Genomic DNA, 72,089 nt, shown 5'->3' with positions numbered 1-72,089 from the left:
TTGTGGTCTATGAGAGGTAGAGAGGAAATTTATATTCACATGGACAGTCTCTCTAACCTTTGGAGACTTCTTAGTGACCACAGGGACGCTGTTATCTTAGCTATTCTGCAAGTCTAACAGCAGTGCGGCCTGCAGAGCCAATGACTGCACACATCTTTGTAATAACATCAGATTTCCATGTGACAAGACATTTGCTATTATATGTTATTTTTTTAATTGCAAAGCTGATGAGTTTAAGTCAACATATTTCTTTCTGGCTCCTTCTGCTTGTCAGCTGTAGCTGGATTGATAAAATGCAAATGAACAAATCATTAACGAGTACTGGTTATGAATCTCTCAGGCAGTTCAGGACCCTATCAAATCCTGCACCTATTACTTTGTGTGATTGATGTACTATTGTAAGTGATTGTTCCTGATCTTATTAAATCTTATTGATTTTTTTCCCAGTTTCTATTTTATGCAGGGCCAGGCTTGGACTATTATGAATGTTGCTGAACACTGTTAATCAAGCTTACACAGCTATTTTGATGGCAAACAATTAGAACTCTGCAGCTCTACCTTGCAATTAGCTTCAGGGATATGGACCTCAGCACCATAATAATGAAAGAGACCTCCTTCAAGCATGGTAATGAGATTTATAATTACGACCCCAAATAACCTCTGAAAAATAACCAATCTGCAAATTTAAATGTGTTTATAAATAATTTTCTTCCTATTTATCAAAATGAATTTGAGATTTTTTCTCAATATTTCTGAGCAAAGCCATTCTTCCTGTCTTTGTAACATATCACAAAGCTTAACAGTTCTGATTATATAAAATTATTGTTATACATTGTATGATATCAGACTTGCTAATGCATAAGAATTTAAAAAGTAACAAGCAGTTGCTCGGTGGATACATAGTATCGACATTTTCTGAATAAGACAAGGGTGTGTGTTCGATTAAATATAGGACATAACATTTTTGTTAATTTATTCACTACATAATCTTTTATTAAGCAACTACTATAGGAACAATACTATAGCAAAATCTGTGAATCATGTAACAATGGACATTATCTCCTTCTCAAGAACTTCCTTTTATATTACAAACATATAAATTCATATTATTGGAGTTCTGAATTAATCCCTCTTTAACCTGTCTGTGAGAATCTTATAGACACATCATTCTACGAACACTCCTTACATTCCTCAAGTATAAACACTTTTTTCATTCATTAATACCAAGAGGCACCATTTCCTTTTTTATTTAGAATGTAATGACTGGTGATTTTTTTTTCTTATTCAACTACATCTTTTCCTTGTTGTCACTTAGTAAGATACACATGTTTCATCTATTTTCTCAGCAATTATTTTGTGTCCTCCCTCTCCTCAACTTCCTCATTGCATTAATGTTATCTCTCCTGTTTATAATTGCTCTCTCTCCACTGATTTTTTGGTCTTTGTAACATAAACTGGTTACCCACTCCCTAGAACAAAACTACTAACCAATTAACTAACTATTTAACCTGTATTTTATGTGATGTTGTATATATTTTTCTACCAAAATTCTGTAACTCAAGTTTGGTAACTGTGGACTCCATGGTAAGGCATATGGCATTTTGAAAAACAGCTCTGTTGATAAAGGCTTGCAGTAAACTGTTTAACTTCCAGGGTATTTAATCACAAGGAAAGTGTTAAGATAGATTTAACCTACCCCAGAACCTCACTCTATGTCAAGTATAGGGGTGAAGTTGATACCAGGTCAGAGTGGTGATAAAAGTCAGGGATATTTGTTGACTATGTGGCCCATTATAGCCTGGCCTTCATGACGTTCAATTAAATGGTCATTCTGATTTTAACTTCCCGATTTTTCTTAGTGGTATCTTGAAGTAGAAAAGACAAGACGGCTCTTAGAGTCCAGAATCTATTTTGTGTCGTCTAAAGCTGTTTATGAACTGTGTTCCATTAGATACGTTATTAAAATGCTTGGGAGTCTGGGTTTCCTTGCCTAATAATTAGGATTCATTATAAGTTAACTAATGTCCAAGATTAGAAATACTGTGCATGAATGTTGAGCTGTATATGATCACAAAGTTATCTATCTCACTTACGCCATCTTAATACAGGGGTCTACATGAAGTTTATAGAAAATATGTATTATGAAAAATTATTCATGGTTTCAAAGTTTTGCAGCAAAAAAACCTTATCTTTTAATTCTGGTTTCTGTGGATCTTCTAAAAGTATCCTTGTATGTCTCTACCATACATCTTTGAGAAAAAAAATGGGTCTCCAAACCTATCACCTGCCCATTGCTGATGCTAATTAGAGCAGGGTTCAGAGGGCATCTTGAGGCAAACAGGAATTCGCTTTCTCCTTTTCTCTTCTTTAAACTAACATGAGAGGAGTTTATCAGTGCTTTGTAGTGAATCTTCTAGTCCATCATATCCAAGTGCAAGTCCTCATCAGCGCAAAACAAAAATAAAGACAAGCTGAAATTACGGAGAAGTATTTTAGAAAATCTGAAAATATATTTTGAAAGTTGTGTTTTTACTTTTAATTGCTAAATTATACATATTTATGGTATCACATAATGTGTTGATACATATTTACATTGTGCAATGTTTAAATCAGAGTATATATATATATATCCTCAAACATTTATTATTTATGCATGTGTAGGGGAGACTCATAACATTTTCTCATTTTCTCATGAGAAAGATCATTCCATACCCTGGGATTTGCCTGTGTAATAAGCCTCCCCACTCCAAGAGAAACATCATAAGTAGACTCTGGTGGGGAAGGAGAAGGCAAGCTAATACAACTACAGCTTGTGTGTGTGTGTGTGTGTGTGTGTGTCTGTTCATAACATTATGGAACCAATTGCACATGTTTACTATTTACCTATCTGTACTCTGGTGTGTCTGCAAGGATTACTGGCCAACCAGCTGCCATCACTCCCTCTGCTAAGTAAAGTTCATATCCTTGAATTAGACTTTCAGGTGGTTTTTGGAATTAATGAGCACTATGCTTGAGCCCTCTTGGACGTTAGCTCTCATAGCACAACTTTATGTCACCCGTTTCTAAATCAGTGACTCTATATTACTAACATCATATATAATTTTGTAATTGCAACTCTGATTTGTGCTTACACTATTTCTCTCCTAGAATGTCCTTCTTTATTTGAATTTTAACTTTTCAGTATCTTTCTAGACTCTATATTAATACTTTCTGAGTTTAAATGCCAGCTTGTTAGCTATTTCACAGCAGGAAAGTTATTTAGTCAACCTGTACCACAACATTTTTATTTATTTAATTTAGTTGAAATGCAGAGTTATGGGGAGAGTGATACCACCCTCCCCCATGTATGCACACATACATACCCAGAGGGAGGAAGAAGAGAGACACAAAAAGGTAGAGAAGGATAGAGACAGTTATTTCCCATCACTACCCAAACACCCTCAATGGCCAGAGCTAAAGCAGGTGGAAGCCAGGAACTGGAAACTCAATCCAGATCCCACACACAGAGAGCAAGGAACCAACTACCTGAGCTATCACCTGCAGCTTTCCAAAGTGTGCATTACCAGTAAACTAGAATTGGGATCAGATCTAGGTTTGCAGTTTTATCCTGCTCACTAGTGGCATAATTTGTTATACAGCAATAGGTGACTAATAGAGAGATTAAATGAGAATGATTCATGTAAAGTGCTTTGTAAATTTCTAAAAAAACTAGCTATTAATTGTATTGGTGTTAATATGGGCTGCACTCTTCTTTCTTCTAAATTTTCAAGGGGTAAATATATTCTAGTCCATAGCAATCCTATGTTTTTAATTTACTACCCTATATTGTAAAAGAATTGTATATATACAGTTATATACCGCATAACTATATTTTGGGCAATGACAGAACATGTATATGGTAATGGTCCCCTAAGATAATAGCCACTTTAGTTGGTATTAGTATTCTCTCTGATGTTTGCATAATGACAATGCTGCCTAATGATGCAGTTCTCAGAATATTCCTATCATAAAGCTACCCATGACCGTATATATATATATGTGTGTGTATATATAATATAGTATATTTACATATACACAAATGTTTACAAGTGAGGCTACCGCAAAACATTTGTGTAAAATAGTAATAAAAGATAAGTTCACTTTGGTCAACAAAATTTTGAGATTCATGCATATGAGATGTGTTCAAAACATTCATGGAAAATGCATATTCAGAAAAACTATACATGGACATTACAAATTTTTTCATCAAAATAAACTTTTCTTTTAACTTTTAAATTTCCCATGAACATTTTGAGTAATGTGTGTATATATTTGCATATATATGTGTTTTCATATACACAAATATTTGTGTATATATGTATGTTTTGACAGGTATAGGTTAAAAATATATACATGGTAGATATATACATATATATATAAATATATGCTTGTCTATGTACATGTCTATTTGCACATCATATGTATCGCATATATTTGTATGTGTACTGGTCTTTGGTGTCACCGTTCTCTTACTTTACCTTCCTGTGAACTGTGTTAAACCATAAAAATTGTGAATTTATTGTATGATGAATAAATTGCTGGTAGATAGAATGACACACTTTGATCCATTGGGTTTCCTTTAGGAAAACTCTGTAAACTGCAGAAATGATATTTCTGGAATCCATTTAACGGTGACTGTGAATTGGGTCAAAGGGAATTAAAGAGATGGAATTATCTGCTTTCATTTAAGGCCACTGAGAAAATGAAACAGACAAAGTCTTGGTTTCCATAGTCAGCAAAATAAAATCTTTAATTCAGTATTGGACAATGTATAATTAATACTAATTTATATTTTACAAAATGATTTTAAATACTAGTAAAGGGTAAAACTACATGCCATTAATTCTGAAAGCCTGTGTTAGGTCAGGTTCTGAATTACTATGTGCATGCCTTAAATGTTGTCAAATGGCTAGATTATTTGTTTATGTGCCTTTTTTCATCACATCCATTAGTTTAAATATTACATGGTTGCACAAATTAAAGTGATACAGACTTTCAGTTAGAAAGCTGGAGGCAAGTTTCTGACCTAAAAAAGCACACAGATTTGGTAGATTGACAGATCTGGGCTCAAATCCAGGATCAGTCACTTACTAAATTTGTGCCTTTGAGCAAATGATACAAATTTATTTTTAACCTCAGTTTCCATTGTTTAAAACGGAGATAATGATATTTACCTAATAAAATTATTTTGTGATTAAATCAGATGATAAAACATCTGTTACATAGAGATCTCTAACCATTCTTCTCTACTATTTTTGTGCAATAAATGGTTTACATCAAAAAAAAAAAAAGAAATTAACAGACCAGGAGAGGGCAAAAAATATCTCAGTTCACTAACAGTGCCTGATGTCCAGCTAATTGTGTTTGGCCCAAGTGGCATTCCTTCAGTGAATCAATGTCACAATGCTAATAACAGGAATAGAAGTTAAGTTGCCAAAAAAGTCTATAAATATGTTCTTTGCTTATCATATTTCTAAGCCTAAAATTTTGTCATATTACCCAAAGGAATTTTATAGGAGAAACTATTTTAATTGTTTCTGTGGAAATGGGAAGTGACTTCGACTTTCTTCCTTGATATTAAATTTCCCTAGTTTCCAAGTACATAAATATCAATTATCATCCATCTTTGTTTCTTTGTTTTTAAATTATCCCTCAAAATAATTTAGAGATTTACTCAACCACATAAGTTGAATGATATTAACAATAAATTAAATGATTGAGTAGAAGTGTCCAGCATTTGCTGCCTCCTTCACAGAGAAAAACAAAACAAGCAAATAGATGCCTCTCCAGGAGCATGCCTGAGGAAGAACACTGAAGTTCAGTAGGGGAATAACAGGAATCAGTAAGATAGAGTCCTAGAATGGCAGCATAGAGAGCTAAAGCCAGCCAGCACCTGAGACCATGGACGAATGGTTGCGGGGAAATCTTCCTTGAATGGTAAAAGGTAAACAAGTAAGCCCCAACACAGCCCACATACATGATCACTTTAGCTACTGGAGGAATTTGTAGCCACCATTGATTATGTGGAGAGTGAGAACAGCTGCCTGAAGATTTCATGGCTGCTTTGATTCAGAGAAGAAACTCATATTATATGCCACACAATACCCAGAGAACAGGCTGTTGCAGTGTGGCAACATGTTGAGAAAGGAGTCCTTGTCAGAATGCACATTAGCACTAAAGGACAGAAGTTCCTGTGTACTCCCATTCGTGCAGCTTCACAGACTTCTTGCCACACTACCAAAAACACTTAAACCTCAGAAACCCAATATGACCTAGCAAAGCAATGGTTACCTAGGACATTAGACCACCTAGCATTCTGGCCAACCAAAGATGGAATTGCTATTATCCAATTTCCTCCCCTCTCTCTGTCACAAAAGGCAGCACTTACTGCCACTGGAACCCATGATTCCCTGGTCAGGGTTCCTGTGACCCAAGCCTGGTCTTCCCATCACTGCGCAGATCTGTGTTCACTCTCATGTACACCTTTTGCAGACCTTGGTTCTTGCACAAGCAGTGGACACTAGTCTGCTACACCTTGCCATCCCAGTGCCAACGAATACCCCATGGCTTCACAACCTCACATGGAGAGGTGCATGTCCTATCCATCCAGCCAAGATAGTTCCCATGGCTAGTATACTTCACATGGACAACAGCTGGAAGACTGGTGCCAGGGATCTGATTTACTCCACTGGGCTTCAGGAGTGCCCTACACTCCACAATGCCACCCCAATAGCAAAAGGAGGCTTAGGGAACTAAACTATAGCATACAACTACAATTAAAGCAAAAGTAGCCTGCAAAACTGATGGCAGAAGACAAATCTGCAGGAACATACCTTCCATCTGTGAAAGCCAACTGATGAAAAAAACTGGTTTACAGATGGACAAAAAGAGATATAGAGAAACAGGTGGAAAAAGAAATCAATCAAGGCATCAATTCAATAAGATGATTTCAAGAATTATAAATGTATATGTACATAATGCTAGAGAACCAACCCAGTTTATAAAACAAAGATTAGGACATTTAAAGGCATAATGGTGGGGGATTTCTTAACCATATTTTTTTGAGGAATTGAGTACTTTATCTAAAACATTTACACACACACAAACAGGCACACATATAACATGTAACAATAAAAGTGTATTTTATAAATGTTTAGAATTCCAAGATCCCTAGCATTCATAATTAGCATTTAATTTTCTACATTTTTAATGTAATGTGGGAAATACCTATTGGATAGTAATTAAAGCAAATATTTTGGTGAGTGGGTGGGTGATACTTAGGGTAATGTATCCAAGTATACTTTTTTTCCTCCCCAAAGAAACATTTTATTTGAGGTATATAAATTCCATAAGTACAACTTTAGGAATATAGTGATTCTTCCCACCATATCTGCCCTCCCACCCACACTCCTACCTCTCCTCCTCTTCCCTCTCTCATTCCCAGTTCCATTCTCCATTAAGATTCATTTCAATTAAATTTAAACACAGAAAACCAACTCTATACTAAATAAAGAATTCAACAACATGCACACACACACACACACACATACCAAAGAAAGGAAAACCTGAGAGCAAGTTTTACAGTTAACTCTCATAATACAACTCAATGAGGACAGAGGTCCTATATGGAAAGTTAATGCACAGTGACTCCTGTTGTTAATTTAATAATTAACACTCTTATGTATGATGTCAGTGACCACTCAAGACTTTTGACATGAGCTGCCTAGGCTATGGAAGCCTTTGGAATACACAAACTCTGTCAGTATTTAGATAAGGCCATAAGTTAAGTGGAGGTTATCTCCCTTCAGAGAAAATTACATCCTGCTTTGATGGTCTCTTTTTTCTGCTGGGGACTCACTCAAAAAGAACCTTCAGGTAGAACATTTTTTGCCACAGTGTCTTATCCTGAAATGGTTTGATGGGCTTTTCCACCAGACCAGGAAGCCTTAGGTGCTACTTCTGAGGTCAGAGTTCTACTCAAAGTGATTGTCATTGTATGGGTCTGTTATGTGGACTGTTTTCCATATTGGAACATTATCCTCTTTTTAATTCTATTATTATTACCAGACATGTGATCTTGTTTATATGATCACTTTAACACTTAATCATATTTATATGTTCACTTTAGCACTTAATATGATCACTGTAACTCTGAAGATGAAATTTTTACCCCCCACCTTAATGAGATTTAGGGTCTCATGGCAAGTTTCTAAGCTTTACCTTTAGAAGTAAGTCCATAAGAATTTGTAGAGAACTATACAGCTAAACAGTTAAAACTTTCTCCTCTCTCTTTTATCCCTGTCGCTCCCCCTCTTCGTGGAGGAGCGACACTAAACCCTGCGCTGTTCTTTCATCTGCTCGGCCCTCCCCGGGTTTGCTGCTGGTTCTTCCAGGGTTGGCTACTGTCCCTTCCACCTCCGTGGAAGGGCGGTTCCCCCTGGCCACATTCCCCACTTCCGCAGGGGAGCGGCACACCGCCGGCCGGCTCTCTCGGGGGCTTCACAGGTGTTCCCTTAGATGTTCCCCTTAGATGTTCCTGGTGCATGCCGTCTCTCTCCTCCCTTATAGTCCTCCTCCGCCAATCCTAACTCGGCTGCCCACACGCCGAGTACGCTGCTCTCCTCCAATCAGGAGCAAGTCCTACAGTTTATTGGCTGAACTGGAGGCAGCTGTGTAGAAGCTGTTTTCTTCTCTCCCAGCGCCATATTGTGGGAGAGCAGATGCATAGAATAAGTCCTAATTCCAGTAACTTAGTCTAGTCTGGGTTGCTCCCCAGAATCCCCAATCTTATTTTTTACTAAAATCAATTTTCAATTGACTTTAACACGTATGTTATTTTACTTAACTCTATGTTAAGTAAAAAGTTCAACAAAATGGTATGAAGAAAAAAACTGACTGTTCCTCAACAGTCAAGACGAGGGCTGTTCAAGTCAATGCTTTTTGAAGTGTCAATTTTACTTCTAAAGATTTCCTTTTAGGTGCTTTGTTAGTTATCACCAATCAGGGAGAACATTTGGTATTTGTCCCTTTGGGACTGGCTTATTTCACTAAGTATGATGTTTTCCAGATTCATCCATTTTGAGGTAAATGACCAGATTTAATTTATTTTTATTGCTGTGTAGTACTCCACAGTGCACATATCCCATAATTTCTTTATCCAGTCTTCGTTTGATGGGCATTTAGGTTGATTCCATGTCTTAGCTATTGTGAATTGAGCTGCAATAAGCATGGAGGTGCAGATAACTCTTTCATATGCTGGTTTCATTTCTTTTGGGTAAATTCCCAGGAGTGGGATGGCTGGGTCATATTGTAGGACTATATTAAGATTTCTGAGATATCTCCATACTATCTTCCATTGTGGCTTTACCAGTTTACATTCCCGTGAGCAATGGAGTAGGGTACCTTTTTCCCCACATCCTCACAGCATTTGTTGTTTGTTGTTTTTTGTACGAAAGTCATTTTAACTGGGGTGAGGAGAAACCTTGTGGTGGTTTTGATTTACATTTTCCTGATCGCTAGTGATCCTGAGCATTTTTTCATGTGTCTATTTGCCATTTGATTTCCTCTTTCAAAAAAATATCTAAGTCTTTTGCCCATTTCTTAACTGGCTTGTTTGTTTTGTTCTTGTGGAGTTTCTTGAGATCTTTAAGCAATCTGGTTATCAATTTTTTATTAGTTACATAGTTTGCAAGAAACTTCTCCAATTCTATCAGCTGCCTCTTCACTTTCCTCAGTGTTTCTTTTGCAGTACAGAAACTTCTCAACTTAATGTAATCTTATGTGTTAATTTTGACTTTGTTGCCTGTGCCTCTGGGGTCTTTTTCAAGAACTCTTTTCCTGTGCCAATGTATTGCAATGTACTCAGGTCATAGATTTAGGTCCTTAATCCATTTTGAGTGGAATTTTACTTAAGGTGTAAGGTAGCAGTCTTGCTTCATAATTATGCATGTGGTTATACAGTTTTCCGGGCACCATTTGTTGAAGAGACTGTCCTTGCTCAAGGGATTGATTTTAGCTCCTTGGTCAAATATAAGTTGGCTGTAGATGATTGGACTGATTTTTGTCATTTCTATTCCATTCCATTGGTCTATCCATCAGTTTTTGTACCACTATAGGCTATTTTCATTATAATTGCCTTGAAGTATGTTTTGAAATCTGGTATTGTGATGCCTCTGGCTTTGTTTTTGTTGTATAAGATTGCTTAAGCTATTTGAGGTCTCCTGCATTTCAATATGGATTTAAGCATCACTTTTTCTATATCAGAGAAGATGTCTTTGGTATTTTAATTGGTGTCACTTGAATCTGTAAATTGATTTTGGGAGAATGGACATTTTGATGATATTGATTCTTCCAATCCATGGCCATGGAAGATTTTTCCATTTTTTTTTGTATCTTTTTCTAATTCTTTCTTTAATGTTTTTTAATTCTCATCATAGGAATCTTTGACATCCATTGTTAAGTTAATTCCAAGATACTTGTTTTTTTTTTATTTTTTTGTTTGTAGCCGTTGTGAATCCAATTGATCTTAAAGTTCATTCTCAGCCTTGGCATTTTCTGTGTATACAAAGGCTGTTGATTTTTATGTATTGATTTTATATCCTGCTAATTTACCTAACTCTGCTATGAGTTCCAATAGTCTCTTGATGGAGTCTTTTGGATCCCCAAGGTATAGAATCATGTCATCTGCGAATAGGGATCATTTGATTTCCTCCTTCCCAATTTGTATCCCTTTGATTTCATTTTCTTTCCTAATTGCTCTGATTAAAACTTGCAGGACTTTATTGAATAGCAATGGTGACAGTGGTCATCCTTGTCTCGTTCTGGATCTCAGTGGTCATGTTTTCAACTTTTCTCCACTCAGTAGGACACTGGCCATGGGTTTGTCATAAATTGCCTTGATTTTGTTGAGGAATTTTCCTTCTATTCCCAAATTGCTTAGAGTTTCATCATGAAAGAGTGCTATGTTTTATCAAATAGTTTCTCTGCTTCTATTGAGATAATCATAGTTTTTGTGAGCAGTTTGTTAATGTGATGTATCACATTTATTGATTTGTAAATGTTGAACCATGCCTGAATACCAAGGATAAATACCAGTTGGTCTGGGTGAATGATCTTTCTGATGTGTTGTTGATTTGATTGGCTAGAATTTTGTTGAGGAATTTTGCATCCACATTCATCAGGCTAATTGGTCTGTAGTTCTCTTTCTCTGTTGCATCATTTTCAGGTTTAGGAATTAAGGTGATGCTGGTTTCATACAAAGAATTTGGAAGGGTTCCTTCTCTTGCAATTGTTTTGAATAACTTTAGAAGAATTGGAATTAGTTCTTCTTTAAATGTCTTGTAAAATTTATCATTGAAACCATCTTTTCCTGGGCTTTTCTTTTTTGAGAGGGTCTTTGTTACTGATCAACTTGTCTTGGTTTTGGTCTGTTTAAGCTTTCTGTGTCTTCATGGCTCAATTGAGGTAGGTTGTATGTGTCCAGGAATCTATCCACTTCTTCTAGGTTTTCCAGTTTGTTGGTATACAGCTCTCTGTAGTAATTTTTGAAGATTCTTTTTCACTTCTGTGGTGTCTGTTGTTACATTTTCTTTTTCATTTCTAATTTTATTGATTTGGGTCTTCTCTCCTCTCTCTCTCTCTCTTTCTCTCTCTCTCTTTTTTTTTTTTTTTTGGTTAGTTGGGCCAATGGTGTATCAATTTTTTTTTTTTCAAAAAGCAGTTCATAATTTTGCTGATATTTTCTATTTTTGTTTTAATTTTGTTGATTTCTTTTCTAATTTTAATTATTTCTTTTCTCCAACTAGTTTTCAGTTTGGTTTGCTGTTGTTTTTCTAGATCCTTGAGATTTGTTGTTGCTCATTCATTTTGTGCCTCTCCAATTTCTTGATGCAGGCACCAATTACTATAAACTTTCCTCTTAACACTGCTTTTGCTCTACCCCATAAGATTTGGTATATTGTATTGTTGTCTTCATTAGTTTCCAGAAATTTGTTGATTTCTCTTTTGATTTCATCTATGACCCACTGTTCATTCAGGTGCATGTTGTTCAGTTTCCATGTGTTTGCATATGTTCTAGAGATTACTGAGTTGCTGGTGTTCAGCTTCATTCCACTGTGGTCTGAGAAAATGCATATAATTTTGGTATATTTGAATTTGCTTAAGCTTGCTTTATGGCCTAGTATGTTGTCTAACTTAGAGAAAACTCCATGTACTGGTGTGAATAATGTGTATTCTGCAAGTGTAGGATGAGAAGTTCTGTAGATATCTGTTAGGTCCATTTGGTCTATAGTGTCATTTAACTCTGCTGTTTCCTTGATGATTTTCTTTCTGGTTGATGCCTTTGTTGCTGAAAGTGGGTATCGAATTTTCCCATTTCTAATGCATTGGAGCCTATTCTCTCTTAGATCCATCAACATTTCTTTAAAATAGCCATGTGCCTTCTAATGAATACATATACATTTATATTAGTTACAACTTCCTGTTGAATTGATCCCTTAATCATTACATATATCCATTCTTTGTCTTTCTTTAGCAACTTTTATTTTAAAGTCAAATTTGTCTAATATTAGGGTGGATACACAGGCTCTTTTTTCATTTTTATTAGCATGAGATATCTTTTTCCACCCTTTTACTTTCAGTCTGCATGCATCTTTGTTGGTGAGATGTATTTTTTTTTTTTGATAGGCAGAGTGGACAGTGAGAGAGAGAGACAGAGAGAAAGGTTTTCCTTTTCCGTTGGTTCACCCCCCAATGGCTGCTGCAGCCGGCGCACTGCAGCCAGCGCACCACACTTATCCAAAGCCAGGAGCCAGGTGCCTCTCCTGGTCTCCCATGTGGGTACAGGGCCTAAGGATTTGGCCCATCCTCCACTGCACTCCTGGGCCACAGCAGAGAGCTAGACTGGAAGAGGGGCAACTGGGATAGAATCTGGCACCCTGACTGGGACTAGAATCCAGGGTGCCAGCGCCGCAGGCAGAGGATTAGTCTAGTGAGCCGTGGTGCCAGCCTAGATGTATTTCTTGTAGGCAGAAAATATATGGGTTTTGTTTTTTAATCCATTCAGCCAGTCTGTGTATTTTCACTGGAGAGTTGAGGCCATTTACATTCAAAGTGACTATTGATAAGTAACTACTTTGCCATACAATTTTTCCAAAAATATTCCTATTTTTTACTATGGATTTCCTTTATACTTTTACTGGGAGATTTTGTTCCTTTATCTCCCTTCATAGTGATGACCATATTTCTGTGTGCAACACATCTTTAAGCATCTTTGCAGGACTGGATAGGGAGTGTCAAATTCTTTCAATTTCTCTTTGTTATGGAAGGTCTTCATTTCACCTACTTTCATAAATATAGTTTTGCAGGGTAAAGTATTCTGGGTTGACAGTTTTTTTTTTTCTTTTAAAACTTGGAATATATCTCTCCTTTCTCTCCTATCCTGTAAGGTTTCTGATGAAAGTGCACTGTGAGTCCATTTGAAATTCCTCTGAAAGTATTCTGGCATTTCTCTCTTGTACATTTTAGAATCTTTTACTTATGTTTTACTGTGGTGAGTTTGATTACAATGTGTCATGATAAAGATTTTTTTGTTCATGGCTATTAGGAGTTCTACGTACTTCCTGTACTTGGATTTACATTTCTTTCCACAAATTAGGGAAGTTTTCTATTATTAATTCACTAAAAAGACCTTCTAATCCTTTCTCTCTTTTCACACCTTCGGGAACTCATAGAACCAATGTGTTGGGTTATTTGATAGTAGCTTATAGATTATCAACAGTGTTTTTTTAGTTTTCTAGTTTCTTCTTTTTGTTTTTGGTCTATATAATATTTTTGTTTTCGTTTTTGATTGTATAATTTTCTGTGCTTTGTCTTCTTAGTCAGATACTTTCTTCTGCTTCAATGATTCTGTTGTTAAGGCTTTCCACTGCATTTTGTATTTGTTCTATTGAATTCTTCATTTCCAAGTTTTAATTTTGCTTTCTCTTTAAGATCTCAATTTCATGAGAGAATTGATCTTTCATGACATGTGTGGATTTCATTATTTCGTGAATTTGTCTCTGATTACTTCTAACTAATCCTATGATCAATTTTTTTTAAATTCCTTTTCTGGCATTTCTTCAATCTCTTCATCTTTGCAACTTAGTATTGAATTATTGTATTCTTTTGGGGGCCTCATGCTGTGTTCCTTATTTTTGTTACTGAATTGGTGCATTTGTTATTCAGTATTTATGGAGATACTCCTGGGTTTCTTTATGTATGTGTGTGTGTGTGTGTGTGTGTGTGTGTCAGCTTTTATCTTTGTACCGTCATCTGTAGATTAGTGGAGTGTCTGCTTTCAGTGAATACCTAGAGATGTGTGGTGGGTGTGGCCAGGGAGCTCTTCTCAGTTCTCCAGGGCAAAGTGCATCTAATGTGACCTACCCAGGTTTGGTGTGGTGAATCTCTCTCTCTTTTTTTTTATCAGGAGGGATGTTTATTCTGCTCAGCTAGCTCCTCTCCTCAAAGAGCCCAATGCCTGTGTGTTAGCCCCAGTGTGTATAATATTTGTGAGCTCTGTCCCAAGGACCACACAAAGGATCTGTGCAGTCCTCAATATATGCTCACATTCTTCAGCAGTGTTCCTCAGCAGGTAACCCTGGAGCCCTGAATATGTGGAGCCTCCCACAATGACTGTCAAAAGTCCCAGGCACACTGAGTCCTCCCACACAGCCTCAGTTTTTTCACAATCCTGGCACACAAGCCTCCCCGAATCACGAACATCCAGCCCCTGTCATTTCTTCCCATTGGACTCAGGAGTTTCCATTTGGGTGGTTCCTTGGTGCCTACATGAGCTGGCACAGCTGTTATGTATGTCTAAAATGGCCCCCACTCTCTATCAGCTTGTTACAGGATGATGTTGCAAGGTGATTTGGAGGAGAAAAATGTGCGCCTCCTTTTGTTTTTCCCCTTATAGATTGGCAGGTATATTATGCCATGGGTCTCCAAGCCAGATTCCCTCTAGGCCTGATCAACAGAGGTAAAAAAATTCTCAACAAAGTACAAGCAAACCCAATCCAATAGTACACACAACAGATTATTCACTTGACCAAGTGGGATTTATCTCAAGGATTTAAGGATGGTTCAACATGCGCAAATCAATAAACACAATACAGTATATCAGTAAAATTAAGGATGAAGTATTCAATAAAATTAAATATCCATTTATGATAAAAACCTTGAGCAAGTTAGGTTTTGAAGGAACATACCTCAACATAATTAAGACCATATGTGACAAGCCCACAGCCAACATCATATTGAATGAGGATAAGCTGGAGTCATTTTCTCTAAGACCTGAATCAGTCAAAGATATGCACTCTCTTCACTCTTATTCAATGTAGTCCTAGACATTATTCAATATAACCCTGGATGTTCTAGTCACCGTAATAAGTTAAAAAAAAGTAAATAAAATGCATGCACTGGGAAACAAAGAAATGAAACTATTCCTGTTTGTAGATGACGTGATTTTACATAGACAAAAATTTAAAAGACTGTAAGAGGTTAGTAGAACTGATAAATTCAGTAAAGTTCTAGGATACAAAATCAACTCACAAAAGAAGTAGCATTTCTACACACCAATAACAAAATCACCAAGAAAGAAGTCTCACTAACAGCTACAAAAATAAAATAACTTGAAATAAATGTAACTAAATTGTGAAAGAATTGTACAATGAAAATTATAACACACCTATGGAAAAAATTGGACAAGAAAAAATATGGAAATACTTTGCATGTTTATGAATTGGAAGAATTATCACTGACATAATGTCCATATTATTCAAAATCATTCACAGATTTAACACAATTCCCATCAAAATATCTGTGACATTTTCACAACATGGAAACTAAAATCCACATAAAAACTAACATTCACATGAAAACAGGGGTGGTAGAGATCCAATTACCTGTGCCATTACTGCTTCCTTATTTGCAAGGTGGAGCCAAGAGCTGAAGCAGGGAATTAAACTTAGGCATGCATATGGGGCATGCAGGCACCTGGGGCATGTAGGCATCTTAACCAGTGTCTTACCTGTTAAGCTAAATGTCTGGCCAGAGCTGCTCTTCCTTTTCTTGCTCTCTCCCCTGTTCTTCCTCTTACTGTTCTTTCTTTTTGCTCAAGCTGTATGTCCTAAATGCACTAAAGTTTCATTGTAGGCCATTTATTCCCTCTATAATGACTCTCTGCCTAGGTAATACCATTCTATGCAATGACTAAAACACATAGACTTGGTCTCTTTGTAGATGACATTTCAACTGTTTTCAGGGATTCTTGTTGATAGAATGATGACAATAGAGTGAAGGTATAATAAGGAAACAATTGCTTTCTAATGGTGATCTTCAAGTATGAGCTCTGAAGTATCTTACAATCACCTGTGGCAGTGATCATACCTTTCTAGGCACATTCAACTACTGTATATTCTCCCCAACTCAGTTTAAACTTTAATCTTATATGCCATCCCATGATTATTTCTTGCCCGCTTTTAAGATTCCTGAGTAAAGAGATAGACCATGTTGGTAGCACTCAGTAAACATAGAATATGTACACATGATTTCAACTGTGGAAATAAAGTCATCCCTATAGGTAGTGGAAGGTAGCATGGAGAATCTTATTACAGTTTTATGATTAATACTCTACATGCTGGGTCTTCTTGGATACCTACTGAGTTGGTAGGGGTTTTGAAATTTACATCGTCAAAACAGAATCCCAATCCTTCCAGGAAACAATTCTATCCCTATATTTTGCATCTCATCACTTGCTATCATTAGCTTATCTTACATTTTGATTAATTGGATATCTGATATTTTTCACACCTTATTTATTCCCACATCCAGAATAAGTTCTGTCATCTCCATTTTGAAATGTATATTCCAAAATAATCCATCGTTATTCCATTCTTAGAGTTGCCAACTTAGTCGACAATGTCATTCCTCACTGGACTATAGAAATATTCTCTAACTTGTCTCCCACATCCATTCATGTCTCTTAAAATCCATTTACCATACACCAAAGAAAGAAATCTCTTTGATGTGATTAATATATTTAATTATGTTTGTTTCATTGCAATAGAATATTAGCTTGAGAAGAACAGGGACCTTCTCTATGTGGCACAAATAAATGCTCTTCAAGCACAAAAGCTGCATTTCCTGTTTCCCTGTTGGGTAGATGCAGCCATGTGGTTAGCTATAGCCAGTGGAATGCAGGCAGAAATTATCTGTATTTCATTCAGGCCCACCCTTTAAAACAATCTGAGATCCTCCAGTTACTTTCTTCCCTCATGACCCAATGGTTTTACAATCCAGTGACAGGCATTGAATAGCTGCCAGCTGGCAGGAACTACAGTGTCTAAATCACCATATGGAGTATTAAGTCCAAACACCCAATTATACTGCAGTATAAATGAGAGTACCCTTTATTGCATTAAGTCACTAAGATTTTAAGACTTTTGATTATAGCAATTGGCCTACTTTAGCTGTGCTATTCATTGCTACATCCACAAATGCAAAAAATGAGGAAATGAGTAAATATTTGAATGTTTAGTAATATATTTACAAAAATGAGTAGCTTTAAATGCACTTCCACATATGATATAATTAGCTAAAAACTTTTCTAAGTATAGGTTTCTATACCATAAACCTTTCTATAGCTCTACAAAGTTCGTGATAAAAAATTTAGTAAAGCCTGAAAGAGAATCTTTGAGCTGATGTTTTCTTGTACTTTTAGCTTTTCTTTTCTCATTCTCTCTCTCTCTCTATCTCTCTCTCTATATATATATATATTCATATTACTACTTGCATTTTCCCTAACAAGAAATGCTAGTCTAAACTCTCATGCCTTTTCTCACACTCCTATGTCTTCCTGTAATAGTTCTTATCCCACAACACTCAGTTCAAGTGACGTATTGCTCCTGTGAGTTATCCACAATGATGCACATACTTTTTTCATAGCCCTTTAAAACTCATACTTGACATCCCAGTTCTATAAGCATTTCAAGGGCAGTGAGCATGTCTTATTTGACTTCATATCCACAAAATCCAATGTATTATTTGGAATACTAGTAGAATCTAGAAACATATTTGCTAAATAAAAATAATTCTCATTTATAATCCCATTTTATGCTGTTTTTATTACAATAAGTGACAATAGCAGATAAGATTTCTTCTTACTAGGAATTTACAATTTTATTAATGTTGTTTACAACCCCACTACTTCCCATCCTTCTCCTCCCGCTATTGCCTCACCAATTCTGTGTAGAATAGTTAATTCCCATATGGGAAGATTTTAGTACTATTCAGAAATCAATGAACATTTTCTCACTAGTGTTCAAAATTCATTTAACAATGACCTGTGTCCTGTGCACGCTCTGGCAACATTATGTATATTTAAGTTTGGGGCATTATAAGAAACTCCTACAAGTATAGAACTATCACTAAAGCCAAGGCTGGTTATACAATACTAAGTTAAGCTTTGAAATTTAGATTCAAGCATGGAGCTTTTAGAAAATCTTCCAGCTTAAAAGTAGTTAGAATGTAATTATTCTAGTGTTAATAGTGTTATTAGATTTATTTGAAAATCAATCCTATATCACTCTACTTGGCAACAGTCTAGGAAAGTCTTCCAAGTAAAATTAAGAGTTCCCTCTGTGTCTCCCTCCTTTAGAGATAAATACACTTTCTTAAATAGTCAACTGTAGGACTAGTCAGCAAGAACTGTTATGATTTTAGAAAATATCCACATTGACAGTCAGACTTTATCTTTCTTTAAATCTAGTTCCAAAGGATAGTCAATATATTACTTTATTTGGAAGCTGACAGTTAATATATCATGTTTAGATACAATTCTGTAGAGTTTTAAAGAATCATAGGGGCCAAGAATTTATTAAGCATGTCCCTGTAAGTGAGGTATTTAAGTCAGTTTCTCATAATCATAGTTTGATGAGGATAGCTTTGAAACTGTGATCCTGATCTCTAGGTAGTTAATTGCCCTCTTATTTTGAAGGTTCTCAAGTGCAGTCCTCACACAACTTCCTGCAAGCAAATCTCAAACTCAGTCTGTTTCCCAACAATCCTCGCCTAAGAAAATCTTCAAATAATTATTAAGTGTTTTTCTCTACTTGAACATATTTATTATCAGCATAGCACTAACTACAATTATTTGCAAAATATTTTTAGTGAGTTCATGATTTTTATTTTATGGATATATTATATTTACTTATCCCCTCCCCTTACTGGTCATTCAGGATAGGAATTTGGGGTTTACTGTACAAGAGTACTATGGGAAACAAGTTCTGACATGAAGGATGAGAAGGAAAATGGGCAAGTGTTGGGAAGAAAGGCAAATTAAACTCAACAGGGGTAGATTCTAAAGAGCCATAATTGTAAGCTAGGAAATGCAATTGACAGTGGAATTCTCAAAGCAAGGATAAACTAGTCAGATTTAGAATAGCAAAAAGTAAGCAAATTACCTAATTTAAATGAAAAAGTATGAGAGGAAAATTATTCCAGGGGATCCAAGGAAAATATATACAGTGGAAAACACCCTAGAGACAAGGAAGTGACTAGGAAGCCAGAACAATTATGCAGGTGAGAGACCCCTGGTGCCTAAAATCAAAGTGTTGGCTATTAAGTTGGAAAGGGAGGCAAAAAAAAAAAAAAAAAAATCAGAGACCAACAACAAACAAACAAAAGGTGTTGCAGCAGGCAGCTGGCACAGTGATTAACATGCCACTTGGGTTGCCCCCATCTCATATTGGAGTATGTGGGTTCAAGTTCCAGCTCCACCTCTAATTCCAGCTTCTAATGTACACTTTAGTAGGCAACAGATAATGGCTCAACTAGTTGAGTTCCTGCTAATCACATGGGAAACAGATTGAATTCCTGGTTCCTTGCATTAGTCTGGCCCAGCTCTGGCTGTTGTAGGCATTTGAAGATTAAGTCAGCAGACAGAAAATCTATCTGGCTGTCTGTTTCTGTCTGTACCTCTGCCTTTCATAGAAAGCAAAATAATACAAAATTATTTAAAGAAAACAAGTGTCAAGGCTTAGCACTGGCTTAGATTTAGTGAGGAAAATAGAATGGAGAAGTGAAAATGGTTATAAGATAGAGACTTTTTTCAATTAATTAATTAATTAATTAATTTTATTTTTCCCCCAGAAACCTTTTATTTAAGTTATACAATCTTCATGCATTTTATAAATATAAGTTTAGGAACATAAGTATTCTTCCCACCCTACCCACCCTCCCACTCACACTCCCACCCTTGGGAAGAAGACTTTTAATGTTAGTGGTGAAATTGGGAGGTGATTATTGATAGAAGATAATTAACCTACCATCTGATGGATTAAACTACTGTCAGGACTTGCTAGAGGAGATAAGGTATGGGCAACTTAAGTTACATAATGCAAAAAGGAGACTAAACTTGTACATTTTTCTGTATCACATGTGCAGAAAAAGATTGTAATTGTAGCAAAATATTGAACAGAGCAGTGTGAGAACAACTAATACTGGTCAGTATTCAAGGCACTGAATTTTTTCAAATGAGCAAATTACTATTATCAGTAAGAAGTCTTACCTATCTAAAAATAATGTAGAGGGACAGATATCATTCACACATATTCTCTAAGAAAATTATAATTGCATATTTTCCCACAAGTGTGAAAATTCAGTGCAGAATATAAAAATTCTTGGAATGATAAGAAATCTCACATGTACAGAGAATAAATATGCTATTTAATTCAAACCAAGCTTTATTTCTCATGATAACAAAGCACAGTCATCCCTCAGTATCAATTGGGAATTGATTTTAGGATCCCTATGGATACCAAAATCCACAAATTTTCAAGTTCCTTTTGTATAGTGATCTAGTAGTTGCACTGAACCTATACACATCCTATTTTATATTTTAATAATTTCTAGATCATTTATAAGAACCAATACAATGTAAATGTTGTATAAATAGTTATTGACTATATTGCTTAGGGAATAATAACAAGAAAAATAAGTCTACATCTTTCATACAACAGAATTTTTTTCTCACAATTTTCTATCCACATTTGGTTGAATTTGTTGATGTGGAACTAACAAATATTGTGGAGTGGCTATACAAATATTTATACATGGACCAAGTTTGCCTCATTTGAATTTATTCTTAAGATTTAATTGACATTAATTATTAGAAGATTAGAATGACTTTATAAATGAAAAACTAATCGAAATCACTTTAGAGAATTCACTTGGAATCAAATTTGCATTATAATCAAGTCAATCATTTTTAAAAGAGGGCTTCAGTAAATTCACAGTTCACGTAGCAGAGAGGGGTTGGAGCCAACAACCAAGGCAGGGGCTCCTGGAGAAAGGAGCAGAAGGCACCCTCTCACCTAGAAGAGAGGGACTGGGGGCCCAACTAATGGGTGATGCCTCCTCACCTAGCAGGGAAGCCCCCCTCCCTTGCCTACCTTACAGGTTCAGGTCCCTGTTGGGTGCCAGTAGTGGGCGTCCTGCGAGGTTAGGCTTGCAGTGTTCCAGGCAGGCACAGGATCACTCACACATAAGAATGAAACTGACATTTTATGATTTGATTATTGTTTATTGCCCTGTCTACATCCCTGTGGAACAGTGGTCTTCCTCCTTTTTACTTGTTGAACATTATGGTTAGTGGTGCAATAAATCCGTGATTACAAAGTAAATTGGAAATATGTTATAAAAATTAAAGGAAAAAAAAGAAAAGGAAGGATGGGGGATTGGGAGAGGTATAGGTATCATCTTAGAATTGGATCTATGAAATACATTAAATCTGACATCTATATATAATTCTTTTTTAAAAATATCTTACATTTCACATAAAAATGAAACAGATGCTTCCATGGGCACCTACATCTTGTCATTTTGTTTCTTGTGGACTCACCTTTTTTTTTTTTTGTTTTTGTTTAAAGATTTATTTATTTTACTTGAAAGGGAGATCTATTTATTAATTTATTTTAAAGATTTGTTTATTTATTTGAAAGGCAGAGTTCCAGAGAGGCAGAGGCAGAGAAGAGAGAGAGAGAGAGAGAGAGAGAGAGAGGTCTTCCATTTGCTGGTTCACTCCCCAAATGTCCGCAAAGGCCAGAGTTGGGCTTATCAGAAACCAGGAACCTGGAGCCTCCTCCAGGTCTCCCACGTGGGTGCAGGGGCCCAAGGGCTTGGACAATCTTCCAGTGCTTTCCCAGACCATAGCCGAGAGATGGATTGGAAGCCGAGCAGCCAGGACTTGAACCGGTGCCCACATGGGATTCCGGCACAGCAGGAAGCAGCTTTACCTGCTACCCCAGATCTGGCCATTGTAGCCATCTGGGGAATGAACCAGTAGATGAAGGAGGAAGACATTTCTCCATTTCTCTCTCTCTCTCGCTCTCGCTCCCACTCTCGCTCTCCCTCTCCCTTTCCCTTTCTGTAACTTTTAAATAAATCTTTAAAAAGAAAGAAACAAAGGAGGTTTATTTATTTCACAACTTGAAGCTGAAAGTCCATGATCTGGTGGACTGCTGGTTCAGCTTGTGATGAAGTTCCCCTTGGCTGCATTGTATCCTGTTGGATGGAATGCATCATAGAGCAATGATTAATATCAAAGAATGAACAAAACCGCACTAAGTAATATCTGTAAATAATTTATGCTTTGCCTTACCTATATAGATACTTATGTTAATTCTTAATAAATTGTATATTATTTTATATTCTAGAATTAGCTTATCTCAAATATGCTTTGTTTCCTTATAATATTTTTAATTCATAGAATCTCTTCTGGTATATGTAGGGGCCGCTTTCTACATAGATGAGGTTGGATTTTGTATTTATCAACTTGATGTTCAGTTAAAAAATCAGATAAGCAACTTGAAATGGGCAAAAGAAGCACATTTTTATTATAAATAAATAAATAATCTAATTGAGTCACAGGAAGATTAAACATGTCCATGGGCATAGTGGGACCCTAGGTTTCTAATCTTTGTAGAGCCATTCATATTCCAATTTGTCAACCTAATTTGCATTGTTTCACTGTTCCATAGCCCCTCCCAGCCTGAGTATTTCTCCTTCCTCCTTTAACATAATAATAAATGGCGTGGACTATAACTGAAGTACAGTTTATAGCAATAGGAAGGGCTACCTTCATATTTGAGAGGGGTGAATGTATATGATGAGAGTGTGGAATAGCAGTAGAAAGTTTGCAAATTCCTTGCTCTCACTTGATTCCCTCTGTTTGCAACCATATTTATCTTAGATAATTTCCAATAAGGTTTATGTTGGTGTATCCGAAGCAATTTATATCCTTGAAATGTTTGGTTTCCATGTCAGGAAACTTCAATTCAAACTAAGTGATTCAGCATTTCACATCAGACATTTTAACTCTAACAATGGTGTAGCATCTAGAAGCATACACATTAGAGACACCCACAGTATAGTGTGTTTGTCAGTGCCATGTCAGAAACATTGGTAATGGTTGAGGCTTATCTTTTCCAAATTTTTTTCAATTTTGTTTTCAAAAGAAAGTGCAGGTTTCTCTCTCTCTCTCTCTCTCTCTCTGTCTGTCTCTCTCTCTCTCTCCGTGTGTGTGTGTGTGCTTCCTTCATGTTCTTTTTGTATAACATAGTAATTTCTTATAGAATGGGCAATAATATTTTTGACACTTTTGATTTAGTATAATTAAATCCATGTGGTCTTTGTTTACATATTCATTCTTTCAGGAATCAAGAGTCTACAGTGTGTGTATCTGTGTGCACATGGATAGTAAAAGCTTAGACTAAATGAAATAAAATCACCCAACCATGAGTGATCTTGTATATAATGTTAGACATTCTTAGAATCATTCTCAACTCTGCTTGAAGGGACTGGTAAATTGAGGGGAGTCAGTGAAATGTTTTAAAAAAAGTCTTCTAATCCTGTCTTTCAGGAGGGGACATGACATTTTGGTAAATTAGAAAGTAGAGGGTGCTGGTGCCTTTCAGCAGATGTAAAACGCTTCACTTGGTACTAATGTACATAAAGCAATTAGTTACTTGTCATGATGGGTGTTCCCTAAGGCAGTGCACTTTCTCCATTAGTATTTATATCTACATGCCATTATACATTGGGCAGCACTAAATAGATGAGATACTTCAGAAAATTACTCAAGTCATGTGCCATCAAGAAAAGAGATATTAGCAAACACTATTAGCATACAGGTGGAGTTGGGTCACTTAGTTTCCAGTGAGATATTTGTTTCTAAATGCTTGCTGAAACTGCGATAGAGAGAACTGATTAACCCTTGAGAAGTGCATTTTTTTTGAGTGTTGATAAGTTTTATTCTTGGGTTTGTGGACATGATCATGACAGTTTCATAACAGGTCATATCCTCCACATCCCTCCCTGAATTTCCTACTTTCTTCAGCTGGAAAATTAAAAGTTCTCTTCAATTCAGAAAATATTTAAACACATATTAATAGAAATGCAATTAAAATATTTTAAACATAAAGCCCATTATATCCTATCATATCTTAGGCTTGAAGCATAAGTTCAAAATGAAAGTGATATTATTGTATGTTATTTAAATAAAATCTTATTAAGTTTTTGCTCTGTCTTCACCTCAAACTCCTGAATATTCATGTGATTTAAATGCTAATCTAGTTTACAATTGGCCTTTTCAAATACATCCTGTACCTAAATGTTATTACATGTTGATTCATCAGATTTTCCATTACAACTGTTAGTACATCATCTTCTTCATTCATTGGACTTCCAGAAAATGTCAATGAATGTCTCATATACTAAAAGCGTTGAAATTGACAGAGAATCTATTCTCTGGGCTCACGCTTCATAGGGTTCATGTTTTGTATGGAACTTGCTACACTTTGGATCACTGACCTCTACATAGGTCTTTCTCTTGAATTTATTTATGATGCATTTTCAGGCCAGATAGAATAGCCTATATAATTAATACATAAAAACGCTGATGCCTTGAACCAATCTTTTTGATATTTGTTTCAAGAATTTTAAAAGTTTTTTATTTACCTTTTACCTTAAACTCATGGCTTCTTTTCAGAACAAGTCCCTATGTTTCATTCTGAGGAAGGAAGGAAAAAGAATGATTAATTGTCTAAGAAATATTTCTTATCTATACAAATAAATTTTTAAATACAAAATGAAAAATATTTACATTGTCATTGATTGGAAATATTATTTAATGAAATTCATTATTTCATTGAATACTTAGAAATTCCAAATATTATGTATAGAAGAGAATTTCCAGTACAAGGCAATTAATTTAAGCACTTTTACTCTTAAAACACTTAAAATTCACCATTTACCCTCAATGATTTTTGAGAAATACATGTCTACCTGGTATTTAGTAAACAGAACTTCTTCATGGCTTCAAATATACAATATTTCTCTAAGTCATGTGTTCTGACCTTGGAAATTTCTATCATGGCAGCTAAATAAAAGTCATGTTTACTTATTATATTTTTATAGCCATGTGGATGGTATGATATAAAATAAAGAAAATTGGATTATAAATAGAAATACATACTCCTAAAAACAGAAAGAGATAGATATAGTTATGGGTGCATTGGTGTTTAAATTTCTCTTCTATGCCTGGGTCCTTAACAATATTGTACAAAGTTGAGGCACTCAGCACAAAAAGAAAACATAAAGTGTCCTTGAAGCATCCTTTCTATTGCAAATCTTGGACAGGGAAACCTTAGGCTTAAGTATGTACTCAAGGTAAAAATCTATGGGTAGTAAAAAAGACTGAATAGTCAGGAAGTATTTCTAAATCATCCTTCAAATAACTCAGAGAGGGGCTTCTTGCCAGATAGCTTTAAAATACCGCAGAGAACGGAAGAGGCACGTGCCATGGTTGAGACCGTGGTCTTGTGCCTCTGGGACTTTCACACGTGCCTTTCCTGAGGTTTTTAAGTGAGTTTCAGAAATTTTCAGGTAAATCCTGAGTCCGCCACCCTGGCATGGGGATGGCTTCTGTGTCCAGGCCCTGGGAGGCCTCGGAAATGCAGCCTCCAGGAACAGGACTTCCTTCAGAGCGGTCATCGGGTGACCAGAGGCCCCAGATTCTACTGAAACCCAGGACTGTGGGCAGGCGCTTCCTTGGCAAACGACAGAACGTTGCAGGATTTCCAGCGCTTGCTGTGAGCTGCTGTCTCTCACTTCTCCGCACAGGTCGGAAGAACACACTAATTTCAGGAGCGTGCATGCAGCTTAACAGCCTTCGTTTTGTTACTCAGTTATTTTCTATAAGAACTGCAAAAATGTCCTTAAATTGAAAATAGAACTTTTCAAGTGCTACTGAAATTCAGCAGAGAATTAAGCCGCAGTACTAGGGATTTTATCCTGCGACATCCTAACCCGTATCGGCAAAAGATGTACTTTTATTTTTCTAAAAGAACAATAAAATCCAAAGGAAGTCAAAAAAAAAAAAAAAATACTGCACAGGATGGCCCACTCACAACAGGTTCTAAGGGTTGCTAACCTTCTTCTAATTACAAATTCCTACATAATCCCACTTCATTGTTGTTTTCTAAATGATAATTGTATAACAATGCTTCTAAATTTACACAAGTCTCAAGAAAAACCTACAAATTAGCTGATACAACTGTGTTGATTATATGAGAGTCATACTATCTGATAACCATATTGTTACTTTTTCTAATTTAATCACTGAAAACATATTTTATAAAACATTATAGTGAAATGTATTACCCATACCTATTATTTCAAAGTCAAATATGAAAATTCCAAGGCACTTTTTGCTAAATGTTAGGTTAATAATTAAGTTATTTTATAAGTGAACATAAAAATCCTAATCTACCTCTTATAAAATGTCTCCAATTATATTTTCGTTCATGCAACATACTAGGATAAATGCTAATTTGTTCAAAACACTTCATTTAAATTTTGTTAAAAATTTTCAATAATCTCATCACATGGTTTTAAAAATAAAGGCATCATGGAGCCGGTGCTGTGGTATAGTGGGCAAAGCCACCGCCTGCAGTGCTGCCATCCCATATGGGTTCCTGTTCCAGTCCTGGCAGCTCCAATTCCAATCGACCTCTCTGCTGTGTCCTAGGAAAGCAGTAGAAGATGGCCCCTGTACCTGCATGGGAGATCCGGAAGAAGCTCCTGGCTCCTGGCTTCAGATGGGCAAAGCTCTGGCAGTTGCGGCCAATTGGGGAGTGAACCAGCGGGTGGAAGACCTCTCTCTCTGCCTCTCCTTCTCTCTGTGTAACTTTGACTTTCAAGTAAATAAAAAAAATCTTTAAAATAACTAACTAAATAAAGGCATCATGTGAATTATATCTCATGACTTTACATAGTTCTTTTTCAATAGAATTGAGAAATTAGTTCAGAAATTAATCAACATTCCACATGGCATTTATTGGGTAACTGCTGTTTAAAAACCATAGTGTCAGATAGGACTTGGTTATACAGTTTGTGGGAATCAGTGCAAAAAGAAATTTTAGGAACCTTTGTACACATTTTAATAATTTCAAGGTCGAGACTATAGAGCATTAAACCAAATTTAAGACACTTCCAATAATGTAGCTCTGTGTGACTATGCAAGTCACATAGCCAGGAAGCTGGCCTAGTTTCAGGTCATGAAGGCATACGTAAGGATGAATATGACAATTCAACATCATGTCAAAGTGAAGAAGGGCATAGGGAGGTATATTGTGCTATGCTTTACCTAGAATCTGATCTGAATCATTGCTTTAAAATTGGAAGTCAAGAAAGGTATATGAATGAATTAATATATAAAGACTTGTGGAGATTAGCATGGTACAAGGGATGGGGGACTATTTTCAACAGAGGCAAGTAAATGATCACAGATATGAGAAAAGGAAAGAGCAGCAGGTACTGAGTAGAGTGTGTAGATTGACTTCATGTAGAATAGACAAAACAGATAAAGTTACAAATTGGAATTCAAAGCAAGAAACTACACGAATATTAGCAGGGTAAGTTTGAATTTCATTTAGACATCAAATGGAAGCCCCAGAGTAACATGATTGCAAGTAAACAATATGTTGAAATGGGAGTAGAACATAAGGAAAGCTGCTAGGATCTGAAGTCTGGTGAGGAAGTCAGTTGTACCAGTTACCGTGGCCGGAGAGAGAGCAACAGAGAAGTGGAAAGCAAGGACTAGATATGAATGACGTAGCAAATAAAAAATTGATATACAAAGGAGAAAGAGGAGGATTGTATAATGAACATGAGACTCAAATAATCCTCCCACGAAGAAAAAAAAAAGAAAGATTCTTGGATAAATCAGCAATCATTTCCTGAAAAACTAAATAATAAAAGGGGCACCCAGATCAAAGAGAGAAGTGTTCTGAGTGCAACAAAGAATCTTCCAAAATGGTGATGTGAAAAATAATATTTTATAGATATATTTTATTTATTTGAAAGGCAAAGTTACAGGGAGAGACAGAGAGAGAAAGAGAGAGAGAGAGGGAAAGAGATCTTCCATCCTCTGGTTCACTCCCCCAGATGGGCGCAATGGTCTGGGTTGGGACAGGCCAAAGCAGAAGCCCAGAGATTCTTCAGGGTCTAATAGGGGCCAAGTGCTTGGACTTTCTTGCCCTGCTTTCCCAGGCACATTAGAAGGTAGCTGGATGGGAAGTGGAGCAGTGGGGAAATGAACTGATGCCCATGTGGGATGCTGGTGTTGTATACAATTGTTCAGTCTGCTTCACCACAATACTGGCCTCAAACAGTGAAATTTTAAGTGACAATGTTGCTATCTTGAATATACATCTAACTTTTTGTATACATTAAATATGAAATTTGCAGCAAGCTATTTTTTACAGTTCTTCCAAAGATGAATATAACAAAATGGGATACTTGAATAATAAGAAAATATTGGTTCAAAAATCTTATACCCTTTGGTATGAAAGTAGACAAAATTGCTGTTTTAAAATTAAGAACATAGTGGACTAATAGCAAAAAGACATAGCACTTTTTCTTTTTCCTTTTTGTGTAAAAACTTTCTTTTTAAATTCAAGATGACAGTTATATACACATTTATAATATAAATGAATACTGCATAAGAAAGCCATGTGCATTTTAGGGCAAATATTGGGAGATGCTGTGTTCAATATCAATGTCTATACCATTTAAACAATGAAAGCTTCAGGTACGTAACAACATTTGGACAGCAAGTCAATATGACTATGAAAGGTCTCCAATAATGAGCAAATTCAGACCAATACACAGTTTGAGTATTTGGCCTTCTTATTGACAGAGGTTGCCTTCAATCTCACTGTATCTATTACCATATCAATCATCACTCTAAATGAATACAATGTTATCATTGACAAAGACATCACTTAAACTGAGAAAGTAAAGACTGTAAATAACAAAATAATGAAAACTGGGTTGTTCACCACAGGAGAATGAAAAGGATGCCTTAAGATTCTGTTCACAGATACTAAAGATACTGGAGATGATTATGAAAAAATGCTTACTTGTTGCAAGGACCATGAAATAAATGATAATTAATATCACATTGTTATTTATTAAAGTTAACACAAATGAGTGTTTTCCTTTGTATACAAATTAAGGTATGGAATTGAACTGATAAAATGATTTACATGCAGGATTAAAATATTGGCAGTTTTATAGAGTGAAATGTCACTATTTGGCTGTACCTTCAAGTTTCACATTTCCTCCTTTGAATCCCTGTCAGTTTTCATGAACAGCATAGAGTTTAATCAATTGCTTGAGGTAGCAATAACAAACATTGAATATTTCTTTTGCTAATAATCAAAATGGTGTATTGTAAACATCACAAAGTGAAACAGTACACACATATATCCTACTTATCACAATAAACATTAAATAGTATTCCTTGTTTTTTTTAAAAAAAAGTGCATTTAAACGAAACTTGTATTTCCACTAAATAAGCTGTTTCATAGTTAATGACGTAGCCTAAAGCATTTGATTTGGAATAAGAAATAAAAAAGATCAGAAAATTTAAAATCCTCAGTTACTATGCTTTCAACCATTTAAAAAAAAAATTCTGTGAGGCAAAGTACTTGTGGGACAAGACTCTGTGTGTGTGTGTGTGTGTGCGTGCGAGTTCATTAATTTTTTTTTTTTTTTTTTTTTTTTGAGGCAGAGTGGACAGTGAGAGAGAGACAGAGAGAAAGGTTTTCCTTTGCAGTTGGTTCACCCTCCAATGGCCGCCGAGGCCGGCGCACCGTGCTGATCCGATGGCAGGAGCCAGGTACTTATCCTGGTCTACCATGGGGTGCAGGGCCCAAACACTTGGGCCATCCTCCACTGCACTCCCTGGCCACAGCAGAGAGCTGGCCTGGAAGAGGGGCAACCAGGACAGAATCTGGCTCCCTGACCGGGACTAGAACCCGGTGTGCCGGCACCACAAGGCGGAGGATTAGCTTAGTGAGCCGCGGCACCAGCCTCATTAATGTTTTTTAAGAGACTCTGGGTTACTTTGTAATTTTGTCCCACTGTAAATATATATCCAATTAAGATTTACATCAATTCATATAAAGGAAAGAAAGAGTGTTGTCTTGGCGTAAAGAATGTGAGATGTTTATGTGGATTAATTTGTTGATACTAAAAATATTCTAGGAATTCAGGAAGGAAAGGAAGGAGAAAGATGATATAAAATGACAAAGGGAATCAAGAGCAGAGTTTTACAGAAATGCAGCTGAATGGAGGGACCTGTGGACTAGCATGATACATTTGGCATTAAGGAAAATCATACAAATGAGTGTGAGAAATGGCTGGACAATTTTATGGTAGGGGGTAGGAAGAGTGTGCAAAGTGTGGATGCATAAAGGTCACAAAGATGGGAAATGAAAGGAAAGAGGTTTACAGCAATCTACCTTTATTAGGCCAATGATTACTACTCACCTAGAAATTGCTTCTTAGGCCTATAAAATATCTTGGCTTTTAAGTCAAAACCAAATGCTGTTGCTACTTATAAATGTTTTAAATGATCAGGATATATGTCCTCTTCTAAATGGAAAACTAAACTCCTTTTGCTTTCAAAATAATTTTTGTAGGTTAGCTTAATGTTGCTGCTAAAAACAGAATTTAAACACTTTTGGTCTAATAAGCAAAATTGAAAATGAATAAGCAACTTTTTTAAGTAAATGTTATTTAATTTATATTTTCACATAACACAAGGCAAGTAAGCATACCTTCTACATGCAAAATAAAAGGACATTTATAAGATATATATTTTATTTGCAAACTTGGTGATAGGTTAAAAGGACATGTAATGACTGGTACTGTGGCGCAGCAGGTTAAAGCCCCAGCCTGCAGCACTGGCATCCCATATGGACGCCAGTTCATGCCCTGGATGCTCACCTTCCCATCCAGCTCTCTGCTATGGCCTGGGAAAGCAGTAGAAGATGGCCCAACTCCTTGGGCCCCTGTACTCGCATGGGAGACCCAGAAGGAGCTCCTGGCTCCTGGCTTTGGATCTGTGTAGCTCTGGCTGTTGAGGCTAATTGGGGAGTGAAACAGTGGAATGGAAGACCTCTTTCTCTCTCTGGCTCTACCTCTCTCTGTAACTCTTTCAAATAAATAATTATTTTTAAAAAATGAGATGTAATGATTTTTTTCACTGTTGTCTCACATATATTAGAAAGATATCTCTTATTAATTCATATAAGAATTTTTATTCCCTTTCTAATTGATATATATTATTCCCCACACATCTCAGAGCCTCCTAGAATAGCTAAGTAATTGTCTCCTTGAATTGAATTACACAGGGTAGACTAGTTTTTGATGTTGTTACATTGCTATTTATACATGTACTTTTTCTCCAAATTTGGACATAGTTCACCCTGGATTGTAACAGTGTTTTAAATTACATGTATTTTTCTCACATTTCCTGGATATGATATTTTATATAGCAAATTAACATACTATTCCTCTAACCAATGAGGATACCATTAAATGCCAGAATATGCCCCTCATTAAATTACAATTTGAACTGTGATACAAAATTTACAAACTTCAATCATAATGGAAACTGTTACAAAGTATTGTCATGACACTTGAAAAAGCATTGCAAATATCAAAACATCGTATTATCTTTTAAAAGGTTGAACTTATTACAAACAAAAAATAGAAAAAAAACTGGAAAATAGAAGGCCCACAGCAAGACACAATTTGGAATTCTCACATGGAAATTTCAGATGAACCGATTACCCTATCTGAATGAAATGAGCATGACACAAACAAGTTCTTACCTGATCAGAAACTGAAAATAGAAACCAGGAGCACTGAGCAGAGCTTCTGATAAGCCTGAAGAAAGAGATGACATATAGAGCTATTTTAATTTCCCTGATGTAAAAGAAAGAATTCATGAGAGTAAAGTTTGCTTAAAGAGTTGCTGTCTAAATGTGGAAAAGACAATTGCTAAAAGTGAACAAAACAGACAAGCATTATGAAGGAGAAAAGCACTCCTTCCCAAAGGCTTCCGAAAGAGACACCTGATAAAACCCTGATCTAAGTCAGAGGCAGGGAAAGGAGACAAGAGAATAACTGAGGATATCATTAAAGGACATGAGCAGCACTTTGTGCCTTCATCTCAGAAATATCACCAAGTATTCAGCCAAACGCAAAAATTAAAACAACAACCTAAAATGAAATAACTTACTATATTTTATTCAAGCATAGGCTTAGAGACTCAAATTATCATTAGCAGGTTTACTTACTCATAGAAACAAGAGCTTATATGTATCAGGAGATTTTTAGTTCTAATATCAGTCTTTGAGTAACTGTGATGCTTGTATCTTTATATTATAGAATAAGTATCTGGAGATCAGGGAGTCTTAGAAGTAATTACCACAGTAAAATAGCTAAAAATAAATGTGTCACCAATAACAATGCCATTGAAACAGTACAATAATCACCAGTAGATTTTAAGTGTGTATATATATATATATATATATATATACATTAAATATAGCTTAAAATGAGTTTTCAAGGAAGAAATATTACCAGATAATTGCTTTGTTCAGTTTCCACCCATACCAATATCCCTAAATTATTTTTTAATTAATTTATTTGAAAGAGACAGAAAGAGATGTTCTGGTTCATTCTCCAAATACCTACAGTAGCCATGGCTGGGCCAGGCCAAAGCCGGGAACCTGGAATTCATTCTAATCTTCCTACGTGGGTGACAGGTATCCAACTCCTTGAGCCATCAGCCTCTGCCATATTGGGTTTGTCTTAGTAGAAAGTTGGAATTAAAAAAAGTGGAGCCAAATGACCAGTGCCGTGGCACAGTGGGTAAAGCTGCCACCTGTGGTGCTGGCATCCTGTCTGGGTGCCAGTTCAAGTTCCAGCTGCTCCATTTCCAATTCACTTCTCTGCTAACATTCCTGAGAAAGCAGCATAAGATTACCCTAGTGTTTGGGCCCCTGCACTCACGTGGGAGATGCTGAAGAAGCTCCTGGCTCCTGGTTTCAGACCTGTCCAGCTCCAACCATTGTGGTCATTTGGGAAGTCAACTAGCAATGGAAGATTCTCTCTCTCTCTGTCTCTTTCTGTAACTCTGCCTTTCAAATAAAAATACATCTCTAAAAAATAAAGAAAAAAAAGAGAGAAAGAAAGAAAGAAAGAGAGAGAGAAGCCAAGACTGAAGCTCAAGCACTCTGGTACAGGGTATGAGCATCCACAGTAGTCTAAACAACTGCGCCAAACACTTGTCCCTTCCATAATTTTTTTGACAGGCAGAGTGGACAGTGAGAGAGAGAGACAGAGAGAAAGGTTTTCCTTTTTCTGTTGGTTCACCCCCCAATGGCCGCTGCGGCCAGCGCACCGCGCTGATCCGAAGCCAGGAGCCAGGTGCTTCTCTTTGTCTCCCATGCAGGTGCAGGGCCCAAGCACTTGGGCCATCCTCCACTGCACTCCCAGGCCACAGCAGAGAGCTGGCCTGGAAGAGGGGCAACCGGGACAGAATCCGGCGCCCCGACCGGGACTAGAACCCGGTGTGCCAGTGCCACAGGCGGAGGATTAGCCCAGTGAGCCGCAGCACCGGCCCCATAATTATTTTTTCAAGATGGTCTTCATCTCTGCTCAGTGGGAATTTAGTTAAGCAATTTGTGGAGGTAACATGGCAGTTACAGCTACCCAGGGTAAGTTGCCATTTGAACAATATGTTGTCATACATTCTAGTTCAGATCATGCTGCTTTTGTCTGAGATAACAGCATACCCCAGTACAGTGATGAAGAAATAAAAGACTTGAACACTCTGGAAAATGCTGAACAAGTGGTCACAACTGATTTATACTAAATGTAGTGAAGATATTCATTTACTCACTCTAGAAGTGTCCACTGAGACATCCTGCAAGGCAGTTTGTGAATGTTATTTTTTAAAAAGATTTATTTATTTATATGAAAGTCGAAGTTATACAGAGAGAAAGAGAGGCAGAGAGAGAAAGAGAGAGGTCTTCCATCCGCTGATTCACTCTCCAACTCGCTGCAACGGCTAGAGCTGCGCCAATCCAAAGCCAGGAGCCAGGAGCTTCCTCCAAGTCTTCCCACCCAGATGCAGGGGCCCAAGGACTTAGGCCATCTTCCACTGCTTTCCCAGGCCATAGAAAGCTGAATCAAAAGTGGAGCAGCCAGAACTTGAACCAGCGAACATATGGGATGCTGGCACTGCAAGCAGTGGTCTTACCCGTTATGCCACTGTGCCAGCTCTAGTAAATGTTATTTTTAAACCTCACAATGAGCTTGCAAATAAATGTGTGTTTTACAGATGAGGAAATTTAGGCTTTGTGAGGTAGGTGATTGGCAGATGTTTAGAAGTCCAATGAGAGAACAAAGACACTGTTTTGCTTCTGAGCCTTCACTACAAATGCAAGCAAATGAGACTTCCCAATGCCATTAAGTCACCTCCAGGAATTTTTCCATCTATTACCTAACAGATGATATGATCTGATGGTAGTAAAATTTTGAGCCCTATGCCCACTCAAACAGGAATATAAAGGGAAGATGATATCGGCCGGTGCCCCAGCTCACTAGGCTAATCCTCTGCCTGCAGCGCTGGCACTCCGGGTTCTAGTTCCGGTTGTGGTGCTGGGTACTAGTCCCGGTTGCTCCTCTTCCAGTCCAGCTCTCTGCTGTGGCCAGGGAAGGCAGTGGAGGATGGCCCAAGTGCTGGGGCCCTGCACCCACATGGGAGACCAGGAGAAGCACCTGGCTCCTGGCTTTGGATTGGCGCAACGCACCGGCCATAGCAGCCATTGGGGGATGAACCAATGGAAGGAAGACCTTTCTCTCTGTCTCTCTCTCTCTCACTGTCTAACTCTGCCTGTCAAATAAAAAAAAGAAAAAGAGAAGATGATATCAATAGACAAAAGGCCTACAGATTACAAATATAACAGAGTATATGGTGTAAATTGAAAAGCAAAAAAATTGACATGATGAAAATAATATTTTAGTTAGGCAACACAGAGTTACTAAATCAAAAAATGTTAAGAGATTGCAAATTATGTATATATATATATATGATATATATATGTGTGTGTGTATATATATATATATATGGTACTTCAGTAAGTTCATGGAAAATGGAATTGAAAGATAAGCTTATTTTTTCTTTAGATTTATTTTATTTATTTGGAAGACAGAGTTAGAGAAAGAGGTAGAGACATAGAGAGAGATCTTCCATCTGCTGGTTCACTCCCCAGATGGCCACAACAGCAGGAGCTTCGCTGATCCAAAGCCAGGAGCCAAGTGCTTCTTTCTGGTCTCCCACACAGCTACAGGAGCCCAAGGACTTGGGCCATCTTCTACTGCTTTCCCAGGCCATAGGGAGAGCTGGATTGGAAGAGGAGCTTCTGGGACTAGAACTGGTGCCCTTATGGGATGCCAGCATTCAGGACAGAGCTTTAACCTGATGTGCCACAGTGCTGGCCCCAGATAAGCTTATTATGATGCAAAAATCTTTCCCTATTTTTTCCTCCTTTTTTAAAAATTTACTTATTCATTTGAGAGAGGGGAAGAGGATGAGCGCTCCTCTACAATGGCCCACTTCTCAATTGCCCACAATGCTGTTGGATGGGGTGGGAACTCAGACTAGAAGCACGAATAAACCAGATCTCCCACATAGTAGCAGGAACCCAACCACTTGGGCCAGCACTGCTGCCATCCAGTAGAACCAGTAGAAAGTCGGAGCCAAGAGCTGGAGCTGGGAGTCAAAGCCATGTACCAGGATGTGGAATGGCAGGGTCCCAAAGAGAATTCCAGCCATTTAGTCAGATGCCTGGCCTCTGGCACAAACATTTCTAAATCTATGCATATGAGGGATCTTCAAAAAGTTCATCAAAATATATATTATGGAGAAAATTATGGCTGCATTTAAGAATTTTTGGCATCACAACAAACTTGTTTTTAAATTCCACTTTCCACAATCTTTTAAAGTAATCTCCCATGCATATATACATATATATATGTATATTGTATACGTGTGTATATTGCTCATTTCTTAAAACCATGTATCATTTTTCCTCTTCATGATAAAATTTTTGTTGCACATGCTGTGGTGGGAAATAAATGAACATACCATATTATTGACTAATATGATACAGGAAAAGAGAATTTGGGGGTTTAATCAGACAAATCATTACATATATATTTTAAAGATTTATTTACTTGGAAGTCAGAGGTGCACAGAGAGAGAAGAGGCAGAGAGAGAGAGGTCTTCCACCCAATGGTTCACTTCCTAATTGGTTGCAATGGCCAGAGCTGCGCCCATCTGAAGCCAGGAGTCAGAAGTCTCTTCCAAGTCTCCCACACAGGTGCAGGGGCCCAAGGATTCGGGCCATCTTCTGCTTTCCCAGGCCATAGCAGAGAGCTGAATCGGAAGGGGAGCAGCCAGGTCTTGAACTGGTGCCAATAGGGGATGCCAGAGATTCAGGCCAGGGCGTTAACCTGCTGAGCCACAGCATCAGCCCCAAAACCATTATATTTTTAAATCATGGAATATCTAAAATCTCTTAACTTATGGCACTCTCCTTTTCATTTTCTATAAAACTAAGACAACATCAATGTCTAGCAACAACTGTCAAGATGCATGTAGCACACAGTGGGGCTCAAAAAGCTGCAGGTTTCCTGCAACTTATGACTATATTGTTAAGCAAGGATTATTTTCTCTGCACATTTGTTGAAGATAAGTAGAGACTATTTCAAATTCTCAATTTCAGTAATATCACATTAATAGCTAAGTTGAAAAATAAAATACATTTCTTGAATTTTTGGAAATAAAGCCATTCAAGGCATGAATTCTGAAGCAAAGCTCAGTGATAGAAACTGCTTTGAAGAAAGCTGAAAAAAATTCCTTGCTAACATTGTGAATAATACTTGAAGTTAAACTCCATTTTCTTTTTTTTCTTTTCTTTTTCTTTTTTTTACAGGCAGTTAGACAATGAAGAGCGAGAGAGACAGAGAGAAAGATCTTCTTTTTCCATTGGTTCACCCCCCAAATGGCCACTACAGCTGGCGCGCTGCGCTGATCCGAAGCCAGGAGCCAGGTGCTTCCTCCCTGTCTCCCTTGCGGGTGCAGGGCCCAAGCACTTGGGCCATCCTCCACTACCTTCCCGGGCCACAGCAGAGAGCTGTACTGGAAGAGGAGCAACCAGGACAGAATCCAGCGCCCCAACCAAGACTAGAACCCGGGGTGCCGGCGCTGCAGGCGGAGGATTAGCCAAGTGAGCTGTGGCACCGGCCAAATTCCCTTTTCTAATACAGGAACAACACACAAAACAGTGGAAAAATCTCATCCTAGAACAGGGATACCTCATCATTCCACCAAATCTTTTGTTTCTCTGTTTTATATATATTTTTTTTTTAACATGCTTTGTATATTTGGGTGCAGAGGAAGAGAAAAGTAAAGCAAGATTATTCACTGATTAATTAGTTTAAAATTATACTGAGAGAATCTTATTTACCAGGAAGCATTATTGGTATTAGGGTTGCTAGCAGAGCTGGTGTTGTGATGTAGTGGATTTAAGTTCGGCCTCTGAAGCTGGCATTCCTTACTGGCCCTGGTACAAGTCCCGGCTGCTCCACTATCCATCCAATTCTCTGCTAATGACCTGGGAAAGAAACAGAGGATGGTCCAAGTCCTTGGGCCCATGCCACCCAAATGGGAGACTTGGAAGAAGCTCCTGGCTCCTGGCTTTGGTCTTGCCCAACCCTGGCCATTTCAGCCATCTGGGGAGTGAACCAGTGGATGAAAGATCTCTCTTTCTGTTTCTTTTCTATCTCTCTACCTCTGACTTTCAAATAAATACATAAATCTTTTTTAAAAAATTTGTTGGTACAAACCACTTAGTAATTTCATGGGAAATCTGGGAATTATTAAGAAGAAAAATGATCCCAAATTAGACAAACCATTTATGTAAAAAATGAATTGATTCTTTAATTTTAGATACAGCTAGTTTTTTGTTTACTTTCTAATAACTGTATAAGCCGCATATTCCAAATATATTTATAGATACTGTTATCTAAATATAAATACTTAAATTTCATTTTGTAGACCTTAATCCTCACATTCTCAAAGCATTTACTTAAGATTTCAGAAACATGATTTCTATTAAAGTCAATGGGAATAGTGTGACTTCAAACTGTAACCAGTGCTTTGAAGAATTACCCCTACCAAGTATTCCCAGTCCTTCCAGCCGTTGATATTAATACTTACCAAAAGCTGAATCTGGAAAATGTCCACAGATGAAAACAATTTTGTCAGAATTGTCTTGATCCTACTTTCTGCACAAAGTCACACACTGAAACACTTGGGGAGTGTTTCCAAGTAAATTAAGTTGTATTTATAGGCTAAGAAATCATTATTTTTAAATTGCAAACAAGAAAACATTAATATAAAAATGAACAACACAATTAATTGTATTCAATCTAAAGGCAAAAATATTAAAATGTATCAGAAGTATATTTTGTAGAATTTATTGCAATTGCAAAACGTTTTCTGAAATCCCTTGACATTTCTACATGTGGGAAAAAACACACACATTTTACAATATCTTTGTGTGAAGACAATTTATTTTGGAGTGAAATCTGAGCAATCAATGCCTTTACCACTTAAGACTAAATTCCCCAAAATGGGACAATTAAGATGATAAATTAGCATCAAGTAAGTGCAAATAGTAGGGAATAATAAATGTGTTGTGTAACTTTAAAATGTAACAATATGTTACTCCTCTTTGGTGTGTTTTACTCATTTCCATTGCCTTCTCAGGGCTAGCAAAGCTGCATTTTGCAAGTAGTAGATCTACTTGTTTCATTTATTAATACATTAATAATTTATTCTAACAACAATAGCAGAATTTTGCACTGTGGAGTGCATTGCCTAAATGAAGAATTCTCACTTACTTGCAGTTTTTAATTTAATCTTTTGAAGAATATCACAGGTACGACCACAGGCAGGTGATGATTTCTGATGGGCTCAAGCTTACAATGATACTTAGTATCAAGCAAACTGGAAACCACTGCACAGGTGAAATCCCCATCTTCTCTGCTTCACCCAACAGACCTATTAGCCACCTAACTGCCCTTATTTCCATTAAGTACCCCTCCCAGGACACAAAGGATTTACAAAAAATTCAGGAAAATGTGTGCTATTCAAAAACTACTCATGGACTATTTTGCAACAAAACAAACTTGTGTTTAAAAAGATTTATTTATTTATTTTGAAAGAGTTACGGAGAGAGAAGGAGACACAGAGAGCTTCTCTCTAATGGTTTTCTCACCTTGAGGCTGCAGTAGCCATTACCGAGCCAGGCCAAAACCAGGAGTTTCTTGTGCATTTCCCATGTGGGTGCAGGAGCCCAAGCACTTGCGCCATCTTCTGCTGTTTACTGAGGCCATGAACAAGGAGCTAGATCAGGTACGAGGAGGAGCAGGAACATGAACCAGTGCCCATAAGGAATGCTGGCATCGCAAGTGGCAGCTTTACCTGCTATGCCACAACATCAGCTCCTAAACTTGTCTTTTAATTGAATCCTATCAACTTTTGAAATAGCCTCATACCTCATTATGAATGCTTGCTTAAAGATCTTCCTTCTCAACCACATTGTGCATTTTCTTGAGGTAGTGTCCCATGCTTTCCTCCTAAGAAGCCAATAAATTGCAAATGCACAGTAAGTTTGGAAGTTTTTCTTTTGTTGTTGTTTTTTTTTGTTTGTTTGTTTTTTTTTTTTTTTTTGACAGGCAGAGTGGACAGTGAGAGAGAGAGACAGAGAGAAAGGTCTTCCTTTGCCATTGGTTCACCCTCCAATGGCTGCCAAGGCCAGTGTGCTGCGGCCGGCACACCATGCTGATTCGATGGCAGGAGAAGCACCTGGCTCCCCAAGCACTTGGGCCATCCTCTACTGCACTCTCTGGCCACAGCAGAGAGCTGGCCTGGAAGAGGGGCAACCGGGACAGAATCCGGCGCCCCGACCGGGACTAGAACCCGGTGTGCCAGCGCTGCAAGGCAGAGGATTAGCCTAGTGAGCCGCGGCACCAGCCAGTTTGGAAGTTTTTAGTAGGAGGTATTAATTCATCCTTAATTTTAGGTGAAGAACCAAGGTAGGGGCTGACCTGTGGCACAACCAGCTAAACTGCACGTGCAATGCTGGCATCCCATATCTGAGTTCCAGTTCCAGTCTTAGCTATTCCTCTTCAAATTCAGCTACCTGCTAATGTTCTTGAGAAAGCAGCAGAAGATGGCCCAAATACTTAGGCCTCTGCCACGTATGTGGGAGACCAAGATGAAAATCCTAGCTCCTGGCTTCTACATGACCCAGCTCCAATCATTGTGAGCATTTTGGGGAGAGAACCAGCAATGGAAGATCAATCTTTCTCCCTAGCTTTCCCTCTTTCTCTGTCACTCTGCTTTTCCAATAAATTAATCTATGAAAAGAAGGACAGAGGGAAGGGAGAGAGGGTAAGGGGAGAGAGGGTAGGAGGGGAGGAGGAAGGAAGAGGAGAGGAGAGGAGAGGAGAGGAGAGGAGAGCAGGGGAGAGCAGAGGAGAAGAAGGGAAGAGGAGGGAAGGAAGAAGAGTGGAGGGGAAGGGAAGGGAGGGGAGGAGAAGGGAGGTAAGGGAGGGAAAAAGAGTAAAGAGATGAATTAGCAGGCTACACAGAGGATCTGTTTCCAGTGCTGACTATTTGCTAGGTTTGTTTAGATGGGGCTGTGGTTAGCTTTTTTTTTTTTTTTTTTTTTTTTTAAGATTTATTTATTTATTTGGAAGGCAGAATTACAGAGAGGCAGAGGCAGATGCAGAAAGAAAGAGAGAGGTCTCCCATCCGCTGGTTCACTCCCCAAATGGTCACAATAGCTGGAGCTGCGCTGGTCCGAAGCCAGGAGCCAGGAGTTTCTTCTGGGTCTCTCATGAGGGTACAGGGGCCCAAGGACTTGGGCCAACTTCTGCTGCTTTCTCGGACCATAGCAGAGAGCTGGATCAGAAGTGGACCAGCCGGGACTAAAACCATATGCTGGCACTGCGGGCGGTAGCTTTACCTGCTGTATCACAATACCATGCCCCATGTTTAGTTTTTGAATATGAAATTAATTTCAGGTGGAGCACTGGCTTATTAGAAGTGTAATGAACACAACTAATATTAAAAAAACACATGAATAAATACGTGAATTCTGCCAAATATTTGATATTTGGCATTATTAAATAATTTTTCAGTATTACATTTTATGCTTACCATAAACCACAGATCCAGCATGCTGTAGCAGTTATTGAAATTATAAGTTCTGAGAACAAATGTTTTGAGACTACCACTTGACATCAATTGTTTGGCCGTGGATAGGTAAAATGATTTCTATGGGTGTCAATATTCTCACATATAAAATATCTTCTTCCTAGTGTTGTGAGAATTCTCAGAGTTAATGCATAAAAATTACAAATAAAATTTGACAAATAAAACTTCATAAAATTAGCTACTATTAATATTATTCTGTATTCATTTTTCTCCACTTCTGAAGAGTTTGAGTGGCTCTGGATTTGAACTACAGTTGATTCTTACAATTAGCTGTAGCTAAAAATTTTCTATTTTCTTGCTCTAATGCTGATTGTAGAAAAAGTCAACATTGTTATTTTGAGTGGAAGTATTTTTTTAATTTTGATTTTTACATTTTTGCAAATTTCAAGAGATTCTTCTTATTCAAAGTTTCAACAAAGGTGTATTTTTATTGTTAGGGTAGAGGTGAATGTAACATTGGGAGGTAAATTGTTTATACCCAAGTTTCAAAATTATATCAATGATATTCCATTTAGTTTTAATTTTTAATTTGAATTACATGTCTTTTAAAGTATAATATTTTAAAATATAACATTAATGCCTTAAAATAGTATTCACTTTTTGTCTTCATCTTGAAATTATTATCTTCATTGAAAAGCAGGTTATAAGTTCACTCTGAACCTACATGCAAACTGTAATTTGAAATAGGAAAGAAAATCAGCACTTTCAAAGCTATTATGTCTAGATCAATGACTAGACCCATACTTTTATTTTCTTATGTCTTTTACTTCAAGCTCTCTCTTGCACACAATATCAATCAAATCCTTTAACTTTTTTTTTTTTTTTTTTTTTGCTTTTAGTAAGTAAAACAGCAAGCATTTCTTCTTTAAGTTGAGAGGGTTCAAGGTTAGCAAATGTTCTTGGATTAAATATTATATCTTTATCTACATCTGTGTGTTATTTTCAAAGACTTAAACAAGACCCTGTACATTTTAAATATCCTAGATAAAAATTTGTATCAGGTGTATCAATTGTATGACATGGAGCAACTGGGGTGTCTGAAGTATGGTTGACCTTGATTCTCTCACATATTTGTTTATTTGACTTTACATAAGCCTACTCCTAAATAGTTTTAGTCACCTGAGGATGTCAAAAAATTTATTTATTCATAGAGAAAAAATAAAAATACAAGCCATGCATTCCTTTCAAATGATCCTGGATATTCATTGTAATTGTAAGACAATAAAATATAGGATTCTTTAATGATGAGGAGAGTAGAGTAAGTCATTGCCTTTTTTAGTATGATGAATATTTATTCAGAACTGTCAGGAATACTTACTACATACTATGTCATGTTCATTAAACATGTTATACAGCAGTCTGTCAGACACAGAATCAAAAGAACTGCCAGAGAAAAATATGCTTCACAAGTAACAGGGGTCATCATTAATTCAAAAACAGAATACTCCATTCAAAACAATATACTTTTCTGCTTTGCACCAAACCCCAACCTTCGAAATTCAGTGAGATGGAATAACATAGAAAGTGGAAAATGAATAATATACCAGATTGTTCCTTTGAACATGTTAGAAAATTTGAACAAGATGCTTATGTTCCTGAGAGTTGAAACTTTTAGTATACACAAGCTCATCAAAAAAGAAAATATTTATTTATATGGCATTTAGGGATGAAAAATAGCCAGTGATTAGGCTGCAGATGGCTATCCACATCCTGAAATGTTGACAGAAACAAGAGTAGCAGAAGAAAAGAGGAAGGAAGGGGGATGGCAGAGGAAATAAGAGGAGGGGGTTGAGGAGCAGAGAAACAGGAGAAAAGCAGGCAGGCCATGCTGAGATCTCTATAGCAGAGCATAGATCAAGTAGTCACCTGTTGTCGACAATCTATGAAGAATAAGTAATACGAAGTGGCATATTTACAAATGTAAAAGTATAAAACGACCGGTTCTTAAATAAATGTACATACTAATAAGCAGTTCTGTTGATCTCGAATTTTGTATACTGAACATGGTGCATTTACGATTTGCTTCTTTGACCAAGAATGACATGTATATTAAAAGAATAATTTCATTTGCTTTCCACGTTATCTTTAACTTCTACAGGAAAAGAGAGAATTTCTATGAGAGGCTGAGAAGTATCCTAGCGAAGGCTATTCCTGGGATGTCAGAATGGGGTTCCTTGTGAGGAGCAGTGAGGTAACTCTCAGGAGCAGCAAAGAAACATTCTACAGACCTTTTGGTGCTAGAGGATGGCACCTGTGAGCTGTGACTTAACTGTGTCAAGGGAGTCTTAGCCACAATTCAGCTTCCTCCTTCTCCAGGCTTCACAAACATTCTCTGATTGTGTTCTCTTTTTCTGCCAAGGACTACCATACCAAGGTAAGTTAGAATATCTAGATTCATTGAGGCTGCTCACTAGTCGTAAGATTGTGGGCAGTTTTTGGTAGAGAACATTGCTTTTCCAGATCTGAAAATGGGGACAATAGCATCAATTTCTTTGATGTTATTTTATTATAATGTATCCAAGAGTACAAAAAATACATATAAATATTCACACAAAGGGATATATAATCTGGAAAATATACTCCACAATAAAGGTGCTCATCAATTCAAAACAGGTCCTACGATAAAGACAACCTACTCTTCAACCACTCCCCCGATCACTTTTTCTTTCTTCTCTTGGCATCATTCTCAAAAAGTTGCTGTCTCAAATTCACAGTCTAAGTGGATGCAAGAAAGCAAAAGATCTCTGGTTCAAATAAAAGTGTGTATATGCTTGTTGAGATGGAAATAAAAGCTGTTGAGACAATAAAAGTTATTGAGGAAACTGATCTAGAAACTACAAATAATTACTATATTTGCCCAAGAAAGCAATGATTCCTTTCCTATGTGATTAGTTTAATGTACAATATTTTAATCTATAAAAATTAAGACCAATGGTAAAGCAAAATAAAAATCTTAAAAAGGCAGTGTATTAAAATACTGTCTCATAGAAGGATATTATATAACATTTCTAAATTGATAGAGAATACTGATAATTAACAAACATAATCCACTATAAATCTAACTAAAATATCAAAAAAACTTCCGAACAGTTTTATATCTACTTGTATTTGGGAACATTAAATTATCGCAAAATTCTATAAACATGGATTGAGCATGTATGGCTTACAGAGCTGTACCTTGGTTTCTTCATGACCAGTACCTTATTTTCTAGTCCTATCAAGTGACAGGCTCCTGCACTTGATTATATGACTTTGATACATGTGTTACCTAAAATCAAGACGCTAAGCATCAACATGTGTTAATTATCAAAAAAAGGAAACATATAATTCCGAGAAAATTTATTTCTACTTGTGTACTGCAGTTTGTCTAGCAAGTCTCCTGTTTCTCAGAATTATCCATTTCCTCATTTCCTGTTCCATCATTGCTATTTTTCCACTTGTATATTTAAGATTCTTGACATCACTTCGCCTTTCCCTCACTTCCTCAGTTTCTGCTGTTTCTCCTTTTCACATATCTTTCAATCTTTTGGATTGGCCCCCACCTCCCCTCCACTCATGTCACCAACTAATCTAGGTCCTTATGGCCTCATAGCTAGATTACTCCAATAGCCTCATAACTGATTTCCCTGATAACTTTCTTCCCCTCCAATCCATCTTGCATACTTTTGACAGACTAATTTTGCAAGGGGCCAATTTGATCATTTTACTCCCTTGGTCAAAAATTGAAAAGGGCTTCCTCTTATGAACCACATTAAATCCAAACTCTTCTGCCTGCCTTTCAATGTGCTTTATTATCTGCCTCCTCCTTCCCCTTGCAAACTTATTTTATGGTACCATCCTAGAAAACCTGTCAAAAATGTCTCCTCGTTGATTCTTCCAGATCCAGTGATTAGTCCATAAATTTGCTGTGTCTCCCTCCTTCTCAGCTGTATCAAACAAGAAAGCTTTCTCTGCTGCTCTCATTTTGTAAGCGAACCATCTTTAAAGTCTGGTCATTTTACACATTTTCTAGAAACCATTAGATTATATTGAACTATTATCCCTTTATTGGAATTTTTATTTTTCATTTCAATAAATTCAGTGATAGTTGCACTAATTATTAGTTTTCATTTTTGAAAACATACTTTGGGCTAAGGATTACTCTTCATGTTTAGATAAATAATTTCATCAAATTTTCCCTATAATCCTGTGAGATAGAGACTTTCAACTTTTAATATTTTGTGATTGCAACTTGAAAATTTCAAAATTCACACATGATCCCAATAATCATTATAAGAAATATGTTACTGTGCGTAATTTAGGATTACCATATTTAGTAAATATAAATATTGGATACACAGCTGATTGTAAATTGCAGTTTAAAAAGCAAGTTTTTGTAACTATGTTCCATGCAATATATGAGACATACTTACACTAAGATGCATTCATTGTTTATCTGAAATTCAAATTTAGCTGGCTTTCTATATTTTATTAGTCTGCTATTAGTCCACTCTAGCTGGCCTAAGTGATATCATTCTCAAAGACCTCTCATATCAAAGAGCATCATTTTAATGCAATACTAAGAATATGGACAATGATAAATAAGGTTCATCTCCCTTGGCTTAGCTTATATTTCTAGACAAAGCTAGATGTTTGTACTATGAGGTCCCTTCTAGTTTGCTTCGAACATAAACATATTAGAAATAAAACACAAAAATAAACATGTTACATGATATTCAAAACAAGATCAAGGTATTTGAGAACAAAAATGAATTAAAATGAAAATCAAACAGTGAAACTTGACACATACCTGCTACATGCCGTCAAGAATAAGAGGAAAAAGCCAGGTGACTGGCTCTTGAAGACCAATGGAGAGTAAAAGACGGAGTGTGGAATCAGGTTAGGTATTTGATCTAGAATCTGAGATTGGACCCTCCCAGTCTTGAGGAGAGTTTGGAAGAAAGTCACTGTCAAGTACATTCAGAGTTAGGGCTCAGGGAATACTGATGCTTAGGGAGGCAGGAGCACATTTTTGTTTTTGTTTTAATAAATTTTGTTTGAAAAGCAAAGAAGTAGGGACACAGAAAGAGATCCATCTCTTCCAGTTACTCCCCCAAATGCCTGCAACAGTCGGGAGCAATCTGGGCTGAAGCCAGCAGCCTGTAACCTAACCCAACTCATGGCAGGGACTAAACTACTTAAGCCATCATCTGCTGCCCCTCAGGTTACAAACAAGCTGGGAGCTGGAACAGAGAATGGAGTTGGTACTAGAACCCGGGCACCTATATGGGATGTAGGCATCCCAAGCAGAAGCTTAACTGCAGCTTAACTGCTTGCCCAGTGGGAGTACATGAGTTTCCTCATCCAAAAAAGCAGGGCATATAAGCAGAGCTTCACAAATTTATTCTGAGAATCAAATGTTGACTACCTTTGCAAATCATGAAATAGTAAATTAGAATATCACAGCATTCATATTCAGTCTGTGTGCTTATAGCTTGACAAACATGATATCATCATTACATTGAAATGGCAAATTTAACCCATTAAGTCTGTTTTCAAAAGTGCAGTGTGGGGTTGAATATTTAGCATAGTAAAGATGTCCACTACCCACACTGGAGCAAATGAGCTTGATTCTCAGCTTTGGCTGCTCACTCCAGCTTCCTGCATGGTCTAGCCCGGTTTTGTGGGCTTTAGGGGAGTGAACCAGTGGATAGAAGATTTCCATCTCTCCCTCTCTCTCATTCCACCTTGAAAAAATCTGTAAAAATAATAAAATAAAAACATAAAAAATAAAATAATAAAATAAAAAATTTCTATGTGTTTAGTGAAACTTAGAAGTTACTTTTTATTCTTATCAAATCTTCAAAAACATATCAATTAAATGTACAGTTGACCCTCAGTGACTCAATATGTGTACATTTACCTACTGTCTAAAATTTACTTGCCATCCCCAAATAAATACTTACAATGCTTTAAGGGTCATTTATGGACATGGAAAGAGCAGAGAAAATTTGAGTTATTACCCAAAGCTTACTTCCCAACTCAGGGCAAATAGGGCCATGTTCTGTCCTCTGGTTGCAGCTTTCATACTATAAACAACTATCCTTTACATGGTGTACGTAGTGCCATAATTTTCTCATTTTCATGCTTCTTCTTGGTGATTTCATTATTTAAAAAGGTTCCCAAGCATATGCTGAAGTGCTATTGTTCCCCAGCAGAAGTCTATAGTGTGTCTCACAGAGGAATATGTTAGGTAAGCACTGTTCAGGCAAGAGTTATAGTGCTGTTGGTCAAGAGTTCAATGTTAATGAATCAAGAATACATATTAAATAAGGTGCCTTTAATCAGAAACACATTAAACATGGCTATGTATTGATTGGTTGTAGCAAAAGTTGCAATCAGAGGTGTGCAGGAACCTAACCCTGTGTTTCCCCTAGGAGCAGTGTTTGAATATTCACTAATTTACCACTCATGGTGACTTTAAAGAACATAATTGCCATCAATAATGAAAATTGACTGGACTGTACATAGCTATGTCAACCACAATTAGCATAACTCCTAACATCTGGAGTAAAGAGTACATACCTCTTTAAAAATATTTAATACCTTTGTCTTTGGTAGTAAAATAATGGACAAAGGCAGAATTTTAATTTTTATTATATAAAGACTAAATGTCTTACCATGTTTTGATCTAAGATGCAAAAGCAAAGGCCTTAGTGGAAGTTTCAGTAGGCCAGAGGATATCTAATTTTTAAGAGAAAGAGGAAGACACATGATGTTGAGAGGTTAGGTACATTTTTAAAACAAACATATAAAGCTGGCATGTATCCATTTATTTTCTCTCATTAGAACTTATATTTTGGGAAAGTGCAGATTCCACTAATATCTGTCTGCTAATTTGACTATTATTTGCTGATATCATTATTGGAAAAATGAGATATTTAATCTGCTGGTTCACTCCCCAGATGTCTGCAATATTTGGACCAGGTGGAAGCCAGGAGCCCAAAACTCCGTCCAGACCTCACAGATGGGTTGCAGGAGCCCAAGAACTTTGGCTATTTTAATTGCTTTCTCAGATGAATTAGCAGGAAGCTGGTTCGGAAGCAGAGCCACTGGGACTTGACCCTGTGCTCCCATATGGGATGCCAGTATCAAGGGAGCAGCTTAACCTACTGCACCACAACACTGGCCCCCTGAGGCTTTTTGTTTTGTTTTGTTTTGTTTGTAGAATGTTCAATTTTCATTTTCTTTGTTTCATATGTGGTTTGATAACACTTTCATCTAATATGTTACATTGTTCTTTATAGAACATAAGCTTTCAATAAAGTATGTTTTATCAATTTTTATTTATAGAATATGCTTTTGGTGTCATTTGTAAGAACAATATAACTGACTTAAGGTCACAAAGATTTTTTAAAAGGTTTATTTGGTAGAGGTGGAGAGATAGAAGTCTTCCATCTGCTGGTTAACTCCCCAAATAGGTGCAATGGGCTGATCCAAAGCCACAAGCCAGGAGCTTCTTGTGAGTCTTCCAAGTGAGTGAAAGGGCCCAAGGACTTGGGCCATCTTCTACTGCTCTCCCAGGCCTTAGCAGACAGCTGGATTGGAAGCGGAGCAGCCAGTACTCGAACCAGCACCTATATGGGATGCCGGCACTGCAGATGGCAGCTTTACCCACTAAGCCACATCACCGGCCTCCACAAGGATTTGTACACATGTGACATGTAGTTTGAGGTTTGGTTTTCTCCTTGATGTCCTCTATCTCTGCATCATTTCTGAAAAACTTCCTCCATTGAATTATCCTTGAAATGTGTCTGACTGTTATCTCTTACCATTTATTCATTCAAACTTAAAAATTATTAATTTTTACCAATTGTAAATATGATTTGGAAGGACTTGATTAGTCTTCAAAATACCCCCTCAAAAATCTATTTAGAATTGAGATTATAATTACAAACAATTTTATGAATTTACTGAGAAAATTTATATCATTAAATTTAATTGTTGGTTAATTGTTTTTCATTCAGTACAATATTACAGTTTTCCTCACAGCTTCTCAAACTGTATTTAGTGTCCATAGGTTATATTTCTATTATGATTTTCAAATGATGATTTCTACTATCTAAGGAGATAAATTTTATATTCTTGCTTTATTAAAACAATTATTTATTTATTTTCATTTTATTTGAAAGAGAACAAGAGAAGGAAAAGCAGAGATGGACAGATACAAATCTTCTCTATGATTGTTTACTTCCTAAATGCCTACATAGTTGACCAGGCTGAAGCCAAGAATCCGAAATTCAATCCAGGTACCCTTATGTGGGTGGCAGGAACCCAAGTTCCTCCCAGAGTTTTCAGTAGATGGAATTGGAATCAGAGCTATGAATTGAATCTAGGAACTTTGGTATGAGATATGGATTTCCCAAGTGACATTTTAACTGCTGCACTGAACATGCATTCAAAATATTTGTGTTTTTAATCTGGTTTTAAGAAATTATTATTTGTAAAAATGTTTCAATTGATTATCTAGGATTTCCCTAATTCTTTATATTTTATATAAATAAAAATTGTTTTGCAGGACTGGTGCTGTGGCAAAGTAGGTTGGGCCTCTGCCTGTAGCACTGGCATTCCATATGGGTGCTGGTTGATGTCTTGCCTGCTCCTCTTCAGAGCTAGCTCTATGCTAATGGCCTGAGAAGTCAGTGGAGGATGGCCCAAGTGCTTGGGTGCCTGCCCCCATGTGGAAGACCCAGAGGAAGCTCCTGGCTCCTGGCTTTGAATTGGCCCAGCTCTGGCTATGGAGCCATTTGGAGAGTGAACCAGTAGATGGAGGACCTCTCTGTCACTCCTTCTTTATGTCTGTAATTCTACCTTTCATATAAATTAATAGATCTTTAAAAAGTTGTCTCCATGTAGTGCTTATCATTATGATCTATCCTGATTGAAATGACTAGAACTTCCAGAATGGTGATATTAAGTATCCTCAACTAGTATTGATTTTAAGTGCAGATATTAGTTCACTATTGAGTTCATTTAGATAACACATCTTCTACACATGACTTAACAGATGTGCATTTTTATTTTCTTTAATCTTTTTTAAAGATTTATTTATTTGAAAGGCAGAGTTACAGAGAGAGAGAGAGAAGGGGAGATAGAAAGACAGAGGTCTTCCATACACTGGTTCACTCCTCCAAATGGTCCCAATAACCAGTTCTGAGCCAGGCAGAAGCCAGGAACCGGAAGTTTATTCTAGGTCTCACATGTGAATGCAGGGGCCCAAGCACTTGAGCTATCCTCTGCTGCTTTTCCAGCCACATTAGCAGGGAGCCAGATTGGAAGTGGAGCAGCCAGGTCTGGAACCAGCATCCATATGGGATGTCAGCGCTGCAGGCTGTGACTTTAACCCCCTGAGCCACAGAGTTGGCTCCTCTTTAATCTTAAACTTAACTGAATCTTACCAAAAGCTTATGTAAAGTGACACATTCAGCAGTTCTTTACAGTTGTATTTTGTATTATAGTAATTTGGTGAATGTTGCAGAACATAACCATAATTTAAAGCAGTCCTTCTAGGAGAAAATACTTGGAATCAATGAACTGAAATACAAATTAAAGCATGCCTGTATCTACTTTTAAATATGTATTTCACAGAACTATTGTCACCTGTTTTATCTCTCTTCATGTGTCTTTTTAATTATTTGCGTATTTGTCTGATATTATAATAAAATGCTAGAACTGAGAAGAAATATGTTGTTTATGCATATAGACTTGTATAACTACTGTCAGCCCAAAGCTGCTAGTCTGTGAGTTTTGTACTCCTACTTCTTTACCCAAGGACTCTGGTCCACTGATCTGGACTCCCCCTTTTTCAGCTGAAATGATCCAAGGTCGTGGTACTTCAGTCATTGAATGGGATGTCTGTGCTATTTCTCATTCTTTTTTTTTTCCAGTGTCTTCATTTTCCTTCCTTAATATTATTGTTCATGTCTGATGGTTTGACTTTTCACTCCTACTGTCTCTGTCCTTCACACAGTGCTGAACATCTCAGATCAATGCAACATTAGTTTATTCTGAACAAAGCAGGGATAAGAAATCTACACTCAGTGAAATCTCTGCTACCAGAAAACTTACCAATAGGTGTTCAGAGGTACACAGAGTCTAAATGAAAGGATATCAGCTTCAACTAAAGTAGCCTGGGACAGATAGGTGTTGTTTTCATAGTGTACCTGTGTGAACAGTTGGAGAAATACTAGTAGCTAACATTTGTTAGTATTTATGCTCTGGGATCATTGTGATTTTAACTATATTTATTTATGTAGCTCCTAAAATTACATGGACCTCAAGACATTGCAAATAAAAATGCATGCTTCATGAAAGAAAAAATGGGGGCACTGATAAATAAAATGACTTGCTGAGGTCATATAGACAATATGGGTTTCCAAAGGTTTAGAAGTCACACTGCTTCATTCCAGAAGCTGTGCACATAGCCATTACCTAAGTTACTTTCCAGTGTTTGGAAGTATTTTGAATTTCCCCCTACTGAGTTGGAGTCCTCATAATAGCCAGAGTTAAATTCAGTGAAAGTGGAGTTGCTTGTAAACTTTACAGAGTCATGTACTGGACTACTGCAGAGTCATCACCAGTTCTTACAACTTCCAAGGATTGCAATTGCTGTTTCTAAACTCTATATCAGGTTTAGACAATGAGAATGTTTATATTTAAAGGGTAATGTGAGAATTATGCAATCTAAAAAAGGAGAAGAGAGGTTTCTCAAAACATCATTAAGAAGATGTGCATTTGGCTTAGCAGTTAAGGATCCAGTTAAAATGCCCAGGTCCATATCAAAATGCTTCTGGGTTTGGACTCCAGATTCCTGTTAATGTAGGGTTAGGGCACCAGCAGTATTTGACTCAAGTGATTGGGTTCTTGTCATTCACCTGGGAGTCCTGAATTCAGGTCCCAGCTTCTGACTTCAGCTTCCACAGCCATCACATATATTTGGGGAATGAACCAACAAATGGGAATGCCTAATATTTGTTCTCTAACTCAGGAGCCCAGAAAATGATCAGCTACCTCTGAATTAATCTGTTTGACTTTTAATCTGAGAATCAAGCTTTGAAACAGTTTTTAAAAATTTAACTCAACAATCAAAGATATGATGGCTCTAAGACATTAAAGACAACAGAATAATGTGAATATTAAGTGCGTTTACTGAGTATCTAGTATATGGCACACATTGTCCCAATGACAGCACCAATTTTTTAAAACATATTTATTCGTGAATTTGAAAGGCAGAGAAAGAGAGCGAGAACAAGAGTGAGAAGCAGAAGGAGAGAGATCTCCCATCTACTAGTTCACTCTCCAAATGCCACTAACAGCTAGGGCTGGGCCAAGTCAAAGCCAGGAATGAGAAATCTCCCATGTGTGCAGTGGGAAATCACGTATTTGCACGAATATTTGGTGCCTTCCAGGCACATCCTAGGCACTCCAATATAAGATGTGGCCATCCCAAGTGGTGATTTAAAATGTTGCTGGATAAAATCTGCCCTACAACTACTTTTAAAAACACAACACCTATACTATGGTTGATGAGTTTGCTTTTGGTAAACTGGTTGCTATTGCTTCAAGGTATCCTCTACACTTAGTGGAAGAACTTCTGCATCCCCCTCTTTTTTTTCTGGTTCAGAATCAAATATCTATTTTCTCACTGAGAGAGAGGTAAATATCTGTATGGTCACTTTAAATATGAAAAAACATGACTCTGCAGTAGTCATATTTACAAAGCAGCTGAACCAAGCTGTGAACCTAGGTTTCTTTTGGTGCAAAACACAGTGAAAACATAACTGAGACTCTTTGAAATCCAAACCAGTATGACTACATGACTACATTTGAAGCCAGATCTTACCGAAATCCTGTATCATCTCTTCTTCAAGCTAGATTTCCTCAGTTCTCTCCATTGATGTCCATATGAAATAATATTAAGATTGCTTCATATGCCCAGCAATCTTCCTGTGAAGATCTGTCAAGAGCTCTTTAAAAGGGAAGGCATTTGGTGTAACAGTAAAGATGCCACCTGGGACACCCACATCCCATGTTAGACTGTCTGCTTTGTAGTCCTGGATACTCCTACTTTATTTGCAACCTAGGTTTCTGCTATTTGCAATGTAGGAAGCAGCATGTGATTCCCCAAGTATCTGGATCCCTGTCATCCATATGGAAGACCCAAACTGAGCTCCTGGCTTCTGGTTTTGAGCTGACTCAGCGCAAGCTGTTTTTGGGAAACTCTCCCTTCCCTTCAAATAAAACAAATAAAAATCAAACAAAACAAACCAAAATAGCAACAACAAAAGTGCCTTAACAACAAACACTGCAACCACTGTTACTACAGACCACTCTTGCTTGGCTAGCAGAGAATTGTATCTCACATCTTACTCTCTATGGGTTTCAAATTTTGCACAATAGGTATGCAAAGTTTACTTATCCATCTCACAGAATTAATGTGAATTTCAAATGAAATAACACTTTGGAACAATTTCAGTAATTCAACGTATTATCTGTACTATTATGAATATTAATAATAACAGGTGTATTTGAGGTTCAATAGCAACCTAAAATTAAATTGTAATCATAAACCTTTCTTTGCTTTCTATTTATATATGTCTTACTTTCTTTCAAACCTCTCTAAGTTTCAACTTACCATTTTTTGGGTGCATAGCTTGAATGTATATTATCCTATCTCTAATTTTCAAATAGAAGAAGACATGCAGTAGGAACCATTTGCTAAATTAATGAAACATTTAACAATTATACAGCTTTTGTGACTCCAAATCAGTACATTAAGGCTTTTGATTCACTTATCTTTAATTCATGTGTAGTTCATTGATGCAAATGTTTTGGTTATAACATTTCTATTGAATCAAACATATGCTCCATTAAAATCTCCATGTGACCTCAGGGCCTTATCTGACTTTTTAACGTAACTCAATGATATTAATGATGGAACATATTCTCATTTCCTGTAAATTTTTAGAACGCTTTCATACTATTGCTTCAGAATATGGTTTCTCAGTAGGCATTGTTGGCAATTTTTAGTAGAAAGAGAACTTGTGCAGCATTTGTTTGCCTATTAAATTCACTGATTAGCATAAAGATAAATTTTGTGACTTCCTGTAGGTGTAATTTAAATTTAAAATGCGTAACATATATGCAAAGAAAAATATCAAAAAGCAACATCAAGGAAATAAGTCATTATTACTAAAATCACATGTCACCTTACATATTTTTAGATATTTTTCATGCATTTATATACTTATAGTTTACAGTATGTTTTCTTTCTTAACAATATTTTGTGAACATTTCTCAAATAAATATCTTTCTTCAAATTCATTTTTGTTAATCTCTTGCATTTCAAAATGTAAGTGAAACATATTTATCTCAATCATTCTCTGTTAAAAGGCCTTTACTTATTTACTAAACTATGCAACAATAACCACATTTGTGGTAAATCTTTATCCTAATATTTCAGTTTTATTGGAGTAGAATATTAGAAATAGAACTGCTGACATATTAAAGTTTCACATACATATCATCAAATTGATTCATGGAATGGTTTTATGAATTCTATGAACTGACTTTCCACAATCTCCCTGTTCCTAGAAAACTCTGGGTGTAGTCATTTTCAGTTAAATTCCCCAAATTGCTAAATTACACATGATATATTCTTGAAAATGCCATTTCTATCTGAATTAGTGCATATCAAAAATGATTATTTTTTATTTTGTATCTCTCCATATCTCTTATTGACATTAATGATTGGTTTTAGCTGAAGTTTCAAAATTTTTGTTTTGATTTTAAGCTTAAAGATGTTACCTTTATTTATGTTTCAGATTCTCTATTTTTGAGTTGATAATTTTTTTCTATATGAAAGTTTAATATGTTGAAACACATTTTTTCCTTTCACATATGTAAATATATTCTAAATGTTTATAACTAAATTGATATTTAGATGTATGATATCTTTATTTGATGTAATTTTAATGTTTATTTGTTTTCATCTCCTTTAAAAGCAGAGTGATGGGAGGGGGAGGGAAGGAGGGTAGGACAGAGGGACAAGGATTTTATTTACTTGTTCACTCCTCAAATGCCCATAGCTGCAGTAAGTAGCCAGGCCAGGCCAAATACAGGAGTCTAAAACTCCCTCCAAGTTTCCCACATGTGAGTCAGGGGCCCCAAAACTTGGGCCATTATCAAATACCTCCTATAATGCACTGGCAGGGTATCAGACCAGAAGTAGAGCAGCAGGACTTGAACCTGAACTGTGATTTGAAATGTGGGTGTGGCTTGTTGCAGCTTAAGCCACTGTGCTACAATGTATACCCCAGTTGTAACTTTTTAATGTCTTTCTCACCAAAAAATTATGTGTGTGTATATAATATATATGTATATACATACATATATACATAATTATATATAAATATACAAACATATACATATATGTTTACTAATTTTAATATTTGAGGAAAATACTTTCTTTATATTTGAAAGAGAATCAGAGAAAGAGACCCTGAGACAGAGAGACCCTGAGACAGAGAGACCCTGAGACAGAGAGTTAGAAGATCTAACTGTTGCTTGACTCCCTAAATAGCCACAACAGACAGGGCTAGGCCAGACTGAATCAGAAGCCTGGAATGCAATGTGAGTCTCCCAATGAATGTCAGGGACCCAAGTACTTGAGCCATCATCTTCTGCCTGCCAGAGTATGTGTTAGCTGGAAGCTGGATTGAAAGTGGAGTAGCTGGTGGGGCCATCGTTGTGGTGTAGTGGGAAAAACCTCCACCTGAGATGCTGGCATTCTATGTGGGTGCAAGTTCATATCCCTGCTGCTCCACTTCTGATCCAACTCCTTGCTAATGGCTTCGGGAAAGCAGCAGAAAACTGCCCAAGTTCTTGGGCCACTGCCACCCACATGGAAGACCCAGATGAAGCTCCTGGCTCCTGGCTTCAGCCTGGTTCAACCCTGGTCATTGAAGCCATCTGGGGAACGAACCAGTGGGTGGAAGATCTCTGCCTCTTTGTCTCTCCATATGTTTCTATATGTAACCCTGACTTTCAAACAAATAAATAAATAAAACTAAAAAAGTTGGATGAAAGTGGAGTAGCTAGGACTCAGACCAGGCACTTTGACTGGGATGTGGGTTTGTCAAGCAGAATCTCTAACCATTGTGCCAAAAACCTACCCTGAGAAATTTATGACTGTGATCATTTTTATCAAAATGTTTATGAAAGAGCTAGTCTTTCCACCTATTTGGACTACAGCATTTTCATATTTGTTTACTTAAATATATTTTTAATGTTTCTCTTTTGATGAATTTTTTGACTTTTGCATTACATCAACATAAAATTATTTTATTTTAATTTTATAATTTTTATATAAAGTGAACAAATTTCATGTATTTCACATATACAGATTGAGGACCATAGTGATGCATCCTACCATATCCTCCCTCCACAAACACTCTCACCCTCCCTCCCTCCTTCCTTTCTTATTTTGTCTTTCAACTTTTGCAATGACAACTTTCAGTTTATGTTGTGAGCATAAGATTAACCCTCCACCAAGTAAAGAACTCAACAAATATTAAGGAAAAAAACTGGTTCTCAACAGCAGAGACAGGGCTTCAAACAATAATCGATTCTCAAAATGTCAATTGCACTCTAATACATTACATTTTTTGTACTTTTTTAGAGACCACAGGTCAGGGAAAATATATAGTATTTTTCTAGACTGACTTATTTCACTAAGTAAAATGGTTTCCAGTTGCATCCCTTTTGTTGTGAAAGATAGGATTTTATTATTTTTTATAGCTGAGAAGTATTACATAGTGTATATATATACCAGTTTTTCTTTATGCACTCATTGGTTGATGGGCATTTGGATTTCTTGAGAAAATGCTAATTGCTATAAACTTCCCTCTAACATTGCTTTTGCTGTATCTCATGAGTTTTGGTATGTTATGTTTTCATCATCATTCATTTCCACACATTTTTTTATTTCCCTTTTTATTTCTTCTATGACCCACTGTTCACTCAGGAGTGTGTTTTTTCAGTCTCCATGTGTTTGGACAATTTCATAAAGATATGTGATATGATTTCAGATTTATTTTTAATAAATTAATTTTATGGGACTTGATTTATGCATAGCATATGGCCTATCCTTGAGAAAGTTCCATGCACTGATGAAAAGAATGGTGTATTCTAAAACTGTGGGATGAAATGTTCTGTAGATATCATCTAGGTTGGTTTGGTCCACAGTGTAGATTAGCTGTGTTGTTTCTCTGTTGATTTTCTGTCCAGTTGATCTGTTCATTAATGAAAATGGGGTATTGAAGTTACCCATTACTATTGTATTGGAGCCTCTGTTTGCCTTTAGATCCATTAACATTTGTTTTAAATAGCCAGTTACCCTGAATTACATGCATATGCATTTATTACAGTCACATCCTCCTGTTGAATTGATCCTTTAATCATTACATAATACCTTTCTTTGTCTCTTTAAACAGTTTTTGTGTTAAATTCTATTTTGTCTGATATTAGGATGGTTACTTCTGCCCATTTTTGTTTTCCATTGGCATGAAATATCATTTTCTATCCTTGAACTTTCAGTTTGTGTGTATCTTTGTTGACAAGATGTGTTTCTTGCAGGTAGCAAAGAGATGACTCTTATTTTTTAATCTATTCAGCCAGTATGTATCTTTTAATTGGAGATATTATGCCATTGACTTTCAAGGTTACCAATGATAAGTAATTACTTGACCCTCCCATTTTGCCTGTTGCTTGCTTTGGATTTCCTTGGTACCTTTACTAGATTTTGCAACTTCATACTCTTTCATAATGATGACATTATGATATATCATTATCATATGATGACTATTATTTCTGTGCTTCTGTGTGTAGCATATCCTTAAGCATCATTTATAAGGTTGAATGGCTGGTTATAAATTCTTTCAATTTCTGTTTGCTATGGAAAGTCTTTATTTCATCTTCATTCACTAATGAGAATTTTGCAGGGTACAGTGATGTGGGTTAACAGTTCTTTTTTTCTTTTATGATTTGGACTATGTCTTTTAATTCTCTCCTAGCTTGTAGGGTTTCTGATAAGAAATAAATTGTCAATCTAACTGGAGATCCTCTGAAGGTTATCTTGTCTTTCTCTCATGCACATTTTAGAATCTTTTTGTTTTACTGTTGAAAATTTGACTGCAATGTGTCATGGTGATGATCTTTTCTGGTCATGTCTATTAGCTCTGTGTGCTTCCTGTACCTGGATGTCCCTTTCTTTGTCTGAATTAGGGGGAGTTTTCTGTTATTATCTCACTAAAAAAGCCATTTAATTCATTCTGTCTTTCCACACCTTCAGGAAATCCTAAGACTTATATGCTAAGTTGTTTGATAGTATCCAATGCATCTTTAACACTTTAAATTTTTCTTCTTCTTTTTTGGTCTGACTGAGATATTTACAAAGATTTGTCTTCTAGCTCAGAAATTCTTTCTTCTGCCTCACCAGATCTGTTGCTAAGGCTTTCCACTGCATTTTTTATTTGACATATTTAATTTTTCACTTCAAGTATTTCAGTTCAGATCTCCCTCTCATGGGAAAATTTTTCATCCATGTCATGTATGGATTGTTTTAACTCATGAACATGCTTCTCATTGCTACTAAGTAATTCTATGATTATTCTTATTCTTTTGAAGTCCTTTTTGGGCATTTCATCAATCTCAACACTTCACATTGAAGTGTTGTTGTGCTCCTTTGAGGGAGTCATGTTGTTTCATTTGTGCTTGTGTCTTCTATTTCTGCATTTATTTTTAGCCATTTGTTGAAACACTTGTTGGTTTTCTCCATTGATGTATTTTATCTTTGAACTATGTCTCTGTGGCTCAGTGGAGTACAGTGAATATCCAGAGGAGTGTGCTGAGTGTGGCCTGAGACTTCTGGTCAGTGTTCAAGGGCGGAGCAAAAATTAAGGGTGACACCCATGTTGGGCATAGTAGGTCTCCTCTACTGTCAGCAGGGGAGATGCAATGATCACACCTATAGCTCTTAGTGTGAGCATGGAAGACTCTGCAATTACTCAACAAAGACAGTCAGGGAGCTCTGAGCCTCTGACACCAGACACAGTGTTTGCCCTGAGATCCAGCTACACAAGCAATGTCCTATCATGTAGTCACAGAATTCCCACAGTCACAGCATGCAAGGTTCCTATAGTCATAGGGTGCAAAGGATCCCACCTCAGCCCTCTGAGCCTACCCCACCTATGGAGACAGCAAAAACATTCCCAGAGCCAGCTGCTCTGGGTACTCCTGAATGGCAGTTTGAGCCCCAGAGCCTGTGATAGGTTGAAAGAACAGCACCACCTCACAATCCCAAGTGGGTGCCCAGTCCCTTCACCCTTCCCAGTCAGACTCAAAGTCAGTGGGAAACACAAAAAAACACTTGTGACCTGAATACCTGTCAAAAGGCTTCATCTCCCAACACTACCACATTGAAGATTGCAGTTCCAACACATGAATTTTGGAAAGGATAAAAACAAATAAACCATAGCCCTCATCATTGCAAACAGCTATGCAATGAAAACTATAGCCCAAAAGTAGTAAAAAGACAAGCAGGCACAATTGCTCACTAAGTAATTTACACAAACATCTCAAGAGACTGGTGAACCCAGGGACATTGATTTTGACAAGCTAGCTCACGTTAATCCTGCACCTAGACATCTCCTCATCATTCCTTCTCTAGAACAATACACAGCAGTGTAGTTGCAAAAGATTAAGATTAAGAGCCAGTGCTGTAGTGCAGCAGGTTGAGTAGCAGTCTGCAGCACTGGCATCCCATATGGACACTGGTTCCAATCATGGCTCCTTCACTTCTGATTAAGCTCCTTGCTAATGTGCTTGGGAAAGCAGCAAGGAATGGTCCAAACCCTGGAGCCCCTGTACCCACGTAAGAAATCTGGATGAAGTTCTTGACTTTGGCCTGATCCAGCCTAGCCCTGGCCATTATAGCCATTTGTGGACTGAACCAGAGGATGGAAGACCTATCTCTCTCTCTCTCTCTCTCTCTCTGTCTCTCCCTCTGTATCTGTAATTCTGATTTTCAAACAGATAAATAAAAATTACTAAAATAAACATAGATTATTGTTGAAAGAGAGTCATTGCATACTGGTCCTGGCACTTTATAATTATCTGCCATGTGTACACTATCCAATATTTCTAAGCTTTATTTACATCATCAGTGGAATGGGATAGTTTTTTCACATCTCAGTGTTTTTGTGCCATATGTAGTTGGAACTTACTTTTGTCTGACTATATGTTGAATCATTCAATATATAATGAGAGGAGAAAATGAGCAGTCATTGTCTTAGGTGCTGGAGATGCGGGCGATTGGTTCTTAACCCACAAGAATGAGTTAAGTGATGGCAGAAACCATTTTTTCTTTAATCTGGGATTATCAGCCCACAACATAAATTAATACTACTAAGAGGTTAGTAAATATTTAACAAAGGAGTTCTCTCAAAGCAAATGAAACTTCATGTATTCTAAAGTTGCTGAGGTACTCCAAAAAACAAGAGGCACACTGATTTTTCTCTACTACCCAAAAAGTTTTAATGTTTCAGAAAAATTCCATTCATTGCATGGGAGAGTATTAAGGACAAGTCCACAAGGGAACTCAGGAAAAGCTATCAGCATCAGTTGATGCTTTTATAACTTCTTTCCTACATTTTCTTCCATGAAGTGGTGAAATGCAGGCATCCAGTTGAGTTTTCATTACAGAAATATCTACAGATTCTCTAAGGATATGCACTTACCCCTGGGAATGTATCTACCCAATGAGAATATCTGTCACTTGTGAACTTCACACAAAATTACTAAGGCTAAGATCATGTTTGCCTAGACGGTTAGAAATTCAGATGAAAAGGACAATGCCACCACAATGTCCAAATGAAATACAAGATACCCTCTGGCTTTGTGGACCTAAGATTCTCAGTTTTCAGTATTTATTATCAACATGACATGTCTTCGATTGATTGATGCTACTCTGAGTTGCTACAAATCCATCTGATGCATTCTCTTTACTAGTATAGTTATATAAATGACCTTAGGCTGGAACACTGGCTCTTTGTTAGAGGAGAGGTTGACGAATTAAAGAAAAGTGCTAAAGACAAAACAGCTACTAATAAAGATATGCTCTCAAATATAATCAGAATTAAAAGATTTTGAGGGAATGAAGTGAGACCTTTGGTTTGTTCTGAATTATTTTACTTTGGAGGGGAAAAAAACCCTGCAACTTTTATATTGCCCAATTCAAGATATCTATTTTGTCCTTCAAAAAATTAATATTTTGTTCATGTTTAAATATTCATAAAATGAATTAATATGAGATTTCATACAAAATAATGTGGACATAAAATGAAATGATTTGGGTATATCATTCATGACTATTCATCACATCAATATTATTATGAGGAACTCATGTTAGGTACACTACAAACATGTGAAAAATATCTAGATAGTATTGAAATTGTCCAAAAAACCCCCTGATCTTCAGATTTCTCTATGTCAGAAAATAACACAAAGCTTAAAGACAGAGTTCATATGCACGAAATATAATGAGAAAGCATTGTTTCAGATGTATAGATTCCCCCTCTATCATGCAAAACATGTGGTTACCAATGATTCTTAAAATTAAACACTGTAGTAACTAGCACAAGCTGGAAACAAGCAATATTGTGAGAACACAGCTAAAAAGCATGATGGGCATTATTTAGGTCTGCTTAAGGGTCACGGTACAGCCAAACATAATTCTTAGTCTGTGTTGAAATAAATGTAGGCTGTTGTGATTATGCCATTCAGTGGAGGCTCTTGGACCAATATAAAAGGCAATGAAAGATCTGGGAGGCATGATTTACCCATTTATTTTTTAAAAAGATGTCTTTTAATAGGGTGTGTATGTGTATGCATGCATATATATTTAAGCATGGGTCATCAAGTATTATAAGCTTTATTAAATGTACTTTTGATATGAGAACAATTTTAACGAAGTGCTAATAAAATAATGACTTACAGTAAGCACTGACTCTTTATATGACATCCAGATATGGTATGCATTAATGGAATATTTTCTTAAGATGTTACCTAAGAGGCCAGCGCCGCAGCTCACTAGGCTAATCCCCCACCTTGCGGCGCCAGCACACCGGGTTCTAGTCCCGGTCAGGGCACCGGATTCCGTCCCGGTTGCCCCTCTTCCAGGCCAGCTCTCTGCTGTGGCCCAGGAGTGCAGTGGAGGATGGCCCAAGTCCTTGGGCCCTGCACCTGCATGGGAGACCAGGATAAGCACCTGGCTCCTGACTTCGGATCAGCGCGGTGCGCCGGCCGGGGTGGCCATTGGAGGGTGAAGCAACGACAAAGGAAGACCTTTCTCTCTGTCTCTCACTGTCCACTCTGCCTGTCAAAAAAAAAAAAAAAAAAAAAGATGTTACCTAAAGAATTACAAATAATAATTAAAAGGAATTTTTGGGAATATAGAATAATTTTATTAAAGTAAACTTGTCAGATCCAAATTATACTAATCTCAATAATATGCATATACTAGACTTCATGGGAAATAGAATATATCTTAAAATAGTTAAAAGCTTTAAATTGTGATTTGATAAATCAGACCTTTAAAAACTATATATTTTTCCAAATATGCAGTTTTATTACACAAGAAGTTAAGAAAGGGACAGATTCATTTCCTGCAAACATGGTTACTGAGTCACCTGTTTACTGTTTTCCCTTCCTTTCATGCTTTTTCCTTCCATCATTAAACTGAGGATAAAATTAATCTTAAACTGGAATACTATGTAGGGGAGGAGATATGCCCTTACTTTTTGTAAGTTAAACAGAAATTAATATTTTTCTCTTTTATTGACAGGTTAATTTGCCTTTTTAAAAAATTATTTATTTCTTTGAAGAGTGGATTGGACTGGAGATGGGAGTGGTGAGAGAAAGATCTTCTATCTATGACTCAAATGCCCACAATATCCAGGCCTGAGCCAGGCCAAAGCAAGGAACTCAGAACTCAATCCAGATCCCCCACATGTCTGTCATGTATTACATGACTTAAACCATCACCTGCTGCCTCCCAAAGTGTACATTAGCAGCATCTAATTCAGAATCTGAGTGAGGACTCAAATCCAAGCACTCCTGTATGAGAGGCATCTTAACTACAGCACAAAATCCCTGACCCTGATATATCTTTATTCTTATCCATCTGTAGGATTATCTTACCCTATGATTTTGCATTTTACATTAGGAAAAAGTTCCCCTTCCTGTGCTTAAATAAAAGTTTTTTCTGTTAGAAGATATGGTTAGCTTTTACATGAAATCATTTTATCTGAAAAAAAGTATACCTTTTTTTTTTAAATTTTGGGCAAAGACAAAATCCTTCTAGTGTATAGTTAATATATTTTGCACAGCGGCTCTCGCTTATAGTCTTTTCTCTCGATACAAATGCTTAACATTGGACGCCGGTGCTATGGGATAGCAGGTAAAGCTGCCACCTGCAGCGCCAGCATCTCATATAGGCACTGGTTCCAGTCCCGGCTGCTCCACTTCTGATTCAGCTCTCTGCTATGGCCTGGGAAAGCAGTAGAAGATGGCCCAAGTGCTGGGACCCTTGCACCTGCATGGGAGACCCAGAAGAAGCTCTTGGCTCCTGGCTATGGATCAGCCTTTGCGGCCATCTGGGGAGTGAACTAACAGATAGAATACCTCTCTCTCTCTCTCTCTCTCTCTCTCTCTCAGCCTCTGCTTCTCTGTAACTCCACCTTTCAAATAAATAAATAAATCTTTTAAAAAATTAAATACTTGAATATTGATGGCGTTTATTTCCCAGTAACCATTTGTCTATGCAACATGTTGAGATTCAAAAGTCTTTATATTATTTACTAATTATCTTGCTTCAATAGACTTACTCCAAGATTAGAGGTCTTGCTGTTCTCAAAAACAATCTATTAGAGGAGTTTGCTATTCTAAAAATGACCCGATAGAATAAGGACAAAACCTAAAAGTAGAAGTTCAAGAAGCTGGACTTCAGAGTTATCCGTTGTCAAAGACCTCAAATTCAGTAAGACCTAGGAAACATAACCATCACACTGAGAAAGCAGGAAAGAAAAATCAGCAACAACCACAGCAAAACAAGGTGAATTGTGGGCCTTCTACTTTTAAATTGTGTCTTTTCAGACTGCCTTGGAAATTTATTTGTTCACACATACGTGGAGGGTAGTTGTTTTCTTCCAGCTAACATTAAATGCTAAGAAAAGCACTAAGTGGCAATCCTTTATTTTAGAACTTTCATAGCAGTGCAACTCTACCAGATTCCAAATCCTCAGTGAACCTGATGCAGATAGGGAAGTGGTATGAGCAAAAGGAGTTGAGGTTTTACAACACCTCCCTGCTTGCCCTGCCCACAGGCAAACCCCACAAAGCAGCCCTGGCCCTGTGGTGCTCAAACCATCCCCCTTCTATGCTTCTTCTTTTTCTTTTAAGATTTATTTATTTATGTAAAAGGCAGAATTACAGAGAGGAAGAGGCAAAAAGAGAGAGAAGTCTTCTATCCACAGGTTCACTCCTAAAATGGCCGCAATGGCCAGAGCTGGGCTGATCCAAAGCCAGGAGCCAGAAGCTTCTTCCAGGTCTCCCATGCCGGTGCAGGGGCCCGAGGACTTGGGCCATCTTCCATTGCTTTCCCAGGCCATAGCAGAGAGTTCAATTAGAAGTGGAGCATCCAGGACTCAAACCAGCGCCCACATGGGATGCTCGTATGGCAGACAGAGGCTTTGGCTGCTATGGCACAACACCAGCCCCTGCCCTTCTATTCTGTACACCAGTAAACCACATTTCCCTGCACCATGCAAGCTCTGCCCTCTTCCCTGAAACAGAAAAACCACAGGTTTCAGGATTTTGCAAATTAGACCCAACATGCTTGCTAGCAATATTGAATATGACAGCAGGTTGTATTTCTGCAGTGATGTTTAGGTCATTAAAATGTCATCATAATAAAATGACCGTGGCCTACATTCCCAATCCTATTTTTACCTGACTCTATAACACTTCTGCAATTTCCCAGGCCATAGCAGAGAGCTGGATCGGAAGTGGAGCAGCCGGGTCTTGAACAGGCCAGGGCGTTAACCTGCTGCACCACAGCGCCTGCCCCCACCCGTTTTTCGATATTTAATTAAGCCCTCTCCTGTACATCACCTCCTATGCCTCTAGGGCATGTCAAAGGTCGGGCCTGAGTGTTTTCACTTTAAAATAAATCTCGCCTCTTTACTCACCTTTACCAACATCTCTTCCTTGAATTCCTTCTTGTTGTAGACTAGAACTTGGACCAAGCCTCGCCTAGGGCCACCCCACAGTAAGCCTGATCTCTAACACTGTGTGTCTTTCCAGGGCCACAGGGATCTCTCCTCTTCCTTCATGCAGAAGCCGTAGATCCTTACGTATCCTAAGACTGTAATGTGCTATGTTCAGTCTTCTGTGAACCACGTTATATACCAGAAAGTGCCCTCAATCATGAGTATTTCCACATATTCACAGCCTTTGATTACCAATCTTGAAAATTCATTCTATATCTAATCTATAGTGTTGTGGTTTTTGTTCAAGGCTGGTACAAAATGGAAGTCTATTAAGTTTACATAGCTCGTGCACACTGCTATGAATTCTGAGATCATAACCACTTATATAGTACCTTTGAAAATCCATCTGGCCTATGTTGAGGGCACATCTGAATCTTTTAAGAACTAATTCTTATATCTCCTGGGCCTCACCATCATCAGTCCTCATTATAACTGATAAGTCTCTCCTCTGTGCTACTTCTGGGCTTACTGTATAGTAATATTGGGAAACTTTTAGCACACATTTTAACTATTGGTTTATCTGTTTACTTTTCATACTGAATAATGAGCACATTGAATGAAGTATATTTTGTTCTGGGTGCATAGTACACATCAAATACATGTTTATAGAATGAGTTGATTAATGAACCACATGTATTTGGTGATTAGTGAGGATATATTGTATTCTAAAAACAGGCATTTTAAAAAATTTCTTTCAAATTTGAATCGTTGTAGAAGTAAATGCAAATGCAAATTTACAAAAACATTTTCTTTAATAATTATGGTAATGTTTAAAGAACAATAAGATGAATGTGAGCATTGCTTTTATTTTTAAGTTTCTAAGTATTAGTATTTGAATATACTCTAAATGTGCTTTTCACATCCTTGTATTAGACAGAGCTAAGAGTTGACAAAAGATAATATTTGAAATTAGGATGCTTTAAATGCACCATAATAAATGTTTTCCTTGAAATTTAAGAAAGTAAGTGTAAGTTCTTCTGACACTATAAAACTGCATATGATGTCTTCCTTGTGGTATAGCTTGTTTCATAAAGGTATACTGGACTAGCACTTGGAAATGATTTAAAAGAAAAAAAATAACATAATACATGATCTAATTTTCTGTGAAAGCCTATTTATAAGAAAGACTCCTAAGTATCATTTGATTCCTTTGTAAAAATACCAAGTTACCTACACACTGGCACATGTGACAGAAATAACTGTGTATTTATCCTGTAATTATGTGATACTTAACCTTATAATTAAAGGAACAACAGTTGCCACATACACAAAGTGCACTTACAGGAAGTAAGTGCACTATAAAATAAAGCAATTACTGAAAATAAACTATATAATTAAAAATCTCTTAAGGCAGCAACAAGGCTTGCCCACCTAATTCTAAAAGTACCAGGATAGTTACTCCAGATGCATTATCCCGTAGTTTACAAAGAACAGAAAATGTATCTTGTTCAGAAGCCTATTCTCTGGCAAAAAACACAAACAAGCTAAAACCTCTTAATTTGTTCCCAGAGCTGGTACACCTACCTACCCTGTTTGGGGAGAGACTAAAGTCAGAGAGCATTCTGAACACTAATGTCCGAATGCATTTTTGATAATAAATGATGATTCAAAGCAGACCTATCCATTGGCATTGAGAGAAACAATGTCCTTTTAAAAGTACATCCCAATAAGTACTATGCCACTTTTCCAGAGAAACCTAAATGAGTTGGAGAGATATTTCTCCTTCAGAGAGCCACATCTGCTTGACTGTGACTATCCTTTGTTACAAATGAATATAAAAGAATTGAATAATAAACAGGGAAGAACTTGCATCTAGTTTTTTTTTTTTTTTTTTTTTTTTTAGAATTTTTTTTTTAATTTGAAAGTCAGAGTTACAAAGAGAGAGGAGAGGCAGAGAGAGAGAGGGGTCTTCCATCCACTGGTTCATTGCTCCAACTGGCCGCAAAGGCTGGATCCAGGAGCTTCTTTCGGCTCTTTCATGTGGGTGCAGGGGCCCAAGGACTTGGACCATCTTCTACTGCTTTCCTAGGTCATAGCAGGGAGCTGGATCAGAACTGGAGCAGCTGGGATTCAAACAGGCACCCATATAGGATACCACATCACAGGCGGCAGCTTTACCGGCTATGCCACAGCACTGGCCCCCAAAAACTTTACCTAATTAAACCAACTTCCAGGACATGGCCTTTCCTACTGTAGTATCTTATGCTTATACCCTGATTTTGTTTAGTTTTTGAAAAACTAATTTTTAGTTTCATGATCTTTTGGGAGAAATTATATCTTACGAAGCCTCACTGATAAATCTCATTTCATTGCAAATGAAGAAAGAATATCAAATATGGTTCCCAAGTTTTTCATTTACACAGCACATTGATGGAAGAGCCATTCATTGATAGAAACTGGTGGGCCGGCGCTGCGGCTCAATAGGCTAATCCTCCACCTTGCGGCACTGGCACACCGGGTTCTAGTCCCGGTCGGGGCAGCGGAGTCTGTCCCAGTTGCCCCTCTTCCAGGCCAGCTCTCTGCTGTAGCCAGGGAGTGCAGTGGAGGATGGCCCAGGTGCTTGGGCCCTGCACCCCATGGGAGACCAGGATAAGCGCCTGCCTCCTGCCTTCGGATCAGTGCGGTGCGCCGGCCGGGGCGGCCATTGGAGGGTGAACCAACGGCAAAGGAAGACCTTTCTCTCTGTCTCTCTCTCTCACTTCCACTCTGCCTGTCAAAAGAAAGAAAGAAAGAAAGAAAGAAAGAAAGAAAGAAAGAAAGAAAGAAAGAAAGAAAGAAAGAAAGAAAGAAACTGGTGGAAGAAGAAAATCAGATTAGTGTGGTATACAATATGTTGCATTTTGGTCATAACTATGACAGTATTTCAGAATTAATATGTGATTTTTCAATTTTACAAGTGATTGATTACACATACATGAACTTCTAAGACAGATTAAGGGTACAAAGGGTAACTGAAGTCACAAGTATAGGTCATTCTCCTAGGAAGAGAACCCATTGTAAAAGAGCGATTGTAACAACAAGGTTGAGGAACAAACACCCTGTGGAAAGGCAAACTTGAAGGAAATAAGATAGCAAAGGCAGTACACGACCAGCCAAGTAGAGACACAGGAGAATCTGTTGTCAAAACACCTGGAGAAGATAGTCATTCAGTATGGCAGAGACAGGCAACACCATTAAATGCTGTTGGGATATGAAGGGATATGAAAACTGAAAGTCATTCTTCACATTCAGGATCAGACTGGACAAACATGATTATAAGTGCCACCATCAGTAGTGGAGTGTTCCAATATTTATGTGCACCCAATATTTAAGTCACATGACTGAATAAAAGCTTGTTAAACAGTAGTTCTCCATGTAGGGTTTGATAAAGATGAAATAGATAATAAAATCACTCTTATCTGAGTAAGGCTTATTAAGAAATATTTGCTTAATAATATAAATTTGAAAATAGTAGTACGTATGGATTCAAGCAGCATAATACATTCAGACTTTGGAGAATTCATAGTTATAAATACTTCTCTACCCAGGGCCGGCATCATGGCACAGTAGGTTAATCTGCTCCGCTTGAGGTGCCAGCATCACATATGGGCGCCGGTTCTAGTCCCAGTTGCCCCTCTTCCAAGCCAGCTCTCTGCTGTGGCCTGGGAAAGCAGTAGAGGATGGCCCAAGTGCTTGAGCCCCTGCACCACGTGGGAGAACAGGAAGAAGCTCCCTGCTCCTGGCTTCCAATCGGCACAGCTCTGGCCATTGCAGCATTGCAGCCATCTGGGGAGTGAACCAACGGAGGAAGACCTTTCTGTCTCTCCCTCTCACTGTCTGTAACTCTACCTCTCAAATAAATAGATAAAATCTTTAATAGATAAATAAATACTTCTCTACTAGAGCAGTACAGTAGATTGTCTTTGGATAATAATTTTTATACCCACAGTAACTCATTTAAGTAGTTCTGTTTACAATAGGTAGAAATGATTAACTTTTAAAATTGTATTTACCAATTTTTATTGTAACCCCATGTTATAAGCCACAAGCAACAAAATATGAAAAATTTCCTTTTCTTTTTTAAGTTTTTGAAAATCTATCATGTTTTATATACTTATTTTGGTCATATGCCTCTTATAGCTGGTAGAACCTAGTTTTCTTTTTTTTTTTTCAAATTTTTTTGCATGTGTCAGATAATGATCTATGTAGTGCTCATAATGATTCCTTTTTCAATGTTTTATGTAGAATCTTGAACATAACTGGGACTTTATAAATACGTGTTAAATAAGAATAAAAGAATCCTAGGTAGCTTTTCCTCCCTAAGCATACACAGTTGCATTTATTTAATCTAGCATATGATATGATCTTTGCTGATCCAAAGCTTTGGAGCATGACCCAGGATGCACTCATTCATCCTTTAAGTATTTTTCTGTCTCCTATGAACCAACCATATGACAAAGGCAGACAGCTCTTCTTCACACTGCAATAAGACCATGCATGAAATCAACCCTAGACAATATGGAAGTGAATGAGTGTGGCTGTGACTCAACAAAATTTTATTTATGGGCACTCAGATTTGAATTTCATATGATTTTCACATGTCACAACACATTGCACTGTTAATTTTTTCCAACCATTTAAAACACAAAAATTATTCTTAGCTCATGGATTATGTAAAAATATGTGGCATATAGGATTTTGCTTGTGAGTGATGATTTAGCAACACCTTTTCTTAAGATTTGTTTTATTTATGTGGATTTACAGAGAGAGACAGACAGACAGACAGACAGAGATCTTCCATATGCTGATTCATGCCCCAGATGGCCACAGCAGTCTGTTCAAAGCCAGGCTGAAGCCAAAGGCTAGGAGCTTCTTCCAGGTCTTCCATGTGGGTGCAGGGCTCCAAGAATGTGGGCCATCTTCCACTGCTTTCCAAGGAGCATTATGGGATGATGGAACAGCCAGACTTGAACTGACACCCATTGGGGATGCCAGCACTGCAGGTAGCAGCAGCCTAGACTTCTAAGCCACAATGTCAGTCCTTTGCAACCATTGTTTCAAAACAGGATTTCTTTTTTTTTTTCTTTTTTTTTTTTTTTGTCTTAGCAAGCAATCCTTTCACATGATGTGTGTGTGCATTTGTGTGTGTGTACAAATTCTAATAACTATGCAACTAATTGTCCATATCTTGGGGAGTCCAGCAAAGCTCTGGCATAAAATTAGCACCATTCACTGGCAGTTGTTGGATCTCTAGAGTCTTAGGTGACTCTTCACAAATAAAATGATAATCACCACGAATGAACTGTCTATGCTTAGAAAGCCTGTGAAGTTTCTTAGTTGACTTGAAAGGTTGGAGTCAACTGAAGAAAAAAGATTTCTTCCTAAAACAAAATTAGCTCCTTTGCTTTCTAGATGAATGCCACAATTAATCTGACTCTTCCTAAAAAAGATAGGTTTTCCTAGAATGTTAGGTCTATTTTTGGAACATAATACTTCTTCACTATTGCATTGTTTCATCCAGGAATGGTGGATCTCTCCATTTATTTATGTTTTCTTTCATTTGTTCTGACAAAGTTTGGTCATTTATCACATACTGACATTGTATTGAGAGCGGGGAGTGTTACTCTGGTACTTATAAATTGTATCCCTTTGTAGATGACTTGTCCTAAAAAGTTGGTGTCAGCTTCATTGTTTTTTCTTTAGATGTGTGTTCATTTTTTCAAGGCAGTACAAACTTTTTCAACATGAGTTTTCTCTTTAGTTTTGGAGACCAAGATAGGGTCTCTTTAATTATTGACCCTTTACATTCTGTATGTTGACAATATTTTCTC

The sequence above is a fragment of the Oryctolagus cuniculus genome, chromosome 6 (assembly GCF_964237555.1).
Source record: "Oryctolagus cuniculus chromosome 6, mOryCun1.1, whole genome shotgun sequence".
Lineage (NCBI taxonomy): Eukaryota > Metazoa > Chordata > Mammalia > Lagomorpha > Leporidae > Oryctolagus > Oryctolagus cuniculus.
This window is presented reverse-complemented; position numbering follows the sequence as displayed.